This window comes from Balaenoptera borealis (assembly GCF_965194805.1).
Source record: "Balaenoptera borealis genome assembly, chromosome: 3".
NCBI lineage: Eukaryota > Metazoa > Chordata > Mammalia > Artiodactyla > Balaenopteridae > Balaenoptera > Balaenoptera borealis.
In genome coordinates this window covers 116,311,171-116,383,259 of record NC_138866.1, presented here as the reverse complement: position 1 = coordinate 116,383,259, position 72,089 = coordinate 116,311,171, and the positions used below count along the sequence as shown (strand labels likewise).

Genomic DNA, 72,089 nt, shown 5'->3' with positions numbered 1-72,089 from the left:
TTAAAAACACTAGGAAAAAACAAGTAAATTACACCCAAAGTAAGTGAAAAGATAATAAGGAAGAGAAATAGGAAACGGAAGAATAATTGAGAAATCCAACAAAACCAAGAGCTGACTTTTGAAAAGATCAATAAATTGAGAAACTTGTGACAAGATTCATGAGAGAGAGAGAGAGAGAGAGAGAGAGAGAGAGAGAGAGAGAGAGAGGAAGGATATAAATTACTAACATAATGAATGAAAGAGAAGGCATAACTACAGATTCTAGAGAGGATAACAGCATAGTAAGGGAATGTAATGAAAAATTTTATGCTAATAAAATCAACAACTTGGATTAAATGGCCAATTGCTTAAAAACACAGCTTACTCAAGAAGAAATAAAAACCCAAATAATCTTATATATGTGAAGAATATGTTCCTTGAACTTGTGAATGATACCTCATCCTTAGCATTGCTTGTGTTACCTATTGTGACCTACTTTGACTGATATGACTTGTACATGTGAAAGAACGTGAGAAAATAAAATGCTTTGGCTATGTATTCCTAAATTGATAAACACACAGAGCAAAAAGCAGTGAACAGAGTTATGCTTACCAAGACATTAAATATGGAAGCATATGGAAAAATACTGTATCTCCTGATCAGTCACCATGAGGACACACACAGAGAGTCAGGGAATAAAGCCCCAGTCTACCACACCATCATCATCTGTCACTTCCCAATGAGCAACCCATGTGCTGGGCTCACTGCATCTCTCCAGAAAACACCGGAATGCCAGATCAGAGGATCTGATAGTGACTGAGGCAGAGAGAAAGGCTGACTAATTCAGGAATTCAGGTTTCCTACCCCAGTACCACCTTTTAAGTTTGCTTTGGCCATTTAGATTTTAAAGGAAATAATTGCTTGAATTTATGAATGTTTAAGTCATTTGTGTGGTTTCTTAGTTCTGCTTCTGCATATAGGTTTTGCTAACAACTGAGTAGTAAAATTGAAATTGAAACTGAAATCAGAAACTCAAGCACAACACATATTTCATCAAAGAAACTGAATAAATAATTTAAAAGCTTTTCCCTAAATTAAAACATTCCAGATCCAGATGACTTCACTGGTGAATTCCAACCAACATTTAAGAAAGCAATCATACCAATTCTAAACAAACTCTTTCATAAAAAAGGAGGAGAGAACTCTTTATGTCCCAACTCTTTACGAGACCGTCATACACTGACACTAAAACTATACAAAGACATCACAGAAAAAGAAAAACTACAGACCAGTATCACTCATGAACATATATTCAAAAATCCTTTAAAAATATAAGCAAATAGAACTAGTGATATTTTAAGGGATATACACAATGTAAAAGTAAGGCTTATCTCAGGAATGCAAGGTTGCTTTAATATTCAAAAATTAATTAATGAAATTCACAATGTAAGTAAAATGAAGGATGAAAACCATATAACCATCTTAATAGACACAGAGAAACTATCTGAGAAAATTCGATTTATGATAAAAATTCTCAATAAACTAGGAATAGAAAGGAACTTCCTTGACTTGATAGAGAGGATCAGTTAATTATGGAAGACTATGCTTTGCTTCTAATGTGAGAAACAAGATGAATGTCTACTTTTATCACTTCTACTCAAAATTGTCCTAGAGATCCAACTCAGGGCAAAAAGGTGAGAAAAAGAAATAAAAGGCATCTGAACTGGAAAGGACGAAGTAAAACTGTCCTCACTCATAGATGACATGATTCTGTGCATAGAAAATCCTAAGCAATCTTTTTTTAAAAAACTACCAGAATAATTAAGTGACTTTTGCAAGGTGACGAGGCCAATACACAAAAATCAACTGCTTTTCTCTACTAGCAACAACAACTAGAAATCAAAATTTAACAAAACACCATTTACAGCAATATCAAATAATACTTTTTTGGAAAGTAGTATTACTTTAGTAATACTTAGGGATACATTTAGGAAATACTTAAGGATAAATTTGACAAAAATATATGCAAGACCTATACTTTAAAACCTATGAAGCATCTCTGGAAGAAATTTAATAAGGCCAAAATAAATGGAGAGCTGTATTATGTTCATGGTTTAGAATACTGTTAAGATGTTAATCCACTCCACTTTGGCCGATAGATTCAAGACAATCCCAATGAAATCCCAGAAGGCCTTTTTTTGAGATTGAGAAGCTTATTCTAAAATTTACATGAAAATGCAAAAGACTTAGGACGGCTGAAACGATTCTGGAAAAAAAGTTGGAGGACCTATATTACTTGATTTTAATACTTACTATAAAGCTACAGTTATCAAGAGAGTGTGATAATGGCATCAAGGTAGTCATATAGATCAATGGAACAGAATAAAGAGTCAAAAATAACTCAGATAGATGGTCAATTATTTTTGACATAGTTCAAAAAAGGAAAGGACAGTCTGTTAAAACATGGTGCTGGAATATCTAGATGACTATATGGGAAGACAAATCCTCAATCCCTACTGAACATTACACATAAAAATTAACTCAAAATAGGTAAAATACCTAATGGTAAAAGATAAAACTATAAAACCTACATAAAATACAGGGGAGAAAATCTTTGTGACTTTGGGGTAGGCAAGGATTTCTTAGCTAGGAAAGAAAAAGCAAAAACCACAAAAGAAAAAATTGATAGGGACTTCCCTGGTGGTGCAGTGGTTAGAATCTGCCTGCCAATGCAGGGGACACGGGTTCGATCCCTGGTCCAGGAAGATTTCACATGTCGCAGAGCAACTAAGCCCGTGTGCCACAACTACTAAGCCTGCACTCTAGAGCCCGCAAGCCATAACTACTGAGCCCGTGTGCCACAACTACTGAAGCCTGCGCACCCTAGAGCCCACACACCGCAACTACTGAGCCCATGCGCCGCAACTATTGAAGCCTACGTGCTCTAGGGCCTGCATGCCTCAACTACTGAGCCCACGTACTGCAACTACTGAAGACCGCATGCCTAGAGCCCATGCTCCACAACAAGAGAAGCCACCACAATGAGAAGTCCGCACACCACAACGAAGAGTAGCCCCTGCTCGCCACAACTAGAGAAAGCCTGTGCACAGCAATGAAGACCCAACACAGCCAAAAAAAAAAAAAATTGATAACTTGGTCTTTGTATTAGTCTGCTAGGCTTTCCACAGCAGAATACCACAGACTGGGTGGCTGAAACATCAGGAATTGGTTTTCTCACAGTTCTGAAGACTAGGAGTCTAAGATCAAGGTGCCAGCAGGTTGGTTTTTACTGAGGTCTCTCTCCTTGGCTTGCAGATGGCTGCCTTTTCACTGTGTCCTCACATGACCTTCTCTCTATATCTGAGCATCTCTATGTCTCTTCCTCTTCCTATAAGGACACCAGCTCTATTGGATTAGGGCTCCACCCTTATTACATAATTTAACCTTAATTACCACTTTAAAGGTCCTATCTCCAAATACAGCCACTTGGGGCTTAGGGCTTCAGCATATGAATTTCAGGGGGAACACAATTCAGTTCATAATGATCTTTATCAAAATTAAAAACTTCTGCTCTTTGAAAATTTCTTAAATAAATGAAAAGACAGGCCACAGGCTGGGGTAAAATATTCACTTCACATACATCTGACAAAGGACTTATATCCTGAATCTGTGAAGAACCCTTAGAATTCTACAATAACAGAAAAACCAACTAAAAATGTTCAGTAGGTTAGAAAAGACACTTCACCAAAGATGATGTATTAATGGCCAATAAGCACATGAAAAGATGCCCAACATCATTAGCCACCAGGAAAATGAAAATTAAAAACCACAATGAGATATAACTATATACCCACACCTACCCATTAAAAAACTGACAATTCTAACAATTGGAAGGATGTGGAGCATTGTTGGTGATAGTGTAAAATGATATAATCCTTTCAGAAAATTTTGACAGTTTTATTAAGCAGACATTTATCATATGATCCAGCAATTCTGCTCCTAGGCATTTACCCAAGAGATATGAAAACATATGTCCATGAAAGACTCATACAGAAATGTTTGTTAGCAGCTTAATAAAAGCCAAAAACTAAATATAACCAAAATGTCCATAAACTAGTGAGTGGATAAATTGTGGGACATACATATAATGGAATATTACTCACAGTAAAAGGGAATGGCTATTGATACGTGCAACCACATGGATGAATCTCAAAATAATTATGCTGTGTGAAAGAAGAAAACATATTTAGGATTCCACGCATTTGAAACTCTAGAAATTCTAGAAACAACAAATCTATGCTATAGTGACAAAAAGCTGATCAGTGGTTGCCTGGGGCTGGTTGTCAATCACTCTGATTGGAAGATGGCACAAGCATACTTTTGGGGGTGAAGAAAGTATCTTTTTTTTTTTGGCTAGGAAAACTTTATTATGCTCCACGTGTCCAGGGAGCTCATACATGCACACGCACACTCACATAGGCACACACAGCTAATACTGCTCACGGCATTGGCCATGGGCACAGAGTGGCCCTCGAGTTGGGAAGAGGCCCAGAATTCTGCTCTGGTGCCTCCTCACCACAGTCTCCTGCACTGCAGGCTGGGGCCCAGATAGGTATCGTGGAGGCAGCACCTTCACACTTCCAGGCCAGGATCCTTGCTCAGTCCTAGTGCCTGTACCAGGTCCTCTGCGAGCCCACTCTTCAACGTCCGTCTCAAAGACTTGCGGTTGCCACGGGAACGCTTGCCTTCCAGAACAGCTAAGGCACGAGGACTGCTCTTGGTCACTGACTGCACCAGCAGGTCCATGATCACATCTGAAGTGCCAGTGGGTAAACTGGAGCCTGGAGGCTCTTCTTGGGGTACAGTGCAGGGCCCCACTGCTGTGGGCATGACTGCGGAGCTGCTCTGGACCATGCCTGAGGGAGCCAGATAGGGAGGTCAGGCCAAAGTGTTGTTTTGATGTTGTTTACATGGATGTATACATTTGTTAAAACTCTTTGCACTGTACACTTTAAATGGGTTCACTTTACTATATACACACATATACACATGTATATATAAATGTATATATACATGTACATATAAAAATACCTCAATAAAATTGATTAAAATAATTTTTTAAATCCAGCAAATTTGACTCTCTACCCAGCAGCCCAACATAACCAATGTTGACAATTTCAGTCTTCATAGATTGCAGTTTCTGTGCCGGGGACAGATGTAAATTAGGCTAAATTTGATACAGGAGTTTGGAGATTTTCATTGAGTGAACAAGTAACAGAAATCACACTTCTAATTTTAAACAAATGAAAAATATTTTCCCCAAACTCTGCCAAGAGTTGAGTTACTGGGACTTCCCTGGTGGCGCAGTGGTTAAGAGTCCACCTGCCAATGTAGGGGACACGGGTTCGAACCCTGGTCTGGGAAGATCCCACATGCCGCGGAGCAACTGAGCCCGTGCGCCACAACTACTGAGCCTGCGCTCTGGAGCCTGTGAGCCACAACTACTGAGCCCTCATGCCACAACTACTGAGCCCTCATGCCACAACTACTGAAGCCCGCACGCCTAGAGCCCGTGCTCTGCAACAAGAGAAGCCACCACAATGAGAAGCCCGCACACCATGATGAAGAGTAGCCCCCGCTCGCCACAACTAGAGAAAGCCTGTGTGCAGCAACGAAGACTCAACGCAGCCAAAAAATAAATACATAAATAAATAAATAAATAAATTTTAAAAAAAGAAGAGTTGAGTTACTCCCAGCTTGGTAACTCACAAAGCTTTGTTGAATCCTTCTGTGACTCAGAATGAGGGGACGCTATCCTTTTCCAAATTTTGACAAGCTCAGCAGTAATCTGTTTTAAAACATCTGTAGTCCTTCCTGACTTTTTCAGCAATGTTTCACTGCTCTTTTCTTTTCAAATGCTTCAGAATTGACTTTGAAAATAAAGGTTGTATTTTCCCCACTCCCTAAATTTTGAATGACTTATTTCAGAAATGGCTTGAATTTATATGCCTATCACTTTAGACCATAACAGTCCCCATTAACTGTTAAATGATGTCAGTTTGCTTTACTTTTTGGTTTTAGTGAGGATTTTTTGCTGGGTTTGCTGCCTGAGAGGGGCAGATTTATCTGATTTAGTTATACCCAGATGTGCCTAAATAAAAGACAGAGGAGAACAAGATACTGAGTCAGAGTTTCAGTGAATTTATGCTGTATTTCTCATAAATTCCTGTGGGTTTCTTTTGGCACCAAAATTTATTATTCTCTGTTCCTTTTAAAATACAGTCTGATGCAATAGTTAAGGGCCAGTGTCAGGCTGGGAGCCTCCACCTCTGATCAGCTGCTGCAACACAATATAAATCAATTCAGCAAGCATTCCCAGAGCATCTGCTGTGCACTCAGACCTTTGGTGAGCCTGATGGAATATTCAGAAGAAGTTCTGGCTTCAGGGAGCCTACAACAAAAAAGAAGCACGAATGGCTGCTAGGCTTCGAGCTAGGATAACTAAATTTTACTTAAGATTCCTCTGTTTAATTAGCAACATTCATTCAAGAATTCATTTAACTTCTTTGCTAAATGAATTTTAATGGGATTCCACGTCATGATTTTCAAAATAGGAAAAAAACTCTTTCTATTTATAGGATTGGGGTGAGGTTCAAAGAAAATAATGCTTTGGTTGTCAGTTTATAAAATATAAATGCAATAAAATTGTAAAGTTCATTTATTAGAATGTGATTGGGGAGATAAGCCTAAGACAACTCAGCAAAAAGTGTATGAAAGTATGATTTATTTGTTTATGCCCTCATAGAACAGCAAAAAGGGATCAGGGTAAACAATAGTTTCAATTAACTTGAAAATTAGTAAAACAAGATTTTAAAAGATGAAAAGGTAGGGATCCACTTTGGGCTATGATGGAATAGCTTGTGTCAGATTACAGTTTTCATTGAGATCAACTGGAAAAGCTGGATACATTTTTTTAAAAAGTCTCTTTGAACCGTTGTAGGACTCCCAAGGCAGTCACTATTCAAGGAGCCAAGATTTTGGAGAAAAAAAGAAAGCCCTTTGAAATATATGACCATTTGTTCATCACTTTTCCCCTTGGGATGTCTGGTATAGGGTGAGAAGCTGAGGGGCCTGGCAGAGGTTACCCACAAAGAAGCAGAGAAGCCAGCAGAGTTTAGGCTATCTCACAGAGCAGAAAAATAAAAGCCACAGTTCTGGGCTTCCAAGGCAGCCAGGATTTGAGGAGTCAGATCTAAGAGACAACGGAGGCACAGAGAAGTGAGCCTGGCAGTTGGCATTTTTCTCCTTGAGATACTTGCCAAGTCTTAGCTATGTAGGGTAAGGAGCTAAGAAGCCAAGCAAAAGGTGGCTGAAAAGTTCCATGGTCCCTGGGAGACAAAAATCTGAATTTAGGGGTTTGCCAAGGATGAAGGACCCAAGAATTACCCCAGGTTCTCAGCTGGGACCCATGGAGGGCTACTGTCTGAAAGATTAACCAGAGGAAGACTGACTCTTACAAAGACTGAAACCAGGCCTCAGGTCATTCAGCCTTCGATTGAACTGAAGTAGACCAGTGGCCCCTACTCCAGCTGCTTGCCAGAGGACAGGGTGAATCCTCTACAGAAGAAGGTGACATCATCCAAAGCCTCCACAAATTTAAATATAAGCTTACCAGTACTGAATCAAAAATACTAGGTGTACCAAGTCACAGGGCCAAGAGAAGAAACAGACAAGAAAAACGGACAGGAAAAACAAACCCACAGAGAGTCTAGATATTAGAGTTATGAGACCCTAACTTTCAAATAACTCTGATTAATGTTCAGAAAAAGAAAGAACAGGATGGAGAATTTTAGTTGAGAACTATAATCTATATTTAAAAATCAAACAGAAATTCTAAAACTGAAAAATTATGTAATTCATGGTATTAAGAGTGCAAAAGATGATGCAATAGCAGATTGAAACAGCTGAAGAGGATTAGTTAAATTGTACTTAAGTCATTAGAAAATATCCAGTCTGAAGTCCAAAACAAACAAACAAAAATACTGAAAACAAGACACATATGGGATATGGTGGAATGTTTAAATATACATCCAAATATGCATATAATTGAAGCCCTGGAAGGGGGAAGAGAGAAGAATAGAGAAGTAGTGGTATTTAAAGAAATAATGACCAAGAATGTTCCAACAATGACAAGACATCAAGCTAGAGATTCAGGAAGTGCTACAAAGTCCAAGCAGGATAAATACGAAGAAAATCTCACCTAAGAACATCACAGTGAATCTCTAAACACCAAAGAAAAAGAGAATATTCTTAAAAGTGCTCGGAGTAAAAAGATGCATACCTTCAAAAGCAGAATAATAAGATGAAAGCCAGAAAAAAATACAATGATTTCTTCAAACTGCTAAAATAATAATAATAATTAAAAAACCTAGAATTCTATACCCAGTGGAAAAAATCTTCCAAAAGTGTAGGCAAAATAAAGTTATTTCTACACAGACAAGAACCAAGAGAATTCAGCACCAGTAGACCAGCACTAAAAAAAACCACTAAAGTGTGTTCTTCAGGCAGAAGTAAAATGATCCCAGATGGGGAAAAAAGGACATGCAGGAAGGAATGAAGAACAACAGAAAGGGTAAATGTGTGGGTAAGTCTAAATGAATATCGACATAAGATAATGTAATATGAAGTTTCACATACATATAGACTTGCAGTGCATGACAATAACACAAAAAGGAGTAAATGGAGTTTGTGTTCTACGCATCTAGCACTGCCTAAGAATTTACAAAAGGACTACTTTCTGTTAGACTCTAATAAGTTAAATAATCTAAGGCAATCTCTAAAGTAATAGTAAAAGAATGTCAAACTGACAAGATAATGGGTAAATGGAATAATGAAACATATTTTATTATTGCAAAAGAAAAAGGAACATAAAACAGGTAGGAAAAATAGAAAACAAATAGTAAGGATGGAAAATATACAACCAAATGTGTCAGCCAAACAACGAAATACTCCAATTAAATGTAAAAAAGGAAAATACTGAAAAGAAGTAAGAGACATACGGGGCATGGAATAAATACTCCATTTAAAAGACATAGATTTTCGGACTAGATTTTTAAAAAATATATGTGTCTTACAAGAGACTCATCTCAAATATTAAGTTGAAACATATGAAAAGGCCAATATTCAACCATTTTTTGACTTACAAAAATGGCAGCTTCATATGGTTCAACCTAAAATGAGGGCACAGTGAAGCTGAAGGGACAGAAGAAAATATACTACGCAAACAGTGGCCAAGAGAAAGTAGAGATTAAGATAAGAAGCATTTCTAGCATCAGAGAGATATTCTATAATGATTAAAGTGCCAATCCATCAGGATGACTCAATTATCCTAAATTCTTATGAACCTAATGGCATAGCTTCAAAATATGTAAAGCAAAAATTAACAGAACTCACAGGAAAAATAGACAAAATCACAATTATAAGGAGAGGCTCTAACATATCTCTTTGTAACTGATGAAACAAACAACAACAAAAAATCTATAAGGATATAGATCTGAACAACGCAATTGACTAAATTCACCTAATTGGCATACACAGAACCTGCACCTAACACCAACAGAAAACAAATTAATTTCAAGTGTACCTGAAACATGTACCAACACTGACCACATGCTAGACCATAAAGCAAATCTCAACAAATTTCAAGTGGTAGAAATGATTCAAAGTATATTCTTTGACTGTAGTGGACTAAATAAAAAAATAAATTTAAAAAAAGATAACTGGAAAACTCCCAGATGTTTGAAAATTAATCATTATGCTTCATATAATACATGGACCAAAAAAATCACAATAGAAATTAGAAAGCAGTGTGAACTGAATAATATGATAAATATGACCTATCAAAACTTATAAAGCTAAAGCTGTACTTAGAGGAAAGTTTATAACCTTAAATGCCTATATTAGAAGAAGAGCTGAAAATCATTTATGTAAGTATCCATCTCAAGAAATTAGAAAATGAATAACAAATTATAGCCAAAGGAAATAGTAGAAGGAAATAATAGATATAAAAGCAGGTATTAGTGAAATAGAATATGAACAATAAAAGAAAATCAACAAAGTTTGTTGTTGGAAAGACTAATGAAATTGATAAACCTCTAGAAAGACTAATCAAGGAACAAAGAGAGAGGGCACAAATTACCAACATCAGTAATGAAAGGGTAAATATTCATAATGAATTAATATAGGCCACACTGCAGAGTGATTAAGAGTACAGCCTGTAAAACCAGATTGCCTAGGTCTTTGGGGTTTAAACAGAATTAATATTATTCACAATAGCCAAGATATGGAAACAACCTAAGTGTCCATCAAACGGATGAATGAATAAAGATGTGGTACATATATACACGCAATGGAATGTTATTCAGCCATGAGGAAGAAGGACCTACCTAACGTTGGAAACCTATTTACTGTTTGCAACAACGTGGATGGAACTTGAAGGTATTATGCTAAGTGAAATAAGTGACACAGAGAATGATATATACTGTATGACATCACTTACATGTGGAATCTGAAAAAGCCAAATTCATAGAAACAGACTAGAATGGTTACTAGGGGTAGGTGGCAGGGGAAAATAGGAGATGGTGATCAAATGTACAAACTTCTAGTTATAAGAGGAATAAGTTCTGGGGCTCTAATGTACAGCATGCTGACTAAAGTTAACAATAGTGTGTTGTATACTTGAAAGTTGCTAAGAGAGTGGATCTCAAATGTTCTCACCACAAAAAAGAAATTATGTGGTATGATGCAGGTGTTAGCTAAGCTATGTTGGTAATCATTTTGCAATATATAAATGTATCAATCTCAAATGTTCTCACCACAAAAAAGAAATTATGTGGTATGATGCAGGTGTTAGCTAAGCTATGTTGGTAATCATTTTGCAATATATAAATGTATCAAATCAACAAGTTGTACACCTTAAACTTATACAATATATGTCAAATATATCTCAATGAAGCTAGAAAATTAAATTAAATTAAATTAAATTAACAATGTAGAATTAACCCATCCGATGGTTTTGGAAGATCCATGGCCACTGTCTTTTCAAATATGGCTTTTGCCCCATTTCCTCATTTTTCTCCTTCTGGGACTCCAACCACACACGTTTATGGATGTGTGCTTCTGTGCATTTGCACACTTTCTGAAGTCAGATCTCCTGGGCCCTTGTCTGTCCTGGACACATTCTCTGCAGGCTACTGGAACTGGGTTCTCCTGGGGCGCCCTCTGCAGGGTACTTTTGTCCTGGAGTGAGGTGGGGGAGGGGACAGGCACAGCAGAAGTGGCCCTGCAGCAGTGGTCCTGTGCACATGCGTGATGAACGGCCCGGTCAGGGGCTCCCCAAATGAGAGGGGCTCGCTGGCGCCCTGTGTGTTCTCTCTGCCTTTGCTCCTGTACATGCAGGATTGGGCTGGAGCTGGACAGCCTGGGCGTGCCATCTGAAATCAGTGACCAGAGAACAGAGGCCCTGCCCAGGCTCCTGCTAGACTGGAGGTCATCCCAGGGCGCTGAATGAGGGACCTCGCACATCTGGCTTGCTCTGTGTCTACACAGGCCCCTTGACCTCTCAGTGTTTACAGCTATGAAGAGAAGCCCTTTCTTTCCTTCAGCCAGGGCAACGCCACCCACCCGCCCCACTTCATCAGAAAGAAGCAGAAAAGGTCATCACAGGGTTACCAGGGAGCCCCTGGGAAGCCCTCGGGTGGAGAGCAGCCCAAAGTGTTTCTCCAGCTGCAGCTGAAGCACATGCCCAGATGGTCCCAATTCTAGCAGCAAGACTGTGGTGCTGCTGATTGAACTCACTACAGAAATAAAGGCCTGGCCGCTGCTTCCTGGGAGCAAGGGGAGAAGAGGCCAAAGGCAGGAGGAGAGACCAGAGATGAGGGAGAAGAGAAAAACAACAACAACAAGGAAATTGGGAGGGAGCAGCAAATGGAGTGTGGGTGGGAATGGGCAAGACAGAAGGGAGGGAACAAGGCCAGGGGAGGAGAGAAGTGGCAGAGGGGAAACGGAAGAGGGCAGAGAGGAGTGTCCCTAGGTCACTGCCATCCACACCTTTCACGTGATGGCTAAGAGGATCTGCATTTTACCAAGGATAGAGCCTAAAATCCTAAAGCATGAAGCACTAGTGGTGGGATTCAGGCACAAGAATCTCAAATGCTGGAGATGGCCCTTGATCTCGGAGGCCCCTTGCTTCCCTTCCTAGGTTTAGGATTCATCCCAGGAAACTGCAGCCTAATGCTGGCAACTGAAAGCTGGAAATGGGAGAAACTTTTCCTGTGTTTTCAAAAAGCATCTGCTCTTTGGAAACAAATTTCAGTGAGAAAAGTGAAAACCAGAATCACTCTAAAGAACAAAACTGCCTCCCTCCAAGCCCGTGTTCTAGATCACAGAAGCTTCTCTGTCACCCTGGGATTGTGTGTTCAGGCTCCCCATGGCTTTGGGAAGACCCAGGCAGTATGAGGAATGTCATTTCAAAGCCGGGACAGCCAGATTGGTAATAAATCACTGTCCAACATGTATGGTTTGGCTGCATGGCCCTTCTGGGAATGGGGATTCAGGGCAAAGGAATCTGCCTTAATGGTTTTTCCAAAGGCCCAGTTCTGTGATTCTGGCTCTTGGAGGCTCCCTTTACCTCTGCCCGGCCCTTAGCCAGGCCCATCTCCTCCCTGGGCCCTCAGACTCTGAAACCGAAGGCGGCTTGTGGCCTGAGAGACTGGCCCTCAGCTGTCTGAGAGATGGATGGAGAAGGCGGTCCGTCCTTTGCAGAGAGGAGGAGAAGCGCTACCAGCTGCAAAACAGAACATGCGAGCCAGGCCACCGCTGGCAGGGGAGGGTGCTTTCCAAGTGGAAAGCGGTGAGAAATATGTTGGAATCTGCCTCCAGAGTCATGGAATTTTCTTTTTTTAATGTCCTTTTCAAACACATACTTTGAAAAACTATTTAAAGGCGGGGGAAATTAATTAGGGCCCTTTGTGCTGGATCCCCTTCCCCAGAGTTCCTCTAGCAAGAGAAGTAAAAATAGAACCTGTGAGGGGTTGAAAATGTACTGCAAACAAAGATCATATTTAAGAGCCCAACGAAGCATGACTGTCCAAATAGGAAGAAAGGAGCGAATTATTTCCATCGCTGCCAAGGGAAACGGTGGCAGTCTTCTTGGGGTCGTTGGGAACAGCCTGAAAACTGGAAAAGCCCTAGGAGGAAAGGCCTTGCCAAGAGACAGACCCTGCTTGTGTCCCTCAGATAATCACCACTTTTGTCCCAACTCTATTACTGAGGAGGACGGAGGAAATCAGGAAGAAGTAGAGAAAAGCAGAGTTTGGAGGATATTAAAAATCTCTTCCACTTACGGAACAATTTGACCTTTTAAATATATTCTTCCATTCATTTGATCCTCAACTGCCCCCCAAAAAGGTAGACGTGGTGGGAGTTTTCATTTTCTCCCAATGAGAATGCTTGGTGAGTCCAAAGTAATGCAAAAGTGTTTCTGGCAGGCCACATAAGGTGAGGAGTCAGATGTATGACCCCCAGGCTGGCCAAGTTTCAGTGCAGCACAGCAGTGAGGAGCGCAGGCTTGGAGCCAGGGAGGCCTGGGAGTGAGGCTCAGTCCAACCACTCACCGGCAAGTCACTCCCACACTCGGAGCCTCAGCTTCCTCTTCTCTCCTGGGAACATTATCTCCTGGGAGAATTTAGCCTGAATAGACCCCACACACACACACTTTTAAAGGTTGTCATGATGATGAAAGGAAAGGAGGTATCTGAAAACTTAGCACGTGCCTGGTGAATAGCAAGCACTAGGTCAACTGTTGCTATCAGCTTTGTCATCATGCTGGGATGCAGACAAAGGAGAATGATGCTGGAGAAGGTAGGGGGGAGGCACACCTTCTACACTGAGGCACAAGTCCTAACTCAAGGAGTCAAAGATCCTTGAGTCATGCGACCTGGGATAAATTACATCATCTTCAAGTCTCAGTCTCCTCATCTGTATAATGGGGATAATAGTACCTTCTGTGGCTGAGACAATGCTCTACGTTCACCCTACCATGTCTTCTTCCTGAGCTCACAGTAGAACTATATTTCCCAGCTCCCTTGCTGTTAGATTGAGGGCCTAGAACTGAGTTCTTCCTGATGGAATATAGGTGGAAGTGACGCAAGGTATCCCAGCCCTGAGTCTTAAAAACATCCATGTGTTCCTGCAGCCCGATTTTCTCCCTCAGAGGAGATGGAGATGGTGTAGCTCCAGGATGGAGGAGTCATGACACAGAACGAACCACCCAACCTGCACTGGATTCTGCTGAGAGGGAGAAGAAAGTCTTTGCTGTGAAGAGTCACTGAGATTAGGGGGTTATTTGTGTCTCAGCACATCCCAGCTCCTGGTTAACACAACTCCCGGGGTGGGGGGCAGGGGGCATGAGGATCAAATGAAATCACGTGGGGCAGGGCTCAGCCAAATGTGGATGGCTACTCTGCCGGTTTCAGGACAGAGGGCTTGGGCACAGAAACGGTACTAGAAACCCTTGGGTCCCTGGGATCTTTAGGCTTACATACTACTAATACACAAAAAGCTGCCATCTAGTGAGCTTATACTCTGTGCCAGACACTGGCTGAGGAGCTTTCTCTGCGTTAGCGCTCACTCCCAGGATGGCCCTGGGAGGGAGGGTATAGGGTGCACCTAGAGGGTCAGCGGAGCGTGGCAGTTCTGAGTGAGGACACAGGGGCCCTCTGGCCAGGGTGTGACTCTGGATTTACAGTGTGACTTTGGACAGCTTACTTGACCTTTCTGTGCCTCAGCAACCACATCTGCACAATGCTGTGAGGGTTTAAATGAGTTATTCCACGTAAAGCACTTAGCACATAATAAATACTCTAACAATGCTGGCTATTCCAAGTGTTCCCTTTTACAGATGATGAGGCTCAGAGAAGTAACATGACCTGCCCGTGGACACACGTCTAGTAAGAGGTTGAGCCAGGAACTGAAGACAGTGTGACTCCAGAGCTGGTGCTCATCTCTCTGTATTTGCAGGAGTAAACGCCCTGTGCCCCATCAGGAGACCCCAGGAGAATCGCAGCTATCACTCCTCATCAATGTCACCATCATCACCACCACCAGCACCCCCTACTTTGTAATAGCACTTTACAGTTTTCACAATGAGTTTTAACATTCTACCGCATTTCATCCTCACAGAAATTCTGATTCCCATTGTACAAACAAGAAAGAGAGCAATGGCTTACCCAGGATTGCTCACTCCATGGTGGGAGAGCAGGGCTTGAACCCAGGTCCTTTCCCCCACATAGCAGTGCTACTGGGTGGCACGATGGGGCACCTTCAGGCTTGCCTTAAGCAGCCACATTTTCCTCCACAGCCCACTCCTCTCTACCTAGGTTAGTCTCCAGCTTCTCTGTGGTCAGTGGACTGGGGAGACCTGGCCTGGGGGAGCAGGGCAGTGCCATCTCCTGCAGCGGCACCACCTATGTTGGGAGCAGAGTGACACACCATCCCCAGGGCTGAGTGGAGACCCTGTGAAGGGGCAGAGCCAAGATGTGCCGTGGTCCAGGTTGCTAAGGAGGATCTGGCTGGAGCACACGCTGTACAGATGCCCAGAACAGAGGATGTTTGGCCAAAGGCATCCAGCCTGGACCTCTCTGCAGTGTACAGGGTAGTGAGAGCTGCTCATGGGGTCAAAGCCAGCCTCACGCCCCACATGAGCTGTGCTCTGGTCCGTGGTCCAGCCACACACTGATGTCTAACCCTAGCCAGGACTGATGTCAACCCTGGCCACACACAGACCCTTAAACCAGGCACAGACTGGCTCCAAACCTCAGTCACAGGCTGACCTTGAACCCAGCCATGGTGTTACTCCACCTAGAGACCGACTACAGACTGCCTCTGAGAATGACCCATACTTGACCCCAGCCCTCAAGGGCCGCCCTTAACTGCCATGAACTAACCACTCACTGATCACAGACTGACCCCTGATTACTAACCCCTAACCCTGGGCCAGCCTGACCCTACAATAGCCTAATCTAGAGCATGTGTCACTGGACATACAAATAAGAGGGCAAGTGAATCTTCACTGTACAACACTTAGACCCCCCATTAGGTTGGGGAGCGGGGGGCATGGTCATCTCTACAAACACGTATGTAACCCGTATTCTCTGAGGAAGAACCTTGATGTGAGGAAAACACATGGTGAGATCGTCTCAGCTACCTCCTCCAGGCTGGGCAGCACTTGAGCCCACCCTAGTAGAAATCCTAACAGAAAGAGAGAAACCTGCCTAACTCTTTTATGAGGGCACTGTAACCCTGCTTTCAAAACTTTATAAGGACATTACAAGAAAATTACAGACTATTTCACTCATTGCCATAGCTGTAGTTCTTCATAAAACATAAGTAATATTATTTTTAAAATAGCACATCATGACTGAGAAAGGTTTATCCCAGGAATGTAAGGATGGTCCAGTATCAGGAAATCTATCCATGTACCTCACACATTAATAAACTAAGAGATAAAAATCACATGTGTCTCAACAGGCACATAGAAATTGTTTGAAAAGGTCATGTCTTTTTACGATAAAAAGTCTTAGAGCCTAAAAATAGAAGGATATTTTTTTAACTCTAAAAAGATTCTCTACTAAAATCCTACAGCAAATATACTTTATGATAATTTTTTTAAAAAGTTTAGATACATTCTTCTTTTGTTAAGGTACAAGACAGTGCTGACTACCATTATTCAATATAGTACTGGAGGGCCTGGTCAATGCAATATAATAAGAAAAAGAAATGAGGATTATAATATAACTATTGTAATGGAAGAGATGAAACTATCAGTGATAGAGAATATGATTATCTACAAACAAAAACTAACATCGAGCAGGTAAACTAATAGAACTAAAATACATAGTTTCACAAGATGGCTGGATATAAGATCAACCTACAAAACTCATTAGCATTCCTCTAAAATACCAACCAACAATTAGAAAATATAGTAGAAAATAAACTTCTATTCACCATAGCAACAAATCTATAAATCATGTGAGGATTAACCAAGTGAATAAATAAGACGTTTGTGAATCAAATTGTAAAACTTTATAACAAAGGTAAACACCAGCTGGATGTAAAAGGTAAATTTAAACAACTTATAGAAGACATACTAGAAGAAAAGCCTCATCTGGGGCTTCTTATGTGGCCCCAATGGTACAAACCTTAAAAGGGAAAAATGATGATATGTCTACATCAACATTAACAATTTTTGTTCAATAAAAAACACAATGTACAAAGTTAAACAAATGATAACCTGAGAGAAAATATTTTCAATGACTAAAATGGAGTATGGATGTAAAAGATACATAAGGAATTCTTGCAAATCAACAAGTTAAGACACACAACCCAATGCCAATCGATAAATTGTCAAAGGAGATAAAAAAGCAACTTGCAGAAGGAAAATGCCAAATGGCTAAGAAGTATATGAAGGGAAACACAAGCTCATGGCCCTTAGAGAAATGCAAATTCAGACAACTACGACATGCCCCCTGATACCCATAATCCTGACAAAAATCAGAAAGCTGTATAATATCACCCATAGTCCTGACAAAAATTAGAAGGTTGGAGAAGTGGGGGAGCAGAACTTACTTAGGTGGGAGCATCTATTCTGAAGAGTGACCTGGTCATACTTAGTGAATGAATTTTGTGCAGTACAAGCCCACCACAGGTATACAATCCAGAGAGACTCTCCCACAGGCCTATGGAGAAGACAGGGAAGGATAATCACCCCAGAAATGCTGGCGGCAGCAGAGTATCAGCAGAAATCCTAGCATTCTAAGTCCACTGCTGCTGATATGCACCGTGGAACCTGTGTCACAGGTGGAGCCACACCGCATGTACATACAGCAATTAGGGGTAGGTCTTAAAAAACGTAGCATTGACAGAAAAAATGCAAGGAAGTAGACAGCTAAACCACATTAACATTTATGTAAATTAAAAGCAAATACACATAAAGAGCACTACATATTTCCCCAAGATACACACATATCTAAAGACATATATTACATACTTTGGAGTGGGGGCCAATGTGAGGAAGGGAACTAGACCAGTTGGGGGATGAAAGCAAAAAGTAAAATAAAACAAGACAGGGGTTGTATTAGTTTCTATTACTGGTACACATTTCTACAAAGCCAGTGGCTTACAACAACACAAATGTGTTATCTTACAGTGCTGGAGGTCAGAAGTCCAGGATCAGTCTCACTGGGCTAAAGTCAAGGTGTCAGGAGGGCTGGTTCCTTCTGGAGGCTCCAGGCTAGCACCACGTCCTTTCCTTTGCCTTTCCTTCTAGAGGTTGCCTGCACTCCTTGGCTCATGGCCCCTTCCTCTATCTTTGGAGCCAGCAGTGTAGCATCTTTTCATCTCCTTCACTCACTCTGCTTCCATCATCGCATTGTTTTTTCTGACGCTAACCCTCCCGCTTCCCTTTTATGTGGACCCTTGTGATAACATGGAGCCCACCCAGATAATCCAGGACAGTCCCTCCGGCTCAAGATCCTTTTCTTAATCACATCTGCAAAGTCTGTTTTGCCATGTAAGATAACATATTCAAAGGTCCCTGAGACTAGTACTCGGGCATCTTTGAGAGACCACTAATTTGCCTACCACAGCGACTTTGCATGGACAGATGATGTTGGAATTCCATGAATCAGAGTAATTCTCTCAAGTCTCTATAATTTAGGCTTTATAGAAAAGCACTCTGAAGGAGAAGTGTGGAGTGCTGAGAGAGTGTATGTCACTGGTACTATGTCCCTCTTAGAAGGCTTGGGATGGTTTGATGCCTATATGTTTCTTACGGCTGTTGTAACAAAGTACCACAAGCTGGGTGGCTTTAAAGAACAGAAATTTATTCTTTCACAGCTCTGCAGGCTTGAAGTTCAAGATCAAGGTGTCACCAGGGCCATGCTCTCTCTGAAAGCTCTAGAGGAGAATCTGTTCCATGTCTTTCTCTTAACTTCTGATGTTGCTGTCAATTCTTGATTTGTAGAAGCATCACTCCAATCTCTGCCTCCTCATCACATGGCCTTCTCCCTGAGTGTCCTTGTGTCTGTGTCTCTTCTCTTCTTATAAGGACACCAGTCAAAATGGATGAAGGCCCATCCTAATGACTTCATCTTTACTTGATTATACCTACAAAGACTCTATTCCTAACTGAGGTCACATTCACAGGTACTGGGGGTTAGGACTTCAGCATACCTTTTGGTGGGGGACACAATTCAACCCATAGCAGTGCCATGTCACAGGCTCCCATTGCACAAGCAGCACTTGTCCACTGTATTATGATTGCCGGTCCACCTCCCTACTCCCCTACCAGACCGCAAGTGCTGTGAGAACAAGACCATAGCAGTCATACTCACCACTCCATCCCCAGGGCCTGGCACACAGTACACAAAATATTTTTTGAATGAGCGAATGCCCCCGTAATGAGTAAGTAGATTCCTGCTCCGACTGTACCTGCTTGCTCCCTCTTGCCTTAGTAGCCTGCCTGGATGTGACTGTATCTGGCAATTACTCCCATTTAGCACCATAGGGGAGTCTTAGTTTGAAAGAAATGGACAGCAGTGGTCAGAGTCACTCCTGTGGCTTCACACCAGTTCTGCCTGGCAATAATCCAGGAGCAGATGTGAAGGTGAGTGCTGTACGCTTATCCCCAAATTGGCCCACCTGCAAACACACTTGGAGGCTGCAGTCAATGCTGCAGGCCCGGTTCCAATTATCCCAGCTGCACAGACTCACTGTTCGGGGGGAGGGGAAATGCCACACGCCCAGCACCCTGAAAGTCATCTGACTCCTCATCTGAGAGCTTCCTCACCAGTGTCAGAGGTGGGGTGGGCAGGACGAGGTGGGAGGGAAAAGTGGTGAAAAGCAAACCCTTTGCCCTGGCTGTTATTTAGAAACCATGAGTTGCCCTTGTTGACGTCACCTGTGGGAGTTCAAAACAAGGGAGAAGCTGACCTGGCCCCATGTTCACTTGCTACATGGGTTTATGTAAGGGGATCTGGAACTCCTCCAGGGCACGAAAATGTCAATAAAGGAACAGTAATCACAGACAGGAACTGATTATTCCTCTAGGTCTAAAAGCACCACCCCCTTTTAATTACTTGGTGTGAGGTGCTGAGGGGGTGGCCTGAAATGAATTCTGTACAAAGGAAAAAAACAGATTATGGGGAACCTTGAACCAAAGAAGCACAAACTCCTACAAACAGTTGGGACAGTGCTGTCTGACCATTACACTTATAAAGTCTTATGGACTCATTTGCTCAGCCGTCTTATGAGGTAGGAGGGCAGGAATTGTACCCAGGGAGCCCCAAGCACAGAAGGCAGAGGAGGATGCTGGGGGATTCTGGGACCCCAAAGCGATGGCTGTCGGAAGGCCGAGAGCTGCCGTGCACAGGAGCTGAAACACAGGCCTTGGGGCCTGCAAATATCATTACCCCAATGAGACGTGTCTGGCTGTCCAGAACTTTCCAGTCGTTGATGAAAACCAACCTGTTAAAGCTTTAGGAATTTGCTGGCTGGCTCCCTCTGCTTCCTCGGGGATGGCGTTTGCAGCAGAAGCAGGCCAGGTGTGGGGTCAACGAAGATGAAGAGGAGCGGGTGGTGAGACGGGGTTCAGGAGAGTGAGCTAGATGCGGGTTCGGGCGGAACCGCTGACGTCTGGACCGGCTCCAGAGGCTCGGAGCAGACATTAACATCTACCCGGAAAGAGAAATAAAATCCCCTGCTGGCAATCCGGTGGGGGTGAAATGGAGAAAATTGCACTAAGGGGGTAAGACGAGAGGCGGTCTGTTCGGCCGCGAGGACGGCGGACGGCTTCCGGAAAGCCGCCCTGCTATTTCCGGTTCTGCAATCCTTTCCTTCCGCGGTTCCTCCCTTCCGCGGTTCCTTGCGCGGTTCCTCCCGCGCTGACGTCCTGTCTCTGACAGAATCCTTCCCTTCCCTCAAGGCGGAGCTCAAAAGCTTCCCCTCGGCGAGGAGACTTGTCTTTTCCTCAGACCCTCCCTGGAGCCACTGTGAGTGGGTCGCCGCGTGAGCAAGTAGCCCCCAGCTTCGTGTGCCGCCCAGTGATGGCCGACCTCGCCCCACCGAGGAGTCTCAGGTACGAGCTCCGTTTGTTCTCAAAGCTGCAGATGTTGTTTGTGCTAGTCCCCAAACACCGCCACCCTCCAGCGGCTCCAAGCAGAATCACGCTCTTCATCCTGTTCCTGCCAAAATGTTAGCCCAGTGCTAGGGGCTCTGTGATCCAATCAGGTTACTAAAATCAAAGTCTCTTGGGTGATTGTCTAGATCATTTAAGTATTATTGTCACCATGCACCGTTCTAACTTCTCTTTAACTCTGAATCGCACTCCTCCCCTGCCCCCCTTTTCTGACTTCAAATCCTCTTGGAGTGGGTGCTGTGTTGGCCCCCCTCCAACATGGCCCCGAGGACCCACCTCCTGCTGTTCACACCTTGTGTGGCCTCCTCCCACTTGGTGCCAGGGTTTCGTGAACAACGGTGTGTGAACAATGGAATATGGCAGAAGTGAGGTGTGCCACGTACAAGATTCGGTTCTAAAAGACACTGCAGCTTGGGGTGTCTCTCTCTCTCCCATCACTTACTCTGGGGATAGCCAGCTGCCATGTCATGAGCAGCTCTGCGGAGCTGAGGCCTCTTGCCAACAGCAACATGAGTGAGATAAGAAGCTGGTCCTCCAGCCCCAGACAAGACTTCCAATGTCTGCAGCCCAGGCTGACAGCTTGACTGCAACTTCATGAGAGGCCGGAGCAGAGCCACCCAGCTAAGCTGCTCCCAGATTCCTGTCCGTCGGAAACTGTGGGAGACAATCAGTGTTTGTTGTTTTAAGCTGCTAAGCTTTGGGGTAATTTGTTATGCAGCAATGGCTAGCTAATAACCAGGGCTCTTGGGTAGGCAGGGGACCTCAGGCGCAGCCCCTGCCAGCAGCCAGCCAGGGCAGCAGGGAGGGGAGATATACTCACAGGACTGGAGGCACAGCCAGGAGAAAAGAGCCCCAGGTCTGGGCTTGTTTCTGTGTGATGGCAGCAGCCTCTGCAGATGGAGGGTGCTGGCTGAGTGGGTGGAGCATGTCCCTGGCCAGAGCACAGCTTTGCATCGCCTTTCTGTGGTCAAGGAAGTCCCACGTTCAATAAATAGCGGCTATTGCTGTAACTGACTGTGCCATGCTCTTAGTTTGGACCCTACTGGGGATTTCCTTTGGTAGGAAGGTGTTAGGTTTTTGCAAGTTCCAGAAGGTCCAGCTGTTTGGAGCAAGCTTAGTGTGCGTGGACAGAGTTCATTGCTGGGGGCAAGGCTGCCACGGGCTGAGCAGGGCAGGTGTTGGTTGCACAGGGCACTGCAGGGCCAGCCAGGGCAGTGAGGCAGTGGCCCATCTTCCCAGTGAGACCAATGGGTCAGTGAAGAAAGAAGCTGTGACCTGGTCAGTAGACACATCTGCATCCAGGCTCATCGGGGCCCTGAACACCCAGGGCAGCTAGTGGCAGTCCTTGCCCAGTGGGTGTGAGGATTCTAGAGGACATGCTGCTTGATCAGAACTGGCTCACGTTATGGGTGAAGGGGCCGAGGGGCTGTGGCTGAGCAGAGGTGGATTGATAGCTGTAGTATGTGGCCCTGTGGACGGTTCTGTCGTGGCAGGGCCACGTGTCAGCTTTCCTCCGTGCCAGCCTTAGAAAACATCCCCAACCCTGGCTTGATGAAGCAGTGAGGACTCTTTCAGCTGCAAGTGGCAGAAACCTAGCTCGATATTGATAATAACCAATACTTACTTAGTGCTTGCATTTCCTTTATGTATATTAACTCAGGGAATCCTCACTGAGGATTGGATAAAGGTGGATATTCTTATCCCCATTTTGTAGATAAGGAATATGAGTTAGACTGACCCAGGTCCCGCTGCTGGGAAGTGATAGAGCCAAGATTTGGCCTAGGCAGGCTGGCTTCAGAGCCCATGTCGTTAACACCATGGAGAGGAAAACTCTCTCTTCAGGTTTACCTGCATCCAGAGGCTCAGATGATTTCACCAAACCCACTCTCCTCACCAATTCTCAGGAAGTTCCTGGTGTTGATCTAGTCTCTGTGCTCTCCATGTGGCCATCAGCAGCCTAAGTCTTACACCCACTCCCAACTGTTTAAACAGCAGCACCAGAAATTAGTCTCAGTGGGCTCCCTGGGGTCATATGCTCAACTCTGAGCCACTTTCTGTGGCCCAGGGCATTTGATGCTCTAAAAGGCCAGGGTTGGGTTACAGGCCCTGAGAGCCAGGCCTGGAATCAGAACCCCAGAACCCCATGGCCTAAGAGTGGGGAGAGGGGTCTTATTTGCCCAGAAAACAGGGGAGCAGGTGCTGCACAAACACAGCAAATGTGTCTGAAACAACATTACTGTCTTCCAATATTTTTTAATGGGTGATGAGGGGATATAACAACACCATTAAAGAATGTTCTGGAAACACACACACACACCCCTCTATGCCACACCAAACACAACTCTTTTTACTCTTGCTTATTTCCTCCAGGCCTTGTCCCCACACATACATCTTTTAGGCAGTGATAGCCCACAGTACAATTCTCCTGTCTGCAGGGAAGATCTTTAGAGACTATGGCTAGCCTGGGGATGGTGTGGCTAATTTCCTTTCATACGAGACATAAAGGAATCTTGTCACTGTGGGCCTCTGACCATAAGCTTATAGTTTCCAGGGTGTTCTTTTGGTTTGTTTGCTTTCTCATGTTGGAATTTTGCCCTTGTGGCTCCATGAGATCAACAGTGGCTTGTTTCTGGGGTGCTGGAACGGGTAAGACGGGGAGGAACCAGGTGGCAGTGCTAGCCTGACCTCCCCCTCCACAAGCCACACAGACAGCCCTTGCCAGGGTCCTGGGCAAGGGTGGCCCTTACACTTGGGCTCATCCACAAGAGTCCTTCACCAGGCACTTCCGTGGGACTGGCTTTCAATGCTTGGGCCTGTAAGCTGGTGGCCAGGATCATTCTGTAAGGCAAGTGCTCACAGCAGGAGTAATAAGTATAGTGTACTTTTTGGAGCACATTCTCTATATGCCAAGTGCTATGGAAAGCCTTTTTGCACACATTCTTTCACTGAACCCTCATAACAACACTAGGATACAAGTACAATTGTTGCCCCTGTTTCACATGTGAGGTTTCATAAGTGACCTCATCAAGGTCACACAGGTAGGGAAGGTGGAGCCCTGATTCAGACCCACCAGTCAGAAGCCATGTTCACAACCACTTTGAGAAGGGGAGCAGGAAGTTAAAGGGCACAGACTCTGGACCCTCATTGTCCGGAGATAAATCCAGGCTTTGCCACTTACTGGCTGAGTGGCTCTGAGCAGGCTACTCCATGTCTCTGTGCCTTAGCTTCTCATCTGTAAAATGGGGCAGTGGGGGGGGGGAGTTTTAATACCTACTTCAGAGGGTTGTTAGGAGGGTACAAGCATTAGTGCCCATAAAATACTTCAACTTTGGCCAGGAACAAAGGAAGTGCTCAGTAAATGCTAGCTATTAGTATTATGCTGATGCAAAATCCTGAAAGAGAGTGAGTCTTCACGAAGGGGGCTGAGGACCAGTTCAAATGGGACATGGCGCTTGGCACTGGGTGTGAGTGCAGGAAGGAGGGATAGACCCAGAGATACATGGATGGAAAAACAGATGTGTGCAGTGAGCTCTAAAGTACAGCAGACTGTGATTTGTTCTAACATACCTTTCAAAGACAGAGGAAATTGTTTAATTCTGGGTGGAAATCTGGAAGAGTTTCAAGGAAGAGGCAGCTTTTGACTTGGACCTTGATAGAAGCCCAAGACCATGTAGATAGATGAGGAGGAGACATTTTAAAAAGAGGCAAGGAGATAAGGAGGGTATGGAGTCCTGGCATGGGAGTGGAGGGTCAGTTCTGGAAGACAAGGAAAGAGGGAGGTATAGAGGGAGGGGTGGAAATGGGGGAGGAGCCCAGAGTGCCCAGCAGGGTCCCGCGGGAACTTGGAGGTGTGGCTCGGAGGGGAGGTCTGCCTGCTAGCAGAACAGAGGTGTTTATGATAACGTCCTGCAGCCCGGGCCACGCTCCCCGCCGCCTCGTCTCTGTGTTTAGGACCCATGGGGGTCACAACCCCGTCTGCCACCTGGGCCACCTGGGTGGGCCGTGCTGCTTTGCCCAGGATCAGTGGCATCCCCCGCCCACACAGACCCCAGGAGGGAAAGCAGTCACTCTGCTCAGACTTGATTCCTCTTCCAGGCCCCGTCCCTGAACAAAGCCAGCATTTATAGCTCGGGTGCTGTAGGGTAGGGTTACCCGGGCTGTTTATGACTTGGGATAGAGGATTTTCCTGGAGAGCAGAAGCCCCTTTCTGTCCCATTTGAAAGCCATTTGGGCTTTTGGAAAGGGGCTGGGTGATGGCATTTTGCCCTTAAAAATACAGTGAAGACCAGAAACGAAAGAATTCTGATGAAGTCATTCTTCCTTCCAGAGAGCTACTTAGGCCTTGGTGGGACTCCCAGATTTCAGAAATGTGGGAAGCCCACAGAGAATGGCGGTTTTGGTCAGGAAGAGCTGCCTTCCAGGACAGGGGAGACCCGTGGTGCCCTAGCACCAGGCCAGCCTGCTGGAGGCGGGGAGAAGACCCCTGGGCCCTTGCCCAGGTGTGCTGGAGCCCGTCCCTCTCCTGTCTCCTCTCCAGGTGCTCCACCTGCAGAAGGAGATGGGGCTGAGGGACTAGCTGGGCTCCCCTTGTGTGATGCTGTGACCTCTTCTGAAGCCCCTTCAGGCCAGCAAGCTGGGAGTAGGGGTGGGGCATTGAGAAGATTTTCAAGCCGCTGCCACTCTCCTTACTGGGAACCATGGCTGTCCCTTTGACCCTGAGGCCCAGACTGAAGGCCTTAGCTCATCTCACATTCCATGGGCTACCCAAGGATCCCAGGCCATGCAGAGAGATGGGTGATCTCTAGCACCCCTCTCCTCACCAGGGCATGCCCCAAGCTGTCCCCACTTCCTACTGCACTGTGTGATTGAGGGCCTCCAGGAAACCTCTTTCCTTTCCCAAATTGTTCCTTCAACCCCTGCCATGATCAGGCATTTCCATGGTCAGAATCATCACTTGGGGTTCAGGGTGTGTGTCTCCAGAAGGCTCCCCTGCCAAGTAGGCATCACAGGCCAGGCAAGGGAGGAGTGAATTAGGGGCAGGGAACCAGGCAAAGGAGACAGGACTTGGGAGGATTTGGCAAACTCAGGAAAGAAAAGGGGTTTGGAGAAAGTTTTTGACCAGAATTTAAAATCTGGCAGGATGATGAAAAGTAGAGAAGAGAGGAATGGAAGTAAAAAGGGAGCAGGAAGGAAGGGATGGAGAAGTAGGAGAGAGAAGGAAAGGAAAGACAGAAGAATGAGAACGAGGAGACAGGGGTCAGAAAGGAGAAAGGAGGGAGAGGGAGGGGAGGGAAAGGGGTGAAAGTGATAGAAGAGAACCTGGAACAGGGGAGGGAGAGGAGGAGGCAGAAAGAACATGGGGCGGGCAGGTCTTCAGGACCTGGCCTGCCCTCCGTCCTGCGTGTCCTGGTGGTAGGCCCTCAGGGGCAGCCAGTGCCTCTCAGTGGGGGCTCCTCTTCCAAGGTTCTGGGCTGGGGGCTTTTTATCTCTCCCTCTACCCACCAGTTTATTACCTGCCAAAAAAAAAAAAAAAACTTCTCTTTCCATTTTGGGGGAAAGAAAATATAAGTATTCCCAGAAAAGTAGAGATCATTAACTGTGGGAGGCAGGTGGTTACCTGTCCAGTAGATAGACAGACAGACATGCACACATGCATATGCATGCACACATGCACACTTGCATAGCCCTGTAGACCTGCCAAGCCCAATATGGTAGGCATGCTGCTCTGTGTTGTACAGAACAGATATAGAATACTTCCATCATTGCAGAAAGTTCTACTAGACTGCACTGCTCTAGGTTCTTGCCAAAGCCCTGACTGTGCTTAGGTGCTCACCTTCCCACATATTCTGGAAAGTGATGCAGAGCCCCAGGCACACTCGGGGGCGGGGGCGGGGGGGACGGTGTTCATTAGCTTAAGCCAATCTTGGTAATTCCCTGCCCAGTGATGGGTTTAGTTTGGGCCTGTGATGCAGCCCTGGCCAATGAGAGATAAGGGGAATTCTGCTAGGGGAGAGGGGGTAGCTTCTAGAATATCTTCCTCGCTAGAGATACTGGCAGGAAATGCCTGCTCCTTCCCTGAGCTCCATCCTGCCTATGTTAATCCCCCAGAACTGCCACATCTACCCAGCCACTCACTGGCAGTGGCAATGAGCCCCGAATCCACCAGTTCTGGGGTCACTGGACTGCTGGTTGTGTGATGTCGTGCATTTTCCTCATGTTTTAGTTATGAACTTTTACTTACAGCCAAAAGCATCCTAAAAACATATAACAGTTTTTTTGTTTTTGTTTTATTTATTTATTTATTTATTTTATTTTTGGCTGTGTTGGGTCTTCGTTTCTGTGCGAGGGCTTTCTCTAGTTGCGGCGAGCGGGGGCCACTCTTCATCGCGGTGCGCGGGCCTCTCACTATCGCGGCCTCTCTTGTTACGGAGCACAGGCTCTAGACGCGCAGGCTCAGTAGTTGTGGCTCACGGGCCTAGTTGCTCCGTGGCATGTGGGATCTTCCCAGACCAGGGCTCGAACCTGTGTCCCCTGCATTGGCAGGCAGATTCTCAACCACTGCGCCACCAGGGAAGCCCCCATATAACAGTTTTTAATGAAAGAATTCACTAGCTACTCTCAGAAAGCTGAGAGATGTGATTGTCTCAGCCACAAGATAGATATTTACATGGGGAGGTAACTATTGGGCTTCTGGCAAGTGGAAGAACATTGAACTTGGAATGAGCAGAGCTAAGATCTAGACCTGAACCTGCTACCAACTCACTGTGTGACTTGGACAAGTCAAATACTGACTCTGAGTGTTAGTATTCCCATCTGTGAAATGGGGAGAATGAAATACCCTTCAGAGAAAAGGGTCTCAGGCAGTTATTATTTGCTGATATTGATCATTCCTTTCCTTTGTACAGTTGATAAATCATTTTTATTGTCTGATCTATAAAACCCTTTTGAGATAGGAATTACTGCCTTCATTTCAGAGAAGAAAATACCAAGGTCCAGAGTGTCTTAAGCTTTGCCCAAGGCCCTCATTGGCAAGTTATAGAGCTGGGATTTGTACTTAACATCAAATCCTGGGCTCTGTCCACTCTCACCTGGGAGGGGCTGAGTAGCATTCCTTCACCCTTTATTAGCTTCAGACTGTCCAACTGATGGTCATAGTTGAAACCTAGGCTCTAGGAAACAGGCCAAGGTTAGGGAGTAGGACAGGAGCTTGAGAGGCCTGGAGACCTGGCTCCGTGTGAGGAAGGCAGGTGGTAAGCTAGCTTAGGTGCTGTGTCAGGGTGAGGGTGCATGGGCTACTGCATGGAGGCTGAGGGCTGGCACCTTCAGAGGTGACTGATGCTGGGCAGAGTTCTGACTGAGGCCTCAGGAGACTTGGGTTCAATTCCCAACTCTGCTCTTTCTAGCTGTGTGATCATAGGCGAGTCCCTTAACCTTTCTGAGCCTGTTAACCCACCTGTAAAATGGAAACAATAATCCTTGCCCATTCATGTTATTACATAGATCAACTGAGGTGCTTTATGAACTGTAAAGCATTAGAGACATCAAAACGATTGCTTTAAGGCTGGGGGAAAGAACACTGAGAAAGAAGTCCTATATACAGTCGGCCCTCCATAGCCCCATCAGCCAATGCCAACTTTTATATAAGGGACTTGAGTACCTGCAGATTTTGGTAACCACAGGGGTCCTGGAATCAATCCCCCAATGCCCTTGGATACTGAGGGGACACTGTATGTCAGCAAAGCACAAGACCCCTTGTATGCTGGGGTCTGGGCCCTGGGGACTGGTCCCAGCACCAGGAGAAAACAGCAATTTGCCTGGAAAACATTGACAAGAAACCAGAGCACGTTGAAGGGCAGCTTGTTAAAAACCACATATATACAATGGAATATTACTCAGCCATAAAAAGAAATGAAATTGAGTTATTTGTAGTGAGGTGGATGGACCTAGAGTCTGTCATACAGAGTGAAGTAAGTCAGAAAGAGAAAAACAAATACCGCATGCTAACACATATAAAAAAAAGGTCATGAAGAACCTAAGGGCAAGATGGGAATAAAGACACAGACCTACTAGAGAATGAACTTGAGGATATGGGGAGGGGGAAGGGTAAGCTGGGACAAAGTGAGAGAGTGGCATGGACATATATACACTACCAAATGTAAAATAGATAGCTAGTGGGAAGCAGCCGCATAGCACAGGGAGATCAGCTCAGTGCTTTGTGACCACCTAGAGGGGTGGGATAGGGAGGCGGGGAGGGAGGGAGATGCAAGAGGGAAGAGATATGGGGATATATGTATATGTATAACTGATTCACTTTGTTATAAAGCAGAAACTAACACACCATTGTAAAGCAATTATACTCCAATAAAGATGTTAAAAACAAAACAAAACAAAACAAAAAAACACAACCTGGTGAGGCTCGGGGATGGGGTTGTTAATGAGGTGTGATCCCAAAAGTGCGAGACCTGAGTGGATTCTGCAAAAAGCCTGCTGGCTTTGATCCCTCTTCTCTTATAAAATGTTATTTGTGCTCTCAGCCCCTCAAATTCCTAGACGGACGAATCAGTCTGGGCTGCCCATGGAATTTGAAAAGAATAAGTTTTCAAAAAACCACATTTGGGAACAATAGTTACCAGAAGTGTCTGGGTCTCAGAGGAAAAACAAATACCCTAATCCTGGCTTGCCCCTGTTCCCCAAGCATCCTTCCAACTAATGCCTTCCACCGTGCACCCTCCTAACAGGAGACATACCATTTAATGAGGAGCTACTTCACCGTGTGCTCCTGAGCCATGAAAGTAAAACACGACCAGATGCAGGAGCTGTACCCTAGCAGATTCCTCGACACCCTTCCCTAGGGAACGAATGGTCCCAGAGGGCCGAGGGCTGCTCTGTCCAGTCCCGCTGCACCACTGTCTCCTCAGGAGGAGCTTTGCTGTGTGGCAGTAACAGGAGTCAGCTGGTCTCTTACCTATCTTGAACATTTTAAAATTCTAACCAAAGCTACATACGTTCTTAGTTTTAAAAAATCAAATAGTACCGTAAAATTTATAGCAAAAACAGCAGTGTCCTGATTTTGAAAACGAGGCAAACACTTACAGTACTTTTTGGAGTGCATGTACCTGCATACTTCTATATAATAAGCTTATAATTCTGATTCTTGATTTTTCAGCTTTAGATTTAGCCATTAACTGTCAAATGACAATTTAGCTCTCTAACACTCTGTCCCAATCCTAACACACACGCGCACACACACACACACACACGCACGCACGCATACACATGCTTCCCAAACTCCCATCCCTTCAATATAGTTGTATCACAATTTTTACTTAATCTCTATTCAGTATTGACATGATTGTAAGTGTGTAAATAATACACATAGCACACAGTCTACTATGTTTACATTTTTCTTTCTTTTGAAGAGCTTTTGGGGTTTTTTTAGGAGTCAGTAATTGCTTTTCTTTTTTCAATTGTTTACTTTTCATGAATCTACGATTAATTCAGCCCCTAACTCTCAGTCAGAACCATAGACATTTCTCCATCAAATTCAATACACCCTGTAAGCTCAGTTCTCCTTTGCTGGGGCCAGCCCTGTCTGGGCCCCTGTCCTCTTGCTTCAAGCTGGTTATGGCTGAGCCTGTGTGGATCTGCCATCTGGGCAATAACAAGAATAAGCCAGGTAAACAGGTTTGAGAACAACTCCTGGGTGAGCACACGCTGCATAGTAGGGGCAGAGCGTGCGGGCCAACAGAGAGTAGCCCAAGCAGCGTGCTTTGTCGAAGAAACGGAAGGGGTTGGCTGAGAGTGGGGAGGTGATAATGAGTATGTGTGAGTCAGGCCACTGGGAACAGAGAGCAGCAAGCATTCATTCTGACCATGGTAATCAGAGAAGGCTTCCCAGTGGAGGTGGCCTGTGAGCTGGACCTTGGGCAGTTAATAACATTTCAATATGCTGAGGAACGGGAAATCCCAAAATCGTTTGTGGCAGAGGGAAGAGTATAAGGAAGGGAGAGCAGAGACCTGAAAGTGCATTGTAAGGAGTGGTTGTGAGTTGCCAGAGCATGAAACGGATGCACTGGGAATGAGGCTGGAGGGGTGAGAGCTGGCCTGGAGGCAGAGGGTGAGGGCAGCTGTGCACACATGGGTGCCAAGGAGGGTATGCCAGCGGTAGTCACACATGATCTTGTTTATTCCATTCTAGTGGCCTGTAGCTTGACAAGAAACATGCACTTTATCCTTTGCTAAAATGGAGGCACTGAATATCAAGGTTTTGAGTAAGAGAGTGTCCCTCTGCTGTGGGACAGGACGAGTAAGCAGAGGCCAGAGGGGAGAATTCAGGGACAAGAGAATAACCACAGCCAGCAGCTGGAGGAGAGACGCGTGCGAGAAATGTGTTGTTATTTTCTTAAAGTCTGTCTTATTTACCACGGTATCCTTAGAACCTAGATGTGTGTGTGCACACAGTGGGTGCTGGTGAATAGTTAATAAATAAATGCATGAATCTCCCTAGGCCCATAGTTCAGCCATTGGCCCAGGGAGTGGACCTCAGGACCCCACTACCCACAGACCCATCGACTTCCAACTCCTTTCCCGAGAGCTGGGAATCTCCACCATCTGTTGCCCCCTTACCCATCCCACAGGGACTGCTTGTCTTTTCTGGCACCATCTCCTCTGAAAGCTTAGGCTTTCTCAGACCCTGAAAAGGAGATTGTTTCAAATCCACTCCTCTTTCGTCCCTGCAAATATCTCTGAAGAAGGGGCTCCCCAAAGCCCAGCTTCGGTCTCAGATTGGGAAAGAACTCTATGTGAAAAATAGAAACCCAAGGAGATAGCATCTTCCCGATTCTTCCATGGAGCAGAAATAAACACAAATGAGTATCTTCGCACTTTGCCCTGTACCTGACATGTGACGGGCCCTCGGACCATGCTGTTGTTATCAGTAATCAGCGCTAAGTGCTACCTGGAGTCACCCAAGGGGCTGTCCTTGGGCGGGATGCTGTGGGACCCTCCCTCCCCTCCCAGCCTGTGGGCAGCAGAGCCCTGGAAACGATGCCGGGTCAAGGTCAGTGCTCCCGGCCACACTGGTGAGGTCTCCACTCTGAGTACTCTGCACGCTCCAGCCACCCCTCCAGGCCCTGGGGAGAAGGGCTGTGAGGTCACTTCTGGCAAAGGCATTCCCTTCCACATCCTCCTTTTCTCGTGTCAAAGCAACCCGTGATTCAACCTCCAGGGAAAAGGAGTAAAGAGGAGCATTGAAAACAGCCTGAAGGGCCTGAGGAAAAGAGGTCTGCCTGAGTAACTGATGGGGATGTATGATGGAAGCAGGGACATTGTTGCTTTTAGAGACAGATTAAATCTCTGCTCTCTGCAATTTACTAGTTTTGTGTGACCTTGGGTAGGTTACAGACCTCTCTGAGTCTCAGTTTTCTCATCTGTACATTGAGAATCATCGTCCCTAACTCTTGAGTAGTTGTGAGGTTGAAAGTGGCCAGTGCTGGTCCATCAACTGTGTTTTTACTGGCCTGCAGCAAGGTAAAAACAGCAACGGGGGAGTAAGTGTTCAGAAATGTTTGTAGAGTTTGAAATTGCCTGACATCCAAGCATGTGATCAGGGGACTTGCCTCACTGAACAGGGTGTGGACCAAAATATTGACCTTCATTGGACTGGAAATACATTCTAAAAACTAAAAACAAAAATTTGGTCCTTCACCACCGATAGTTTGGTAAGCACTGTTGTAAAGAGTATGTCCTCCCAGTACATAAACTGGGGAATGCTCCAGCGGCACTGGGTTGGTGTACTTCCCCTGGCCCCAGCTGCCCAGGTTGGTCTGTGGCAGCCTCCCCCTTCCTTTCCTGAGGTGTCCTCCATGCCTGGCACTGGTCTTCAGACTGGATCATCACCTTGACTCTTGCCTCCAGCTCAGCCCTCACACCCAACCAGTTGTCAAGTCCTGTCTCGCCTCCTACCTATGTGTCCCTCACTTATGTCCCCTTCCCTTCAGCCACATTGCCACTAGCAGAGCACAGGTCTTCACTGCCACAAGGATGCTGTGGTCCTCCCCACTCAACTCCATCCTCCATGATGCCTGCAGAAGGAATTTTTAATTTATTTAAATAAATATTTGAAATTTGAGAATAGTTTTAGATTTACAGGAAAGTTGCAAAGGTAGTAGAAGGAGTTCCATATACCTTTCACCCCTATACAGAGGCTGGAACCTAAAAGGCAAACAAGAATTGAATTTTATTTAAAAGCTCCATCATTCTGCCAAGGGGTTTAGCATTTATAAAGAGGACCCACACGTACACACACACAAAACATATAAAAAACGATGCTGAACTCAATGGACTAAATCACAAATGGTAGAAATTCAGGCACCAGCAGGAGAGGTATTTGGGAAAAGATATTTCCTGTCTGTGCTTCTAGGGTCACACCCGTCTGACTATGAACCCTGGCCACAGAGTCCTTGAATCCAGCTCCCCTGGCCCTGGAGAATTCGTCACCCACTCCACAACACGCTGCTGGATTTGATTCCCATACTGACATTGTCTCTGGGGCAAAATCACCCAGCCAATCCAGAAGTCAGCTTTAGGGACTGACACACAGGCCCCATTTGGGCAGATCCAGCAAGCAGGGTTTCCAACCACACAGGCACGCTGCTATCACATTAGTCATCAGATGTGGGCCATGAAGAGGCCCTTAGACAACATCTCAGTGGACAGATGGGGAAACTGAGGCCCAGAGAATGGAAGGGGCTTGCCCACTGTCAGTCATCATTCATTTGTTCACTTGTTAATTCACTCATTCAATAAACACTTGGGGAACATCTTCTACAAACCAGATCCCATGCTGTTGGAGAGAAAATGAATGTGATTCCACAATTAAAAAAAAACAAAACAAACAAAACAGTCCAGGCTCAGTGGTGCAGGGACATCCCCAGAATTCCTTCCAGGCCGCTGCATCCCCCATGCTGGAGGCAGAGTACTTGGTTCACTGTGAAGACTCGTGAATAGCTCTGGCCAATCTGGATGGAGACTGAATCCCCACAGGCACCATTCCTTCCAGTTAAAGCTTTTTTTCCTCATCAGTCATCACGGGTCTAGTTTTTCTCTCTTTGCTACTTCCAATCCATTCTCTCCCCTTGCCTGTACCCTGTGTCGATTTTATTTGCCCCTGGAACCCTGGCACCTAGAACAGTGCCCAGCACATGGGAGGGGCTCAATGAATATTTACCAAACAAATGGAAATGCTACAGAAACTTGAAAGCACCAGGACTAGCATCATTGTGGTTGGGAGGGTTGCGTGTGGTAGCGTTCAGTCACTGAAGCTACTGGGGAGGTCTTGGGTTCAAACCTCAGCCCCGCCTCTGGCTAGACAACTAGCTGGGTGGCTTAGAACAAGTCACTTCCCCTCTGTGAACCTGTTTCTTCCTCTGCCTCCCAAGATCCAATAAGACAGCACTTCATAAAACACCTGGTTCTTCGTGTGCCTGACACATAAAGGATCATCTAGTAAAACAACTTGATTATGTTTGTCTTTTGTTGTTTAGTTTGTTCTTACAAAGATGGGCAGCTGGATGTTAGGGAAGGAGAACAGGGACAGGGAATAGACTCCAACCAGGGGCTCTCTGAAAATTCACTGTTGTCATCAGCCACTGAGATCTGGGGATCATTTGTTACCACAACATTACCTAGTCTATCCTGACTAATACAGGACCTCTTTGGGAATCTGATGAAAGCTTGGACCACAAGAAAACTGCATATTCGTGCAAAATTTAGAACCTTTCAACTTCAATGTCATAAGATTTCATCTGTTTCTAAGATCCTTGATGCCACATGGCTTCCTCCTCTCAGCCTTGGAATCTGGGGCACCTGGGTGTGAGTGATGCTGGGTCAGGGGTCATGAAGGCTCGAGAGGTTAAGATATGGCAGAGGGGGACTGACCCTGTCACCACGGAGCAAGGCTTGAGTTGTACAAGTGAGTCAGGAGCTGGGGAGAGAGCTTGAGTCCAAACTTGGTCTTTTTGGATGCTTTCTTGAGTCTGAGCTTGTTTTACAGATGCTTTCATGAGCCTAAGCTTGTTTTTTGAATGCCTTCTGCTGCCAGCTACATTATAGCCCCTCCTAGTGTGACGACATGTTGCTATCAAAGGGCTGCAGAAGAAGGGGTGCTTGTTGCTATTGTGAGCAAACACTGCATAAACAATCAGCTCACATGCGTGTGCTTCCCAGAGCCTGTGACCAATGGCCTGGAGGTGGCTCAGGCTATGAGGTGGAGGGAGGGGCATTTTGAGGTCAACAGAAACCTCACTTGAGGGGCACCTCCATAGGTGGGAACAGAGGAGAGAGTCATTGCCAAGGCCACATGCGCAGGATCGAGGGTCACAAGGGCTGGATGGAGCTGAGAACAGAAGGGGCTTCACACTCCAAGTGTGACTCTCAGCTTGAGTCACACGTGGAGCCTCTCCTGGGTCATACATTCCCCTCTGGCTGAAAGGGCAAGCTGCTCCAAGGCCAATTGGTGAGTTCAGACAGCTGCCCAGGGATGTCTCTGGCCACTCAAGGGTGTGCACTTCAAAGTGGACAGTCAGGGGTGAAGGAAGGACCTCAGCCTGGGGTCAGGACTCTTGGTTCAAATCCTGGCCTCACCGTCAGCCACCTAGGTGATCCAAGGCTAGGTCACCACTCTCTGGGCACCTTGTTTACTGGGCACTGAAGGCACTCTCCCAGCTTTGAAGGGCCTCATACAGAGGTCTCCACCAGCTCAGGGTCAGGGCTGGCTTCTGGGGCACTGGCAAGTGACTGACTGGTGGAGCTCGACCACCCCCTTCTGTCAGATGTTGACAGCTCAGTCCCTGGGCAGGGGCCACAGGAAGCCTCCCTGCTCCCCAGTATCCCCCACTGGTCATTAGTATTCAGTGTAGGAAGAGAAGACCACTCACCTGCAATTGCAGCAGCAACAAAAGTTCCACCCTTAGAGCTTCACACCTTTGGATGAAGCAGTGTTTCCTATTAAAATGCAGATGCCTCCAGGCATTCACAAGGTAACTTGTGAAGCTGTTGTCAGTTATGTACACTCTCTGTGAATTGATAAATAGACCGTTCCCAAGAGCCAGCTGGCAGGGAACAGATTTGGATAAAAGGGAGGAAGGAAACTTAAGTACCTAGAGGATGGGAACAAATTTGTGTGGGAGCATGATAATAAGATGGGTAATAGCAAATACTTATACATCATGCATTATGTGCCAGGCACTGTTCTAAGCAATAGATATAGATATGGATGTGGATTTACTCATTTAATTGTGACAGTAGCCCTAAGGTGTAGGTGTTATCATCACAATTTTAGAAATTAGGGAACAGAGGCACAGAAAGGTCATGTGTGCTGGCCTTTGTCCCTCCAGATCCACCCTTCACCTTTCTCCCGGATGGTCTGTGCCCTGAGGGGCTGATTTACAGTCAGCTTTACCTGCTCCCTTGTCCTCTGGCGGGAAGACAGGGAGATCAGAGTATTTGCCCAGCTCCCTCCCCACCAGCCCTTTCAGTCCTAGAGGCAGAACAACCCCCTCTGTAGGAGTTGCCCCATCCTTTATGAGTTCCCTTTCCCCTGTGCACACCTCTGTAAATAACCCCTTCTGCAAACTCTGTGAGGGGCTGCCTGTTTCCAGTGGGACCCTGCTCAAGATCACTCATCTCGTACGAGGCAGCACCAGGTTCAAACCCTGACAACCCAGCTGCAGGCTACCAGGAGCCTCTCATCAAAAAGGCCAATGGCCCATGGCCCTGCTGCACACCAGAGTCTATAGAATGGAATCTCGCAGGGCTTGGGCCCTATGATCAGTGTCTCACCAGGTGAGGTTTGCAGCCTTGAGACTGACCAAGGGTCCAGAACGTTCCTGCCATTCATCTTGAGTGAAATGACAGCCACAGTCTCCCTGCACTACTTAAATTCTCTCCCACCACCACTTAAATTCTCTCCCACCACCAATCGTCCAAGCATGCATACTCTAATCCTTGGAAGTTACGAAGCCCTTGCTCTATGGAGAAAGGGAGTGTGCAGATGTAGCAAGGTGGTGCAGACCCAGAAGCGAGGGAAAGTTACTACTAAGCTTGCCTTGAAGTCATGGATAGGTCAGGGGGTTCTGTAGAACTCCATCCCCATCTCGCCCATCCCCCTGCATCTAGGTACCTTTTCCTGAACCAGCCTGAGCAGCTGGGCATCCATCTGATTCTCCAAGCTTGAAACCACCTCAAGAAGCCTCCCTTGTGTGCCCAGTCAAGCCCATAGACAGCCTTCTCTCCCTCCTCCAAACTCATAGATGGATAGATTTTTGCCAGAAGTTCCACCCAGTCTTCTGAATGGGAGCCACTGCCGGGGTTCAGCATTCTCTCTATAGTCTGTTGACAAAGGAATACACCCCTGAAATGTAACTAAATAATCTAAGCACCAGGGTCATGGCCATAGCCACCTCTGTTGCTCCTCCACACCAAAGCACAACAGACCATGTAGAAACCAGCCAGTGGGGCCTTGAAGTCTTTCAGTCCAGCTCCTCACTTTGCGAAGGGAGAAACTGAGACCCAGAGAGGGACATGACACACCAGTTCTCCTGGCTCCCAGTGCACTGGTCTTCCCCTGGCACCCAGCTGCCAGCAGGGCCATTGGCTCCGGGCAGGTGACGACTTCCACTGGACAGAGGCTAATGTGAGGTTGGCAGGAGGAGTCAGAACCCTGCAGCCTCACCACCATGACATTCCAAGGCTCCTCCAGCAGATGCTTGCCTTGGAGCCTAAAAGCTGGTAATTGGGAGAAACTGGTGTGACTCATGTACCAAATACTGTTTTTGTTTTTCCTCTTTCTTAACAATCTCAACTATTGGCTATTTTTATTTCGGGGCCAGATTCAATTTCATCATTTTCTTTCTCCTTTCCTGAGATTCTTTGTCTCATTGCCATGGGAACCCTGGACCCCCTCCCTAGCTGTCATGAAGGTGCCTGCGTGTCGGTCAGGGAGCTGATGGAGGGGCTCACGGCCACCGCAGCAGCTGCAGCCAAGGCAGGACCGAGCTCGCACACCCCAGCCTCACTCTGAAGCCAGCCCAGGATGCTTGCCTTGCCTGCCCCATGGCATTCCTGCCCTCAGCTCACCCCTCGGTTCCCCAACACTTGAGTCTTCCAGGGTCCCAGGCCTGCAGCTCCTCACTCAGGCCTTGCCTTTCCCAAAAAGCTTCCTCCACAGACCGTGTCCTGTGACCCTCCCCCAGCCTCCCTGCCTCCAATCTTCCACCTGTGTCCATCCTCCACAGAGCTACCAGAGTCATCTTTTATGTTTTAATTTTTATTTAATCAAAGTACCGCATACACGTTTTTTAAAATTGTGCTAAAAATCAATGAAAAACTGTAGTCCTCTGCCCCCTACCCGCTCTCTAGCGGCACCAGCTTTCAATTCTTTCAGCTCTTTCTCTGGTTATGGCTTTAGATTTTTAAAAAGAAATATATGTATGTGTGTGTGTTTGTGTATGTGTGTGTGTGTTTACACCGCTATTTCTTTTTTTTTTTTTTAAACATCTTTATTGAAGTATAATTGCTTTACAATGGTGTGTTAGTTTCTGCTTTATAACAAAGTGAATCGGCTACACATATACATACGTTCCCATATCTCCTCCCTCCCGCATCTCCCTCCCTCCCACCCTCCCCATCCCACCCCCCCAGGCGGTCACAAAGCACCGAGCTGATCTCCCTGTGCTATGTGGCTGCTTCCCACTAGCTATCTATTTTACGTTTGGTAGTGTATATATGTCCATGACACTCTCTCACTTTCTCCCAGCTTACCCTTCCCCCTCCCCATATCCTCAAGTCCATTCTTTAGTAGTTTGTGTCTTTATTCCCATCTTGCCACTAGGTTCTTCATGACCTTTTTTTTTTTTTTCCTTAGATTCCATATATACGTGTTAGCATACTGTATTTGTTTTTCTCTTTCTGACTTACTTCACTCTGTATCACAGACTCTAACTCCATCCACCTCATTACAAATACCTCCATTTCATTTCTTTTTATGGCTGAGTAATATTCCATTGTATATATGTGCCACATCTTCTTTATCCATTCATCCGATGATGGACACTTAGGTTGCTTCCATGACCTGGCTATTGTAAATAGAGCTGCAATGAACATTTTGGTACATGACTCTTTTTGAATTATGGTTTTCTCAGGGTATATGCCCAGTAGTGGGATTGCTGGGTCGTATGGTAGTTCTATTTTTAGTTTTTTAAGGAACCTCCATACTGTTCTCCATAGTGGCTGTATCAGTTTACGTTCCCACCAACAGTGCAAGAGGGTTCCCTTTTCTCCACACCCTCTCCAGCATTTATTGTTTCTAGATTTTTTGATGATGGCCATTCTGACCGGTGTGAGATGATACCTCATTGTAGTTTTGATTTGCATTTCTCTAATGATTAATGATGTTGAGCATTCTTTCATGTGTCTGTTGGCCATCTGTATTTCTTCTTTGGAGAAATGTCTATTTAGGTCTTCTGCCCATTTTTGGATTGGGTTGTTTGTTTTTTTGTTATTGAGCTGCATGAGCTGCTTGTAAATCTTGGAGATTAATCCTTTGTCAGTTGCTTCATTTGCAAATATTTTCTCCCATTCTGAGGGTTGTCTTTTGGTCTTGTTTATGGTTTCCTTTGCTGTGCAAAAGCTTTTAAGTTTCATTAGGTCCCATTTGTTTGTGTTTTTATTTCCATTTCTCTAGGAGCTTACACCGCTATTTCTTGAATAGTTTGTTTTTAGCAAAATCTCTTGGCTTCCTGTCATGGTAGTTTGGGATTTAACACTCTTACCCATGACTCTCTCACTTGCTTTACTCCATATTTTCAAAAGCACAAATTCTAGTGGAAGTAGTAAGCAGTGTTCCCATTATTAGACCTTTGTAGAAATTGTTCATGACGGGTCAAGTAGTGACAGTGTTTACTGCCTTTGGCCTATAACTCTGTTTCCCCCGGGAGTTCATCCCTCAGACCTGGGCCTCTGGGGTTCCTGTCCTGGGCCCCATGCTGGCCCTCCTCTGGCTACATCTCTGTGGAAGGACCGAGGCATTCACAGGGCCAAAGGGATGTCCCTTCCTGGGGCCCACACCCCTCCCCTCTAGACCATGCTTTGGGTTCCTGGGACCCCAAATTCCCTAGTCAAATGGCCCCAAGCCCACTTCCAGGGAATCTTCTCCAGAACCGTCTCTCCCAAGAAGGGTCCACACTGGTGGGTGCGTGCACACCCCTCGGCCCTGGGGGTGGCCAAGAGGCACATGCTTTCTGGTGGGGTGTGGATGGAACGCAGATATGAAGGCTGCGTGTCCACACACACGTGCACAGGGCCCCACGTGTGGCAGGCTGTGGGGGAGAGCCTCAGCCAGGGGGCAGGACTAGACTTAGTAATGGCTTTCTTCCTGTCTCCCACCCACCTCCATTTCCTTGGTTTTCTATATTCCCATTATTCCCCTTAGTGTTCCAAAAATACCTGTCACATGTTCATCAGGAATTTTACCGAATGTTCCAATTCCCTCAAACCACCTAATCCATCTATTCTGTTTTCCCCCTTCTTATGTGAAGAAACTAAAGAAGAAACACTCAACACCCACTGAGTGCAAGGCAATGTGCTAGGTGCTGGGGGACCACGCAATGAGCAAGGCATAGCTCCTGTCCTCCAGGGCTTGCAATCTGGTGAGAAGGAAACTGGGTTTCGAGGCAGCTTTCTGAACTCAACATGGATCCAGGCACCCATGATGGCTGGGGGGGGGACCCAGATACACAGAGAAAGACAGGCAGGTGGGATGCAGGGTGTGATGTTTCCATCTTATGGATCCGTAAACTTTTTTAAAAAAATAAATTAATTAATTTATTTATTTTTGGCTGCGTTGGGTCTTCGTTGCTGCGTGGGGGCTTTCTCTAGTTGTGGCAAAGGGGGGACTACTCTTTGTTGTGGTGCGCGGGCTTCTCATTGCAGTGGTTTCTCTTGTTGCAGAGCACAGGCTCTAGGCATGCGGGCTTCAGTAGTTGTGGCACGCAGGCTCAGTAGTTGTGGCACACGGGCTTAGTTGCTCCGTGGCATGTGGGATCTTCCTGGACCAGGGCTCAAACCCGTGTCCCCTGCATTGGCAGGCGGATTCTTAACCACCGAGCCACCAGGGAAGTCCTGGATCCATAAACTTCTTAATTTGAAATTTGTTCAAACAAATTGAATGGGAGAAACATAAAATCAATAAGAGAAATAGAAGGAAGTTGTTTATAGAACCCTGGGGGTGGCTCAGAGCATAGTTTGAAAACCACTTCTCCAAGATATTATAGCAAAGGTGTGTTTTTTTTTTTGTTTTTTTTTTAGTAAATATTTTATTTGAACTAAATTAAAGTTTAACTTTGTAGCCACTTGTATTCATTATCACCGAAATCTAGCAAACTCCCATTGAAACTTAAGTTGCCCGTAGAGAAGTTGGAACTGGAATGTTCAAGACAGTCTAAAGTTTTGAAGAAAATACCATGCATCCCGTGGATCCCCCAAAACATGGCTCATCCACAACCCTCCTCCTTGTTGCCTCTTTTCATGCTGGGACTGTGAATTAGTCTAACCCCATATTTTCTTTCCTCTTTTCACTTGATCTCTCACCTATATATGTCCATGAAGAACTTAACTGCAATGGAACGTTCAGGGTGGTTTTGTAGGAATTCTTTGGTTTGTCCATCAGCCTCCAAATGTCCCCAAAGAGTCATGCCCTCTGGTCCAAGCAAAGCCCACAGAAGTTGATTTAATGGAAATGGTTGCCCCTCTGTCATTTTGTGAAATTCCAATCAAAGCCAGAGCCAGGGTTGAGCTGACTCCAGGTAGTAACTTAGAGAAGGTGTGACTTGCTTGGTGATAGCAGCAAACTTAGCCTGGTTTAGTAGGTAATAAAACTAGCCATTCACATAAATTATGAAAATTGAGTTTGGAAATGAGGGAGTGGCGAGGGAAGGGGACTCTTGGAGGTAGTCAGTGTTTGCTTGGTTTGAACTTGAGTGCCACACTGTTGATGCAAAACCTCTGACCAGTAGGCCCAGGTCCATCAGGAAACACATGGCCAAGGTGAGCTTCGCACTGCTTGCAGATGACCTCTGTGCGAGCTGGTCCCAACGAGGTGTCCACATGTCACAGGATCCCTGTGTTACTCTCATCAGAGCCAGACGTCCCGTGGGCCTCAGAAAACAAAGGCCATCCAGTGCCCGAGCGGTACTTTTTCTCAGAGCTGAAGAGCAGGCTGTCACAGCAAACACAGTGATACATTCCTGATTCCTTGTTATTCAGGTAGATCCCACTGAAAGGCGGTTCTGTCCCTTTTTCTCTTGTGACATGGAACTGCTCTGGAGTCAGCTTCTTCTGCCACTCACTCTTGGAGAGAACCGGCTTCCGCTTTGTAAGGGACCCTGCGTCCCCAGGTCCAGTACTCACGCCGAGGCCGCGCCCGGTCCACTCAGCCCCGCACCGCCCACCCGGGCACTTCTCGGAAGGGAAGGCTTCTGAGTGCGCAGAGGAAGCGCGCCATGACGCTGTACACGACCCGGCGGGGCCCACTAGCAAAGGTGTTTATAGCCATGTTGCCTGTTTGCAACTATAAGTGCCAAATAGGGACATCCCTTGTTGCTACTTGCTCCACATGAGTTGAAATTAAGCCAAGTGCTTCCTTTAGCCAGGGAGATGGGAGTTTCCTACCTCTACCTTAACTCAAAGCAATAAGTGGCTAATAGTAGATGTGAGGGGCGGCACCATGCTGGGGTGGGTTGTTCAGTTCAGGGTGAGTGGATCCTGTGCTCCTCGAACCAGGTCATGGAGACACCCACATACTCCAGAAAGCACCAGGCGCCCCTGTCTGTCTGGTACCCACCTCTCCATCCATTCCTCCGTCGGCTCACTCATCACGTGCTTGGGGAGCACCAAAGTGTGCAGGTTCTTTGTCAGGTGTTTGGAGCTACAGTGGTGAACCAAATACCTGTCACCCCCCTGAATCTTGGGGGTCAGTAAAGGAGACAAGGCACGTGCCACAGAATGGGTACTGGTCAAGTGTTATGGGAACTCAGAGGTGGGAGAAATCTCCTCCAGCTGAAAGGTTCAGGAAGGGCTCCCTGTAGGAGATGACACTAAAGCTAATCATTGAAGGCTGGTGGAACCTGGGGAATCAGAAGGAGCCCATTTGGGGCCAAGGCTCTGGTTGGAAAGGCATGAGGAACAGTTCCTTTCAGCTAGAGCATGGTGGTGTGGAGGTGGGTAGAGCATTGGTGAAATACACACACACCCAAAGCTGCCCTGGACCCAGACCCATCTGGACCACACTAGCTCATACATGCATCTGTGTCACCTAGAACCCTTTTCCAGAATTTTCCATGTGTGCATCTTGTCCTATTAACTCTAGCTTGAGCACCCCAAGGGACAGCACTATTTCATCTTTCGTAGGACAGGTAGCTGCATAAAGGGGATGTGCAATAAAGACTTGCTTGGGACTTCCCTCGTGGCACAGTGGTTAAGAATCCGCCTGCCAATTCAGGGGACATGGGTTCGAGCCCTGGTCTGGGAAGATCCCACATGCCACAGAGCAACTAAGCCCGTGCGCCACAACTACTGAGCCTGTACTCTAGAGCCCGTGAACCACAACTACTGAGCCCATGTGCCACAGATACTGAAGCCCGCGAGCCTAGAGTCCGTGCTCCACAACAAGAGAAGCCACCGCAATGAGAAGTCCGCACACCACAATGAAGAGTATCCCCCGCTCGCTGCAACTAGAGAAAGCCTGCACGCAGCAATGAAGATCCAACACAGCCAAAAAAAAAAGCTTTAAAAAATAAATAAAGACTTGCTTATTGAGCTCCTCCTGGCCCTGTTCCAGGCTCTGGGATACAGAAATAAACAAAAAGATGGTGTCCTCATGGTGTTCCCTCATGGCACTGACACTTGAGAGAAAAGCAGCAGGCACAGGCTCTTGCATGGCTGGCTATAAACTCATTCCCCCACTTACCCTGAAGATTGGGCAAAACAAACAAGGGCTGGACCTGGGTTTTAATCTCAGCTCCCTGCTTAGCTGTGAGACTTAGGGAAAGCTATTCACCTCTCTGAGCTTGTATCTGAGCTTGCACCCTAATTTATAAAAGCGGTGCTTGTAACCCTTCCCCACAGTGCCATTGTGGGGCTAAGATGAAACAGTCTGGAAAAGCGTCCCCCACAGTGCCTGGTACCAGTAGTGGCCGTTTCACAAGTATTGGTCCCTTTCCCTTCCCCAGTTTGAGGTCTCAGTTTTCTCATCCTTATAAATGGCCAGTTCAGGCCAGGTGATCTGCTTGTAGAAGTCCTTCTCACAGCTGTAACAGTTTCTGATTTTAAAAAATCCAAAAAGATGGGGCAGTTGGAGGGCTTGTGTATTGTTCTCTGTGGTAAATCAGCCCCTGTATGAAGTCACTTCACCTCCCCGGCGTTTGTCAGGTTTTCCCTTTGTGTGCCGAGAGTGTTGGGACCTGCCAACCCCCCCCCACCCCGAGCCACACTGGCTGCTTCTCCGTGTGTAAATGGCTTTACCATCGTGTGCAGCTTAACCATCCCTCTGCAGTCCCGTAGGGAGGAAAACAGCCCTTCTTATGCAACCCTGTCTGGAGAGACAGACAGCAAATGAGCACGGCTAAAAATATTTCATTTTCGTGTGTGTGGTGTGGGGCAGAGAAGGAGGGGCTGTGGGAAGGTGGGTCACATTGCCAAATGCTCTGGATTTTTATCTGCGCTCAGCTGGGAATACAGGAAATAACAGGAGAGTGGCAGCTCTGGCCACGTGGAATCTATCCCATGGTGCTTTCAGTCCAGGATTCCGATTCCTCCTCCTCCTTCCTAGCTCATGCACCCCAGCCTCCAGGTGCTACCCCAGGCCTCAGTCATGGACACCGTCAGTGCCCTGCCCAGGCTCTCAAAGCTCCCATCCTCTAGCTTCTTGGAGCTCTGCCGCTAATGGCTAGCACCTGTGACCTTCAGCACGTTGCTCTTGGACACTGGAACACAAGTGTCCAGGGAAAGCTGCATGTGGTAGGAGTTGATCCCTATCCATCCACCCCATAGCCAATGACTGACCGGAGAGGGAGTACTGAGGTGTCATTCACACTTCAGAGCTCCCCTGGGATCGGGCTGAGCGTGGAGCCTCACCTGCAACTCCACCCTGCCTGGCTTCTTCCCCTGACGCAACCTGCTCCACCCCTCCCTTAGCAGTTTTCCCTGGGAGCACACCTTTAACCAGTCCTTCGCTCCTGGCACCTCGGCTCTGAGTCCACTTCAGGGACAACCCCACTTACGAAGCCTTCCTCTGGGAGCCCATCCTGACTCCAGACCAGCTGCCTTTTCCGCACCTTCCTAATGAACTCTTCTCTGATTGTTGGCAGCAAGCATTTAAGTGCTGTGTTCCTTTGACTCCAGGATGACCTGGGTGTTTGTAAGAAGGAGGAGATCTGCGTTTTGATCAGCCTGCCCTGTTCCTCACGTTATTCTTATGCACACTATATTTTAAGAACCTCTGTATAGAGGATTCTTGGAGTATTCCTTATCTCTTTTGCGAGACCACAAACTCCTTGTAAGATAACTATTTTCTTAATGTTTTGTGCAAAATGCTTTGATATGCATCGAGCCATTTGATCCTCCCAACCACACCATGTGGTAAAAAAATTTAAAAAGTGGTTATTATCCTCACTGTGAACAAGCAAGACTCAAGAATATTATGTGGGAGGGGTAGAAAAGATTCAAGGGTAGAATGGGTGGTCTAGATGACCTTTAAGACCCCTCCAACTATGACCTTTTAGTCTATACTGTTTTAAATTTCTCTGTGACTCTATTCAAGTTAATCAGCTGGTTAGGAGTGGAGGAAAGGAACAAAGATGTGTGTGTATGATCTATTAAGTATGACAATCCAATGAGATTATTACTATTATTACATCTATTTGTATAATAGATAAATATACTTATATATAAGTATATAATAAAACAGGCTCAGAGCAGTTAAATGAAATAATAATCGTTGTACTTTTTTAAGGGCCAATGACAGAAATCTCGCTCAAATTAGCATAAATAGAAAATATTTATTGCAGTAGCTGGCTTCAGGCCTGGCTGGATCTAGGAACTCTAACAATATCAAGTTATTGCTTCTTCCGTGTGTCTGGGAAAGAAGATTCCAAGCAGTTCCCATGTCATTCTTAGAGTCCCAGTCCCAGAGGAAAAGAGAGTGCCCTTTCTGATAGCTCTTAGGGAAAAAAAGAAGGCTTAAGGAAGACTCTAATTGGCCCCACCTTGATCATGGCCTGTTACCAGAACAAATCATTTTGGCTAGGTTGATGAGTCCTTGAATGCCCAGACCTCAGCCTTGTGCCCATACCTGGCCAGGAAGGATAGGTCAGCACCATCTGAATCACAGGGGAATGGGAGAATCAGAAACCAAGGGACTGAGCCACAAATGACTTGCCAAAGGTCAAGGGCTTAGTAAGTGGTAAGGTTAAGACTTGAACCCAGGTCTTTTGTCTTGATGTAGAGAGTTGGTTCCTTTATTCCACAGCTGTGATCCACAGTACCTAGCCAGTACCAGAGGCACCATCACGGTCAACATTAGCAGCCATGGCAGCTGTTAAGTTTTTAAATTTAACATAAAGGGCACCTTTAACTTTTCAAATTACTTTGACCAACACTCTCTTTTTCCTCATCCTCAGAAAACTGAGACATGTAGATTAATTGTAAATTCACATGCAGTTGTGGGAACCAATATAGAGAGACCCATGTATCTTTCACCCAGTTTCCCCCATGGTAACATCTGGTGAAATTATAGCACAGTATCACAGTAAGGATGTTGACACTGATCCAGTTGAGAAGACACAGATCATTTCCAACCACAGGATCCCACATGATGCCCTTTTATAGCCTCATACACTTCTTTCCTGTCCCCATCTCCTCCTTAATCCCTGGCAACCACTGGAGAGCCACATGTTCTCTATTTCTATAATTTTGTCATTTAAAGAATGTTGTGTAAATGGAATTATACAGTGTGTAACATTTTGGGATTGGCTTTTTTCACACAGCATAATTTTCTGGAGATTCAGCACAGTTGTTGCATATATCAATAGCTTATCCCTTTTTATTGCTGAACAGCATTCTGTGATGTGGATATACCACCAGCTTGTTTAACCATTCACCTGTTAAGGGACATCTGAGTTGGTTCCAGTTTTGGACTGTTACAAATAAAACCGCTATTAACATTCATGTACATGTTGTTGGTTTTTTAAAAAATATTTTATATTTTTTTATAAATTTATTTATTTGGTTTATTTTAATTTTTGGCTGTGTTTGGTCTTTGTTGCTGTGCGCGGGCTTTCTCTAGTTCCAGCGAGCGGGGGCTACTTTTCCTTGCGGTGCGCGGGCCTCTTATTGTCGTAGCTTCTCTTGTTGCGGAGCACGGACTCTAGGCACGCGGGCTTCAGTAATTGTGGCTCGTGGGTTCTAGAGCACAGGCTCAGTAGTTGTGGCACACGGGCATAGTTGCTCCGTGGCATGTGGGATCTTCCCGGACCAGAGATCGAACCCGTGTCCCCTGCATTGGCAGGAGGATTCTTCACCACTCCGCCACCAGGGAAGTCCCATGTACATGTTTTTATGTGAACACAAGTCTTGGTTTCTTTGGAATAAGTGCCTAGGGGTGCAATTGCTGTGTCATATGGTAGTTACATGTTTAGTTTTTTAAGAAACTGCCAAATTGTTTTCCAGAGTAGCTGTACCATCTTACATTCTCACCAGCAATGTGTGAGTGATCCAGTCTCTCCGCACTGTCACTATTTTGATTTTAGCCATCCTGAGAGTAGTGCTATCTCACTGTAGTATTAATTTGCATGACCTTAGTGGCTAATGATGATGAACATCTCTTTCTGTGCTTATTTGCCATCTGAATATCCTCTCTGGTGAAATGTCTGTGCCTATCTTTGCCCTTTTCCTAATTGGTTTGTTTGAGGTTTTTACTGTTGAGTTTTGAGAATGCTTTAGATATTCTAAATACTAGTTCTTGTCAGTTACATGGTTTGCAAATATTTTTCCTCAGCCTGTGCTTGTTTTTCACCCACAGGGTGAAATAAAATATTTTTTAGAATAAAAGTTTTAATTTTGATGAGGTCGAACTTATAATTTTTTCCTTTTATGGATCATGATTTTGGTGTCAAGTCTAAGGACTCTTTGTTTAGCCCTAGATCACAAAGATTTTCCCCCTATGTTTTTTTTCCCAAATGCTTTATAGTTTTATGCTTTATATTAAAGTCTGCAATTCATTTTGGGTTAATTTTTGTACAAGGTGTGAGGTTTGGATCAAGGTTTATTTTTCTGCTTATGGATGTTCAGTCACTCCAGCACCATTTGTGGAAAAGGCTGTCCTTTCTCTGTTGAATTGCTTTTGCAGCTTTGTCAAAAATCAGTTGGGTATATTTGTGTGGGTCGATTTCAGAGCTCTCTATTCTGTTCTGTTGATCTGTGTGTCTGTCCTGCCACCAATACCACACAATCTTGATTGCTATAGCTATTCAGTAAGTCTCGAAATTGAGTAGACTGATTTCTCCCAATTTATTTTTCTTTCTAGAAATTATTCTCGCTATTCTAGTTCTTTTGTCTTTCCATATAAATTTTAGAATAAGCTTATCTATATCGACACAGTATCTTGTAGAAACTGCATTAAACCTAAATATTAATTTGGGGAGTATGGACATCTTTACTATTTTGAGTCTTCAGTCCACGAACACAAACATAAATACACAAACAGCACAATACCACTTTTTTTTTGGTCTCTTTCCATTTTTCTTTATTAGCATCTCAGCAGCTATAACACATATGGATCAAGTAAGTAATAAGGTGTTCACTCAACAACAATAACAGCAATGCACATATGTCTACATATATTTCACGTGCATTTAGAATTGGGTATACCTAGTCTCTGCTTCTAAGATAAACAGAGAAGACACTCATGTTAACTAAAACGTCCAGTACTATGCGATATGTGATTTAGTAGGTAAACACAGAAGAAACACAGTGGAAAAGATGCCTACATGTTCTCTCAGATCCAATTTGAGTTAGTGATTCTGACTCACAATACCACTTTTATAAAGATTTAAAACAATAACACACTAAAACTAAACACATGTATTTGGTGAACACATTTTTTTTTTTTAAACTTTGGGTTTATTTATTTATTTATTTTTATGGCTGTGTTGGGTCTTCGTTTCTGTGTGAGGGCTTTCTCTAATTGCAGCAAGCGGGGGCCATTCTTCATCGCGGTGCGCGGGCCTCTCATTATCGTGGCCTCTCTTGTTGCGGAGCACAGGCTCCAGACGCGCAGGCTCAGTAATTGTGGCTCACGGGCCCAGTTGCTCCGCGGCATGTGGGATCCTCCCAGACCAGGGCTCGAACCCGTGTCCCCTGCATTGGCAGGCAGACTCTCAACCACTGCGCCACCAGGGAAGCCCTGGTGAACACATTTTTAAAGTAAGGGAATGATGAATACAAGATTCGGGACAGTGGTTGACTCGGGAGGGGGAGGCAGGAAGATGGGATGGGAGAAATACATATGTTACCGGTGTTTCATTTCTTGGTATTGCATGGTAGGTTCAAGGGTGTTTATTAAAACACCTACATAAAAAAATAAGCAATGACTACAGCAGTGATGAACCATACTGACGTATCCATGTTGTGCAGATCCTGAAGCTTATCTAATTTGGGGAAGGAGAGACAGTGCAAGAAAAAAAATATACAAAATATAAAATCAGGTATAAAAGTATTTAGAACTAGAAATCACAAACTGTAAATTTTAAAAATGTGACAACACAAACATCACAAAATCCAAAAGAATACTATAATATTTTCATTAATAATAATTGCACTCTAACACACCTCAAGGATACTGATACTTTCTTTCCCCTATATTTTAACATTTCTGACTGCACCCTGTTTGACCATCTATTTATATCATATGGATTTTCTAGAGAGGGGAAAGATAATTCCATTTTCCCTCTGGCATGTGTTATCAAAATATGTTTTGTGTTGTTGGTAATTTGAAAAAATTGGCTTCACAGCTTGTTACTCGTAATATCGCACATAAAACTTCCCGTGAAGTTTCCTGCTCAGCTGGTGCTTTATGCCCAGAGGTTGTTCCCCGGGCATCTGGCCCAGCTCAGTCCAGCCATCACCATCACTCCCACCTGCCAGACAGGTACCCAAGGAGCAGGGTGACAGCAAAGGCTGGATCTTCGTGGCGTCTCCTTCAGAGTCTTCTCCATGGGCTTTAAAATCAGGGTTCACATGTTTGGTGATGTCCCCCAGGGGTAGGTGTTGGGGAGCTCTGTGTACAATACATGGGGTCATGCTGACACCACCAGGGCACAGGTGATCAGACATCCTGCACCCCCAGCAGAGAATGCCCAGGCTTGGAAGGGCCCGGTCAAGAGAGGAGTCCTGAAGCCTCAGTTTCATTAGCTCCACTGCCCATCACATCTGGAACCAAGACTCCTCAGAGGTCACTAATAGTGAGATCCTCCATGCCAAACCAGTGGTGGTTGCTGTACCTCTTTGGAACTCCCTCTGGAGGGGAAAATATCTCGGTCACACAACCCAGGGCATGAGAGAGCTGCAAGCCCAATGGCTTACCCACATTTACTGCCTGGCTGTGTTTAGTCATTTACTCAACAAAGATACAACAAGCATCTGCTGTGTGTCAGGCTCTTGTGCTAGGCACTGGGTACCACAATGGACCTGCCCTGCGGGAGCATCCTTAAAGAGAAAATAGCATCAGTTTAAGTCTGAGCACATCTGCCTCTCAGAGTTAAGTGTTCCTGACCTTAGGCCTCCTCAGGCCCCCGCTCTTACTCCGTCAAACCATCAAGTGTCCATCCCAGGCACACTGGGCACGTGCTTCATGTTTCTGTGTCCCCAGTGCCCAGCACACTTGCTCAGCATGCAGCGAGAGTCAACGTTGAATGGAGCGGGGCGGCCAGAAAAGCCCAGGGCAGGTGGACCTGGAGGCCGTGTTTTGAAGGAGCCCCAGGGAAGGCAGTAGAGCTGGGCTTTAGCACTGACCTTAGACGCATTCCCAGACCAGTGTGACTTTGGCTTCTGATGCTCCACAGGTACCTGGCCACAACCAAAGCAGATTCCACTCCACTCCATCCCCAGGATGATGGGGAATCAAAGCGGGGAAGCAGAACTTTCCTGAGGAGGGGGGAGGGGTGAAGGAAGCGGCGGCGTCTGGTCTTTGGGAGCAGATAGCGCTGGACTGAGGCTTCTCCCCTCACTACTCAGCAGCCCCAGGGCCTCCTTGTACCCTGCACACTTATGACCTTCTTCTCTGTGAACAGTAATGGGTGCCGGCCCAGCCATGTCTCCTGGGAGGGTGGAGGGAAGGCTACACGTCCAGAAAGGCCACAATGGCCTTGGTATGGACTCCCAGCCCTCTGTTCCCCACCAAGCCTCTCTGCTCCACAGGCCTGATCTTACACAAGAGCAAAAGCTCCAGAAAGGTTGGGGCTAGTCTTTCTCCCCACTGGGCATCTAGGACAGTACCTGAAACATAATGGGGCAAGATAAATATTTATCAAAGGATGGAGGGAAAGGTTATTACAGTACTGCAGAATATAATGAACATAAAACTGTATAGTCAAAATAACGCATCACTAGGCTAGTTGCTTTGGTTAAAATGACTTCCCAACTATAAAAAATCTGACCTCAAAAATGTGTTTTCCACTTTTCAGGAGTACGAATGCCAGTTTGGTGCTATTTGAAGAGCTCTCTCCTTTGTTGATGCTTTTATTACTAACTCACTGTGAAAAGTTCAATTGCAGACTCGGAGAAGCAGAGAGCTGCCCAGAATGAGATTGTTATAGATCTTCAGTGCAGATGTCATAAAGCAGCAAATACTCTTTCCTCCTGTAACCTCCATACCAGCAGCTCTGTAGCCCTAATCCCTACTCCATACCTAACAATCTCAGTGTAGCAAAGGAAGGAGGGTGACTGTGTGTGCTTGTGTGTGTGACGTCTCTTTTCCCGTCACATGTTCAGAATGCACGTTTCACTTGTGCCTCTGGTGAGCCCTGGAGCCCGGCCCTCCACTCTGTCATGTGCCGTTTGTCAGGAGAGGGACCAATGCACCATGTTCAATAGATATGAAACCACATAAGGATGAGCCAAACCTACAAACTATCTGCTCGGAGGTTCCCCAGCCTGGACCCACATTGAAACCTCATCTTCCTGTATGCCCAGAGTTATAGCTCATGTTCCTAAATATCATGCTTACACCTCCTCACCCTGACATTCACTTCTTTCTCTGTCTTCCTATACCCCCCAGCTACAGTTACTACCTGTCTATAGGCTGCCAGTCTACTGCATAGGTCTTGGCCCCCTGTAGTGTGACATAAGACCCAGATTCTCCTTGGCACAGTCCTAATCACCTTCAGACTCCCCCACTTCTGCCATCCCTCCTGTACCCTTGGAAATCTCCTTTATGACCTCCTCATAGGTCACCTCTATCTATTATGTCTCAACCCCACCTCCCATTGCATTTTCAACCCCCAGAGGAAAGCTAACATCATTTACCTGCTACTGTTGTCTCCTTTCTTCTTTGTCCTTTGGTCTTATTCATTTTCCACTAGAAATTAAGCTCTATGAGGGCAGGATGTGTCTGCTTTGTTCACCAAAGTATCCCCAGTGCCAGGCACAAGGAAGGCACTCAATAAATATTACTGAACACAAAAATGCATAGCATGGTTGAGCAACTGGCCAGTGGGTTTGGAACTAGCTCAATTCGTCAGCTTCTGGGGCATTTTTAGAAACCCTAGTAGCTCCAGAAACGATGTTACTAAAGCCCCAGGAAAGGAACATTCTATTACATGATAAACAACCTCTGCTCATAAAAGAAAAAAAAGAAAAGAAAAAAACCACTTCTCTCCTCCCCACCACCAGCCCCATCAAGAATTCCATCCTTTTTTAGACAAATCTACTTGGGGAGTAAGCACAACAGAATGTGCAAGGGGTCCCAGTTTTACTAGGTGCATCTCTGGTTGCCTTAGAACTGTGGTTTGCTATTTTAACTGTGCATCGTAAGTCCTGGGGAATTTGTTTAAAACACTATTCCTGGGCCCTATCCCCAGAGGCTTGGTTTTAGTAGGTCTGGGATAAAGCCCAGAATCTGTGTTTTTAATAATCTCTCTAGACAATAGAGGCAAGTGGCTCTCACATCTCACGGTGAGAGACTGTATCTTAGAGCTATGAAAATTCATCCAGTATTGTCAGATGTGACCTGACACAGAGGAGGTTAAGGGGAGCTATTTGATGCCAATATGGTGGCATCAGACACTCTATGAACCACAACTGGAAAAGGACGTACATGAAAACTGAAAGGACAGACAGACACACAGCCAAGGACAAACGCAAAAGCGTGATGTGGAATTCTTGACAAGGCTGAAGGCCAGAGTAGACTAAGGGGTGTTTCCTAAAGGAAATTGATGTATTTGAAGACTTGCCCTGTGAAGGAGAGTATGAAATTCAGGGGAGCTGCTCCAGTGGGTAGTAGTTACAAGGAGACAGATTTCAGCTCAACATACGAAAGAACTTTATCACAGACTCACCCTGCAGTGGAGTGGGCTTCATGATTTGCTTAAAAATTAGAGATATTTTATTTACCACAATTTCCTCTTAGAGAAAGCATTCCATAAGGCTAGAAAGAGGAGTAATGACCAGCAGCTGGACTTAAGAGTTGGATAAACCTCAAGGGGACAACCTCCATAACCAAATGTAATCACTGGTGTTAAATCACTGCTGGGGAATGCAGGTCTGGGAAACTGTGAGCTTTTACTTCCCTGCATGGTGAATGCAAGTTTGGGCTGGAGCTGAACTGCTGGGCAGAGTAATTAAGAGCTGTATGGAGAAAGGGTGGAGGAAAAATAACACTGTAGCATGGTGGGTGGAGGGCAAATCTGATGAGAAGGATGTCTGGAAGCTTTTATTGTTCTGATGTAGAGTATAACATATAATAGAGCCCTCCTCAAAATCTTCACTGAGCTTCATGGTTTTCACTTATGCTTTGGGCAGTGAATTTGCTTTTGAGGGACATGATAAACTCTTGGTTCCTGATTAAGACTGGCCTGGGACAAAATCAAAGTTTACTCAGAGAAGAAGAGCCAAATATGGGTTTTAGTGTAAGCTCCTCCTGTGTGTCCAGCATGTGTTAACTATGTCAAATGCAGTATTACATTAAATTTTCACCATAATCCTGTTAGGTAGAAATTATCATCTCTGTTTTTCAAGGAAGGAAACCAAGGGTCCAAAATGTCAAATGGCTTATTCAGTGATGGAACCTGGGACCCCAACCCAGGCCTGTCTGACCTGAAGGTCTGTATTTTTAAATACTGCTCCCCCCGTCACTGGAATGTTCAGTCTGAGGCTGGTGACCCTCTGTCAGGTATGTGGTAGAGGGACTTCTGCACTGATAGGAGTTTGGGCCATGAGATTATGCCTACACATAACTACACTGGATGTGAACACACACACGTACACACTCTAAGGATGCACATATGTGTCTTTCCACGCTTACAAAGGGACTGAATCATCCACAGCCCTCAACTTTGCCATGTCTTTTTCTCTGAGCCCTGTGTGGCCTCCATCAGAAGCTCCTGGGCCATGAGAGTTTGGCACCAGGAAGATACAACATTTGCTTCCCCCACTCTACAAATAATGACTGGACACTTGCCCTGTGCCCAGCAGGGTACTAGGCACTGGGGACACAGGACTGAAAAAAGGCAGATAAGCTCCCTGCTCTCGTGGAAGAGACAGACATTAACCAAATAACCACAAAGACAAACATACAATTGCATCATGATTCCGCTGTCATGGGGAGGTCCATGGTGCTATGGAGGGGGTCCCCTGAAGGAGCTGGGCTTGAGGACATGTGGACTGAGGTCTGAGGATAAACAGGTGTTGTCAGGTAACGGATAGAGAAGAGCACTCTAGGCAGAAGGAACAGCATGTGCAAGGGTCCTGTGGCGAGAGGGAGTGTGGCCTTGGGGAACTGCAGGCAGGCTGATGTAAGCTGGGCAGTGATGGAGGTGGAACGAGGCCTGAGAGAGGGCTGACCAGGCAGGGCCTTGGAGATGTGACAGTGGCAATTCCCGAAAAGCAGTAAGGAGCCATTGATGGGCTTTAAAGAAGGGGCACAGAGGAGTGTAACATATTTACATTTCAGAAAGAGGCCCTGGCTTCCCTGTGGGAAAGAGATGGAGAAGACCTAGCAGGCATGCAATTAGCCCTGCTGGGAGGTGACTGTACGGTCCAGAGCCATCGCCACCAGAGATGAAGGTGACAGATGCCAAGGTCTTTAAGGAGTAAATACCAGGACTTCACTGGCCCAAGTCCTCAGCCTCTTCTGCAGGGCACTGGGGTCCAGGACAGGATGCTCAGCCTTTTGGCCCACCTGAGAACAAAATAGACACTTGGAGGTAGCAAGAAGTCCCTGCTTTGTCCTCCTAAGAACCATTTCCTCTTTGGCTGAGCTCAGGCATTTTGCTAAGTGGTAGGGGAGTGGTGGAGGGTGAAGAAGGGAGGCAAGCGCTCTAATTTCTGGGCCATTTTCCCATTTTTTTGTGGGAAAGTGCCCTACAGTTATCTGCACAGATTGTCAGATTGTCTGGCAGGAACACCAGCTGGGGCCCTCTGGGGAGAAGAAATGCATGATTCAGCCGGTGAGATGGAGCCAGGAAGGTTTGCAATTGATGGAGGAGGCTGGAGGGATGCTGGGGGTGAGGGGCAAGGAGTGAGGGGCATGGGTTCCTCCAGGCAAGAAAGCTCTGGGGAGCAGGGCAGAGACAGTGAGGAGGCCAGAATGAAGCTGGCCAGTGCCCCAGGCATGCCAAGCGGAAGGCAGGCTCCTGTGTGCCACTTCCTGGAGGCGAAGCTGCTTGGCCAGGGAGCCAAGAAATAATAAGATCGGACTGATCGAGTGCCTGATTCAGCAATGGGGTTGCTCTTGGTCCAGGCCCAGTCTGGAAATTACAGGCCTGGGTTGCAGCTTCTGGGACAGCTGCTGGAATCAGGGGCCTGCTGGTAGTTGTGGTTGATAGCCACATGGCCCTGCCTCGCCTTACTGGGCCATGGTCATCGATTGGAGGAGGGGGGTCTCCCGGTCCAGGCTGGAGAGCTGCTCCCATGAAGGCCCTGCCAGGGTTGCCCCGGCAGCACAGATGTCAGAGAACACTGCATCTGCAACCCACTGCAAGATTATCCTGGCCTCACCTGGGTCCACAAGACAAGGGTGGTGAATTCTAAGTCTCCTTCACGGTAGTCATGAAAAATGCAGGTCTGTGTAGGTGCCATCATGGTACAAAGGAGATAGGAAGTGACTCTCTAATCCTAGCTCTGCCCTTGCTGTGTGGCTTTGGAAAATTCACTCCCCCTTTCTGAGCCTCAGTTTCCCAACCAGAAAACGGAGACAATAGCATCTGTTTTGGTTCACAAGACTGTTGTGATGGCCAAAGTTCAAGACATGGAAGAAAAACAAGATAAGAATATAATGACCGTGATGACATCCCAACTGCCCTTCACCTCATGAGAAAAAGACCCTTAACCCTATTTTAGAGAAAGCAGAGACTCGTTGAGGTTAAGTATCTGACTAAGATAAAGTGGATGGTGAGCGGCTGAGCCAGCGTTCCAGCCATGTCCACTGACCTCAAGACAAAGGTTTCCTCCATCCCCCACCCCCACAGGTGCCTGTGGGTTAGTCTGGAGCCAATCTGCATTTAAAAAGGTTTTAAAACAAATATTAGTCCTGAAATTCAGAACCAGAGACAGCAGTTGCCGTGTTAATTTTCAGACGTAAAAGTAAGCGAGACTATTAGGGTCAGCTCATAGCAACCTCTCCATGAACTCCAGCTAAATAAAATATCTGGAGGTTTGTCCCCCCGGATCTGTGAAACAAGAGTAGCATGGTTAGAGTTGGATTTTTTTTTTTTTTTAGATAGAGATCAGCAAGTAGCAGGAACTTTAGAGATCAGGTATTTCCCCCACCCCCATTTTATACATAAGGAAACTGAGGTCCCGAGAAGGGAGGACCAGCACAGCGTCATCCTTGGCCAGCTAGAGGCAGAGCTGGGAGTCTTCCCTATTCTCCAGTGATGATCTTTCCAAAGTAGCAGCTGCCTCACAAATTCACCGCATGTGACTGGGTGATCTCAGGAAGGGAGGGGTGACACTTTCAAGGAGTCCTTCAGCAGGTCACAGGGGTCCTTGCCTCTGCGAAGGTGCTGAGGGCTCTGTAGATGGAAGTTCAAGGCCCATGCTTAGCCCCACCAGGTCCCATCAGCTATCTTTCTTCAACCCTCAAGACTCCCCAGCTCCATCTTTGTGCTCTATCCTGTCCGCCAGCTACCACCTCCACCCACTCCTCCCTATTCCCTGCCTCAGTTTCCCCCACTGATGCCATCCTTTCTATGTATCCAATTTTTACTCTTCCTTTAAGGGAGATGTTCTGCCTGCTCTGTGAAGCTTATCTCAGGTTCTCTAGCCCTCTCTCTCTTCTCTGAACCAGGATAGTAATAACAAAGGTAATTATTGTTATTATAGTAACAATAATAATGATAATATATAATAATAATTATTATTACAGTAACTAACACTTATTGAGGTTTCAAACATGCCAAGTGCTACGCTAAGAGATCACCTCACATAAATCCTAGGTGCGTTATCACTCCCCAGTGGGTACTATTTTTATCCCCATTTTGAAGGGGAGGAGGATACAGGGGATCTGGAGAGTTTAAGTAAGTTGCCCAAGGTCACACAGTTTGTCAGTGACAGAGCTGGGACGCAAGCCCAGGGCTGGCTGTGTGAGTCAGGGGCTTTGCTCTAACCATCTGGCTTCACTGCCTCTGGGGACGGGGCCTGCAGCTCCTTCAGTCTCTACCACCCATCCTGGCAGCTTCTTACACCCTATCCCATTGGGGTCCATTTCCCTGACTGACCGTCTAGACTGTGACCTCTCAAGGGAAGAATAGGCAAGTATGTGCTCTTTTCAGTCTCCCTGGTTCCTAGAGAATTAGGCAGAATTGGCTCTCAAAAAAAGACCATCCTTACCTTGCCTTCTGGAGAAGGACTCTGCTTCTGGGAAACAGAAAGACTTAAGTCAGCCTGGCCCATCCGCTAGTCAGTTTCCACATTCTCACAAGACCAGGGTCTCTTTTTGCAGTAGCAGAGCAAGTGGGCTCCTCCCATTCCATGCTGTAAATCTCTCGGGTCAGCTGCCTGTAGAATTCCCTCCTTTTTTCTCCTCCTTCCTTGACTCTCAGCAGCGCCCTTCTACTCTCTCATCACCACTGAGCACTTCCAAGGACCTTGCTCCGTCTGTCTTGTCTGTAGACTGACAGCTCCTCACTGCCCCCCAAGGCCCCAGTCATTGCTCTGCCTGGCAAGTCTGGACAGCACTGGGAACAAGCTCATGCCTGCTACGTAGAGGAAGTGGCATCTCCCAGTTCCCTGAGCATTTCCCCTGGATGGGAGGTAATCAGCATCTCACCCTCATGCTACTCTAATGACCACCCCTGGCTGCTCCGTGATAGCCACGTAAGTGCTGTCAGTGCTGGCAACCGCAGGGACCTGCTTGCCAATAACTTAGATCAGGGCAGTGGTAAGCAAAGTTACCTTCAGAGACAGACTGGTCCCATGTCAGCAAGACTGAGCTGCATCCTGATGGAAAGGTCTAAAGAGAGAATGTGTAGGTCACATGGGGAGGGGTTGGCCAATCACAGAAGAGAGAGACTGGTGGTGTGCCCAGGCCGCCACTGGGTAGTGCCTGGAAATACAGGCAGAGGAAGCCCTGGGCCATGGACTGGAAGCATTTTTATTTACATAAATTCATTTCGTTCAATCTCTAGTCATTCATTTATTCATCAAACACACCTGTGCCATATGCTCCTCTAGCGTCTAGGATTCACTGGTGAGCAGAACTGATGAGTTTCCATTGCATTTATCTCAATTTGTAATTTTATTTTTAGCTGTGTGGTTATTAGTAAATATGTCCTGCCTCCTTGTTAGGCTGTAAGCTCTCTTCTGCTCAATGCTGTATTCCCAGTACCTACCATGGGATCTGGGTCAGAGTAGCACTTGATGAATATTCATTGACTGAGTATAGGACAGGTCACCCCTGTTGAGATGAGAGATGCAGGATATTGTATCAATAGACTGTGAAGATTCCAGCCTCACTGGCAAGGCCATCCAGGTGTGAGAGGGATGGTCCCCCTGTCCTCACTGTGAGTGCCCTGAGCCACTTCCTACTGGAGATGAGGGCCCCCACTTAGCCCCCCTTCAGGAAGAAAATGTGGGCACACTGACAGGAGTACTGAGTTCTACTCGCAAATTAACAATGTAGTATTTAGGTTTATCCACGGGATTCATGTGCTTTGTTCAAGAGGACCTGCCCTTCCCCTGCCCCCTTGGGTGGAGGATGGGGCTGACAGCTGCAGATGTCTGGTGTTCCTGGCTGAGAGTCAGTGTAATGAGTGTCCCCTTGAGGCCTTCTGGGAGATGACTAACCTGAGATCCCCAGAGACCACGCTCAGGGGCAGCCCTGGGAAACCTCCTCTCCACTTAAGTGTCCACACCAGGACAGGCTCATGACCGCTCCCCTGTTCTGGGGCGCTATCACATCTATGTTTAAGAACTGCCTCTACTCCTCTATCACTTCCCCAGAGCTGGAGGCCATCTGGGCAAAGAGGACCCTCAGAGATCATCTAATCCAACTCCCTCACTTTATTATTTTTATTTATTGTAACATATATCACATATACAGAAGTGCACAAGAGATGTGTGTATAGTTTGTAGAATCATAAAAAGGAACATCATGTACACATCATCCACATTAAGAAATGAAACATTATCAGTACATTAGAACTGCCCGCCCCCATTCCATGTAGTAATAACCCCCTCCCCCTAATACACACACTAGAGGTAACCATGTCTTGATTTGGGGTTAATAAGTCTTTAATTTTGAAAACAGTTTACCCACCTATGTTTATTATTATTATTGAGATATAATTCACATACCATAAATTTTGCCCTTTCAGAGTTAACAACTCAGTAGTTTTTAGTATACCTACACTGTTGTGCAACCACAATCTAATTGAAGAACATTTTTATCACCTCCAAAAGAAATTCCATACCCCTTAGCAGTCACTCCCATTCTTCTCTCCCCATAATCCCTAGAACCATTAATCTACTTTCCATCTCTATAGATTTGCCTCTTCTGGACATTTTACATAAATGGATCATACAATATGTAATATTTTGTGACTGGCTTCTTTCACTAAGCATAATGTGTTCAAGGCTCAGCCACGTTGTAGCACGTATCAGTTCTTCATTCCTTTTCAAGGCCCAATAATATTCCGTTGTGTAGATGTATGACATTTTGTTTTTCTGTCCATCAGGAAGTGACAGATATCTGTGTTGTTTTCACTCTATAGCTGTTATAATAATGCTGCTATGAACATTCATGTACAAATTTTTTTTTAATTAATTAATTTTATTTTTATTTTTGGCTGTGTTGGGTCTTCGTTTCTGAGCGAGGGCTTTCTCTAGTTGCGGCAAGTGGGGGCCGCTCCTCATCGCGGTGCGCGGGCCTCTCACTATCGCGGCCTCTCTTGTTGCGGAGCACAGGCTCCAGACGCGCAGGCTCAGTAATTGTGGCTCACGGGCCCAGTTGCTCCGCGGCATGTGGGAGCTTCCCAGACCAGGGCTCAAGCCCGTGTCCCCTGCATTGGCAGGCAGATTCTCAACCACTGTGCCACCAGGGAAGCCCCAAATTTGTTTAATTTATTTTTTTGAGGTAACATTGGTTTGTAACATTGTGTAAGTTTCATGTGGTCAAAATTATATTTCTACTTCTGCATACAGTACAGCATACTCACAAAAATTTAGTTTCCATCCGTCACCTTACAGTTTATCATGTGCAATTTTTTGTGTGAACATATTTTCAATTCTGTTGGGTATGTACCTAGGAGTGAAATTTGGGGGTCATAGGGTAACTCTGTGTTTATTCATTTGAGGAACTGCCAAACTGTTTTTCAAAGTGTCTGCACCATTTTACCACCAACAATGTATCAATATATGTTCTGATTTCTCTACATCCTCTCTACCACTTGTTATAGTCTGTGTTTTTGATCATAGCCATCCTAGAGGGTGTGAAGTGGTATCTCACTGTGGTTTTGATTTGCATTTCCCTAATGACTAATGATGTTGAGCATCTTTTCAAGTACTTATTGGCCATTTGTGTATTTTCTTTGGAGAAATGTCTTTTCAAATCCTGTGCTTATTCTTTAAATTGGGCAATATGTATTTTTAAATAATAAATTTCCACATGCAAAAGAATGAAGTTTGTCTCCTGCATCACACCATATGCAAAAATTAGCTCAAAATGGATCAAAGACCTAAACATAAGAGCTAAAACTATAAAACTCTCAGAGGATGTGTATAGATCTTCATAACCTTGGATTAAAAATGATTTCTTAGATATGACATCGAAAGTATAGATGACAAAAGAAAAAATAGATAAACTGAACATAATCAAAATTAAAACTTTCTGTGCTTCATAGAACACCATCAAGAAAGCGAACGTGGGAGAAAATTTGCACAAATCATATGTTTGACAAAGAACTTGTATCTAGGATATATAAAGAACTATCACGATTCAATAATAAAAAAACAAATAACCTAATTTTAAATAGGCAAAGGAACTAAAACTTCTTAATTTTAATGCAGTTAAATTTATTATTCTTTGCCTTTCTGGTTTGCACTTATTTTATCTTATTCAGGAAATCTTTCCCTACTCTGAGGTCATAAAGATATTCTCCTATATTATCTTCTAATCTTTTTATAGTTTTTCCTTTTATATTTAAGCCTTTATTCCATCTGGAATTGATTTCTTTTTGTACTGTGTAAGGTAGGAAACTAATTTCATTTTTTTCCATATGGATAACCAATTGTCCTAGTACTGCAGCTCTGCAATATCTGGTCTGTCATAAATCAAGCATGTACATATGTGAGACTTGATTTCTGAGCTCTCTATTCTATTTCATCCCTATGCTAATATCAAACTGTGTTTATCATATTGCTATGATAAACCCTGATATCTGGCATGATGAGTCCACCATCTGGTTTGTTGAGGTTTTTAAAATCAGAGTGTCTTAGCTATTCTTGACTTTTTTGCTCTTTCATATAAATTTGAGAATCAGCCTGTTAAAATTTTTTAAAAAAGTCTTTTTAAAAATACTGTTGGGATTTTCATTGGAATTATATTGAATTTACATACCTACTTTGGGAGAACTGACATCATGATGATATTGGTCTTCCTATCCAAGAACGTGGTCTATCTTTCCATTTGTTTAGGTCTTTGTTAATGTCTTTCAGTTAAGTTTTATGATCTATCCATAAAAGGCTAACCCATCTCTGTTAAATTTATTCCTAAATTCTTTACATTTTTTGCTGTTTTTGTATTTGGTATTTTTTATAACTTTTTTATTGCTGTATAATATACATTAGAAAAGTACATATATCTTAAGTTAATAATCCACTGGATTGTCACAAACTGAACACACCCATGTAATCAAGATCAAGAAGTAGAACGTTAATAGCAGCCTCAAAATCCCCTTGTGCCCCCTGTCAGTCACTACTCTCTAGGGATAAGCACTGACCCAACTCTTTCTAACCCATCTAGATACAAGTCTATGTCACCTGTTTTTGAAATTCATTTAAATGAAATCATATAGGGTTTACTCTTTGAGGTCTGGCTTCTTCACTCAGCATTATACTTATGAGATGTATTCACATTGTTATGTGTAATTGTAGCTCACTCATTCTCATTGCAGCATTGTGTGAATATACCACAATTCATTTATCCATTCTCCTGTTCATGAGCATCCCGTAGTTTCTAGTTTGGGCCTACTATGAATGGTGTGGTTAAAAACATTCTGATACGTGTCTTTTGGAAATGTATTCTGGAGTGGAATTGCCAAATCATAGAGTAGCTGTATGTTCAACTTTAGGAGATTCTGCCTAACAATTTTCCAAAGTGATTTTACCAACCTACATTCCCACCAGCAATGTAAGAGGGTTCCGAGTGGTCCCCGCCCTTGCCACTAATTGATATTTTGTCTTTTCTCATTTTAAAATTCTGGTAGGAGTGAAGTCGTATCTCATTGTATGTTTGTTTTGAATGACTTTTTTGAGATATAATTTACATACAATAAAGTTCATCTAGCGGCCGCTCTTGCCTTCTGAGACAGACGGCATTTTGCATTCTGCCTATGGAATGTGTGTCTCTCTAAATAAACTTGCTTTCACTTAAAAAAAATAAATAAAGTCATCTATTTCAAGTGTACAATTCAATGGTTTTTAGTCTGTTTTTTAGAGTTTTGCACCTATCACCATAATCTAATTTCAGAACATTTTCATCATCCCCAAAAGAAATTTTGTGCCCTTTACCAATTACTCTCTATTCTCCCTCCACTTCCTGTCCCTCCCACCTCAGTCCTAGGCAGTACTAATCTACTTTTTTCCCTAAAAATCTGCTTATTCTGGACATTCCATATAAGTGGAATCCGGAAATATGTAGTCAATTATGACTAGCTTCTTTCACTTAGCATAATGTTTCCAGTGTTCATCCATGCTGTAGTATATGTCAGTACTCTATTCCTTTTTGTTGCCAAGTAATAGTCCATTGTATGGATATACTAAGTTTAATTTTACCCATTTATCAGTTGATGAACATGTGGGATTTTTCCCCCACTTTTTGGCTGTTATAAATAATGCTGCTATGAACATCCATGTACAAGTTTTGTGTGGATATATGTTTTCATTTCTCTTGGATAGATATCTAGGAGTAAAATTGCTGAATCATATGGTAACTACTTGGGAACTGCCAGACATTTTTGCACGGGTGCTGTTTCATTTTCATTTTACGTTCCCACCAGCAGTGTTGGAGAGTCCCAGTACTTTTTATTGTCTATTTTTATTTTTTTAATTTTTAAAATTATTATTCTAGTGTGTGTGAAGTTGTATCTCATTGTGATTTCAATTTGCATTTCCCAAATGACTAATGATGTTGAACATCTTTTCCTGTGCTTATTGGCCATTTATATATCTTCTTTGGAGAAATGTCTGTTTAAATCCTTTGCTCACTTTTAATTGGGCTATTTGTTTTTATTATTATTAATGAGTTGTGAGTTCTTTATATATTCTGGATACAAGTCCTTTATTAGATTTATGATTTGCAAAAATTTACTCCCATTCTGAGAATTATCTTTTACCTTCTTGATGGTGTCCTTTGAAACACAAAGTTTTTAATCTTGGTAAAGCACAATTTAGTCTTCTCTTTTATCACCTCTGAGAAATCATTTTTTGACTCAGGTCATGAAGATTTATGCCCATGTTTTCTTCTAAGAGTTTTATAGTTTTAACTTACACTTAGATCTGTGATCTATTTTGAGTTCATTTTTGTGTATGGGTGAAGTAGGGGTCCAAATTTATTCTCATTATGGCTTTAATTTGCATTTCTCTGATGACTAATGAAGTTGAGCAGCTTTTCATGTATTTATTGGTGATTTGGATTCCTCTTTCTAAAGTGTCTGTTCACCAAGTATTTTGTCCATTTATTAACTGAGATTTTTGTTTTTATCTTAATGATTTATAGGAGTTTTGTCTATATTATGGGTATGAGTACTTTGTGGGCTAACTCACATTGTGGATTTCATTTTCACTCTCCTGATGGTACCTTTGGATGAACAAAAGTTCTAATGTTAACATGGTTTGATTTATCATTTTTTCCTTTATAGTTAGTGCTGTTTGTGTACTATTTAAGAGACCATTGCCTACTCCAGGGTCATGAAAGTGTTCTCTAATGTTTTCTTCTTCTTCTTCTTCTTTACTTTTTTGCTTTTCACATTTTGATTTGTAATCCTTCTGAATTTGATTTGTGTGTGTGAGCTAGTGGAGCAAATACAATTTTTTACATGGGGATAACCAATCAACCTAACACCATTTATTGAAAAAAATGGTCTGTTCTTATACTATGTTATAGTGTTGCCTTTATCATAAATCAGGTGCAGAATATTTGTGGATCAGTTAATAGACTGTCTAATCTGTCCCATTAATCTGCTTGTGTATCTACCATGCTGTTTTAACCACTATGGCTTTTTGATTAGTCTTGTTACCTGGTAGTGAAAGTCTTCCAGCTTAGTTTTTCTTGATATTATTTTAAATATTTTAGATTTTTTGCATTTCTGTATGAATTTTAGAATCAACTTGTCTATGTTCACCAAATACGCAAATGCACACGCACATACATGCATACAGATTTTGACACATTATGATGAATTTATAGATTAATTTGGGGAAATTGACATTTTTGTAATATTAAATCTTTCAATCCATGAACATGGTATATTCCTCCCTCTTTTTTGGATTTTAACATTTTTCTCAGTATTATTTTATACTTTTCACCATAGAAACCTTGCACATATATTGTGAGATTTATTCCTAGGTACTGATATTTCTTACAGTTTACTATTGTAAATTGTCTTTTAAAATTCCATTTTCTAAAAAAAAAAAATTCCATTTCCTACTTTTTTCTGGTACATAAAAATAAAATAGATTTTTACTATTAACTTTGTATACAATGACATAGCTAAATTCACTTATTAATTCTCGCAGGTTGTCTATAGGTTATTTTGGATTTTCTAGGCACACATTCATGTCATTTGTGAATAAAGAAAGTTTTATTTCTTCCTTTCCAATCCTTATGCCTTTCATTTCTTTTTCTTGCCTCATTGCACTTGGTAGAACCTCCAGTACAATGTTGAAGAGATGTGATAGCAGGCATCCTTGTCTTGTTCATAATCTCAGGCAGAAAGTTTTCAAAATGTTATATTGATAATATAATATCAGTAATAACAGCTTATTAAACAATTCTATAATAGCAACATTTAAGCATGATGTTTGCTGGAGTTTTTTTTTGTAGATACTCCTTAACAGTTTAATTATGTTCCCTTCTGTTTATAGTTTGATATGAGATTTTTATCATAAATGAATGTTGAATTTTGTCAAACGCATTTTCTGAATCTATCAAGATGATCATATGATTTTTCCCTCTTTTGTTAATATTGTGAATTATATCAATTGATTTTCTAACATTAACCCAAACTTGCATTCCTAGAATAAATCCCAAATATCATAATGTATTGTCCTTTTTTATATGTTGCCAGATGTTATTGAAAAAATTGATAAAATCTATTGATAATAATTTTTGCAACTATGTTCATGGGAGATGTTGATTTTTACCTTTCATTTCTTGCAATCCTTTTCAGGTTGTAATATCAAGGTGATACTGGCCTTATAAAAAGAGTTAGGAAGTGTTCCTTATTCTGATTTTCTCTGGAAAATTTGTGAAAGATTGGTATTATTTCTTCCCTAAATGTTCAGAAGAATTCACCTGTAAATCCATTTATTCCTAGAGTTTTCTTTCTAGGGAAGTTTTTAATAACAATTAAATTTCTTTAATAGATAACAGACTATTCAGATTTTCTGTTTACATCAGTTTTGATAAATTATATTTTTCAAAGAACTTTGTCCTCTAAATTTTCCTTTTTTCTTTTTTTTAAAATTTTATTGAAGTATAGTTAATTTACAATGTTGTGTTAATTTCTGCTGCACAGCAAAGTGACTCAGTTATACATATATATATTCTTTTCCATTATGGTTTACCACAGAATATTGAATATAGTTCCCTGTGCTACACAGTAGGACCTTGCTGTTTATCCATCCTATATATGCTGATTACATCTGCTAATCCCAAACTCCCAATCCTTCCCTCCCCCACTCCCCTCCCCCTTGGCAACCACAAGTCTGTTCTCCAAGTCTGTGAGTCTGTTTCTCTTTCATAGCTATGTTCATTTGTGTCGTATTTTAGGTTCCACATATAAGTGATATCATATAGTATTTGTCTTTCTCTTTCTGAGTTACTTTGCTTAGTATGATAATCTCTAGGTCCATCCATGTTGCTGCAAATTGTCCTCTGAACTTACTAATTGATTTGAATAAAGTTGTCCATAATATCTTCTTATATTTTAAGATCTATAGTGGTGTCTAGATTTTCATTTCTGATGTTGGAATTTATGTTTTCTCTCTTTTTTTCTTGATCAGTCTTGCTAGGGAGTTGTCAGTTTACTAATCTTTTCAAAGAACAAGTTTTGAGGTTTTTTTTCACATTGTAATTTATTTTCTATTACATTAATTTCTGCCTTTACCTTTATTCTTTCTATCTACTCTCTTTGGCATTATTCTGCTGAGCTCTCTAATAATTGTGTTAGAAAAGTATATTAAATTTTAGTCTTTTCTCTTTTCTAAGGAACTAATTTAGAGCTAGAAATTATAAATCAACTTTGTAGGAAAAAGTCCCTACAAGTTTTTATACATAATAGTTTCACTGTTGTTCAGTTATAAGTATTTTATTTCCATTGTGATTTCTTTGTTGACCCATGAATTGTTTAGTAGCATGATATATTTAATTTTTTTAATACATGGGTTTTCTTCTAATAATCTTTTGGGTTTTTTTCTAACTCCATTGCATTGTGTTTAGAGAATATGACCTGTATGATACCAGTTCTTTGAAACTTTTGGAGATGAGTTTTGTAACCTGATATATGGTCAGTTTTCATAAATGTTTCCCATATATGCTTGAAAGTTTCTGTATTCTTTAATCGTTGGTTACAATGTTCTATATATGCCCATTAGATCAAAATTTGTATACTGTGCTTAGTGATTTTTAAAAAGTTTTATTAGAGGAAGTGTATACTAGAAGTGTTTTTAAAATCTTTCACTACAGGGTGTATTTGTCTATTTTTCACTGTAGCTCTATGAATTTCTGCTTTATATGTTTTGAGGATATGTTGTATGCATACAAATGTAGAATTTCATATTTACTTGGTAGTTTTTTTCTATCATTATATATACTGTACCTCTTTAACTCTACAATTATTTTTGATCTTAAAGTTCTTTTTTGTCTTTTATTAACACAAACATTTCAGGTTTAGTTTGTTAGTATTTGTCTAGCGTATCTTTTTCCATGCTGAGACTTTTGATCTTTCTGTATTCTTTGTTATAAATACACCTGTGGTAAACAGCATATGATTGCCATATTCCTTTTTAATCTAGTCTGACAGTTTTTTTCTTTTGAGTTGTGTCTATTTACATTTATTGTGTTTACTGAAATATTTAAATTTACTCCTAATATCTTATTGTGTACTATTTCTTTTTCCTGCTTTTTTGTCTCTTTTCCTCACTGCTTTCTTGCTTTCTTTCACATTGAGAGTTTTTTCCTTTTCCCCTTTACTTTATTAGAAGCTGTATGTTCTTTGTCTATTTGTTGAGTGATTGTGGAAGTTATCTGTATATGCATATTGAACTTAGCACTTGCTAAAGATGTTTTCTGCCTTCCTACCAGATAATATAAATGTCTTAGAATTCTTTAACTCCAGTTACCTCTTTCCAATTCATGTGCTATTATTGTTCAGTATTCTATTTTTATCTTGTTTCTTCTCCATATTACTGACATTTTATGCAGTCCACATTATTCATATTTTAAGCAGACAGTTATTTTCTATTTGCCTACATATTTACAAATATCTTTACCCATCATTCCTTCTTGAATCTTAAACCTTCCATCTAGAACTATTTTTTGCCATCTGGAGTACATACCTTTTAATTTCCTTTAGTGAAGATTTTTGGTAATAAACTTAGTTTTTGTTTGTAAAGAAATGTCTAACTTTACCCTAATTCTTGAAGGATAGTTTCACTATGTATAAAATTCTACATTGGTAGTTATTTTCTCTCAACCTTTCTTTTTTTTTTCTTCTGTTAAAACATCAGCTGCCAAACTGTCTTTTCCTCTCTGGCTGCTTTTGCAATAGTTACTATATGTCTAGGTGGGGTGTGCATGTGTGTGTGTGTGTGTTTATTCTTTTTGGAATTCATTAGGTTTTCTGGATATAAACAATAGAAGCTTTCAACAATTCTGTAAAATTATTAGTATTTATCTCTTCAAACTTTATCTCATCCCCATTTTCTCTATTACCTCTTTCTATAAATAAATTCAAAATATATTAAAATGTGTCACTCTGAAGTAAGTCAGAAAAAGAAAAACAAATATCGTATATTAACACATATATGTGGAATCTAGAAAAATGGTACAGACGAACTGGTTTGCAAGGCAGAAATAGAGACACAGATGCAGAGAACAAACGTGTGGACACCAAGGAGGGAAAGCCGGGGGGGAGTGGTGGTGTGATGAATTGGGAGATGGGATTGACATATATACACTAATATGTATAAAACAGATAACTAATAAGAACCTGCTATATAAAAATAAAATAAAATTAAAAAAAAAACTTCTCACTCTGTCTTCCATGTCTCTTGACACCTCCCTCTCTTTCATGTTTTTTAGCTCTTTGTGTTACTAGACTACACTTGGCTGTTCTTTGAAACTATTTTCCAATTTACAAATTCTCTCTTCAGAGTCTAATCTGCTCATTAACCAATTCACTTGGGTTTGTAGTTTCAGTTTTTACATTTTTCAGTTCTCAATCTACTTGATTCTGTTTCAGACCTGTTTGTTTCTGGCTCATATTTATAATACTTTAAAATTTCTTCAAATGCATTAAACCTAGTTTTTCTGTCTGCTAATTCCAGAGTATGAAGTCTTTATAGATCTGTCCCTGCTGTGTGTTTTTTCTGCTGACCCTACATTTTGGTACCTTATTTCCTTGTGTGTTTTGTTTTATTTTGTCTTTACTGAGGCAAAAGTTGCTCATTTTCCTTGGAAGAGAGTTGCTCATTTTCCTTGGAAGAGAGTTGCTCATTTTCCTTGGAAGTTTATTTGTGGGAATTCATTGAGGGCTGAGTTTAAAGAGTTCCTCCAGAGTGTATTTATATTTGCTCCTTCCAGTGTAAGACCACTTAAAATTAAATTCTCCATTTGAGGTTTTTGAACCATGCTGATTATGAATTTGGGTGGCAAAGTCACTTAAAGTTCACTTTATAATTTTGAATTTTTAGAGTTTTTTTCCTCTTTATCCACAATCAAGATTTTTTTTTAAAGGCTACTTTCCATGCTCAACCCTCTTTGCAGAGTTCACTTCTTATTCATTTACACTGAAGGTAAAGAGTTTTAGGGATGTCCTAGCTTTATGCAAAGAGATCTCCCATTATATCGGGTGACCCCTAGGCTTTCTGTTCTATTCCCTGCTTCTGTAAAACCATGAAACAGAAGCTGAAGATCCCCAAATTTTGACAGAAGTCCACAATTCAAAAGAGAGCTTTGGCACCAATTTACATCCAATGAGTTCTGGTTTCATCTCATTTGTGATTCCTTACTTTTATGCCAGCTTAGTGGTGCAATTAAAAATATTTTTTCTGACCAGAGGGCAGACAGCAGAAGCAAGAAGAACTACAATCCTGCAGCCTGTGGAACAAAAACCACATTCACAGAAAGATAGACAAGATGAAAAGGAAGAGGGCTATATACCAGATGAGGGAACAAGATAAAACCCCAGAAAAACAACTAAATGAAATGGAGATAGGCAATCTTCCAGAAAAAGAATTCAGAATAATGATAGTGAAGATGATCCAGGACCTCAGAAAAAGAATGGAGGCAAAGATCGAGAAGATGCAAGAAATGTTTAACAAAGATCTAGAAGAATTAAAGAACAAACAAACAGAGATGAACAATACAGAGATGAACAATAACTGAAATGAACTGAAATGAAAAATACACTAGAAGGAATCAATAGCAGAATAACTGAGGCAGAAGAACGGATAAGTGACCTGGAAGACAGAATGGTGGAATTTACTGCTGCGGAACAGAATAAAGAAAAAAGAATGAAAAGAAATGAAGACAGCCTAAGAGACCTCTGGGGAAACATTAAACACAACAACATTCGCATTATAGGGGTCCCAGAAGGAGAAGAGAGAGAGAAAGGACCCGAGAAAATATTTGAAGAGATTATAGTCAAAAACTTCCCTAACATGGGAAAGGAAATAGCCACCCAAGTCCAGGAAGTGCAGAGAGTCCCATACAGGGTAAACCCAAGGAGAAACATGCCGAGATACATAGTAACCAAATTGGCAAAAATTAAAGACAAAGAAAAATTATTGAAAGCAGCAAGGGAAAAACGACAAATAACATACAAGGGAACTCTCATAAGGTTAACAGCTGATTTCTCAGCAGAAACTCTATGAAGAAGGGAGTGGCATGACGCATTTAAAGTGATGAAAGGGAAGAACCTACAACCAAGATTACTCTAGCCGGCAAGGATCCCATTCAGATTCGATGGAGAAATCAAAAGCTTTACAGGCAAACAAAAGCTAAGAGAATTCAGCACCACCAAACCAGCTCTACAACAAATGCTAAAGGAACTTCTCTAAGTGGGAAACACAAGAGAAGAAAAAGACCCACAAAAACAAACCAAAAACAATTAAGAAAATGGTCATACATACATATCGATAATTACCTTAAACGTGAATGGATTAAGTGCTCCAACCAAAAGACACAGGCTTGCTGAATGGATACAAAAACAAGACCCATCTATATGCTGTCTACAAGAGACCCACTTAAGACATATGGACACATACAGACTGAAAGTGAGGGGATGGAAAAAGATATTCCATGCAAATGGAACTCAAAAGAAAGCTTGAGTAGCTATACTCATATCAGATAAAATAGACTTTAAAATAA

The 72,089-nt window shown here is 43.8% G+C and overlaps 1 long non-coding RNA gene and 1 pseudogene across 3 annotated transcripts; both read right to left on the bottom strand.

Annotated features, from left to right (window-relative positions):
* Window positions 1-38,762: 38,762 nt before the first annotated feature.
* LOC309624826 (methionine-R-sulfoxide reductase B2, mitochondrial pseudogene) lies at window positions 38,763-44,681 on the bottom strand (annotated as a pseudogene). Its single transcript has one exon. The product of its transcript is annotated as a methionine-R-sulfoxide reductase B2, mitochondrial pseudogene (transcript).
* Window positions 44,682-44,814: 133 nt separating this feature from the next.
* LOC309624854 lies at window positions 44,815-70,171 on the bottom strand. Of its 2 annotated transcripts, none has more exons than XR_014242167.1 (3): window positions 58,391-70,171; window positions 52,868-55,739; window positions 44,815-51,838 (listed from the first exon to the last, which is right to left on the bottom strand). It is a non-coding gene; the product is annotated as an uncharacterized lncRNA (long non-coding RNA). The 2 variants fall into 2 exon arrangements; XR_014242168.1 differs by having other exon boundaries at window positions 44,815-55,229; window positions 55,659-55,739.
* Between the last annotated feature and the right edge of the window lie 1,918 nt (window positions 70,172-72,089).